The sequence below is a fragment of the Diceros bicornis genome, chromosome 31, assembly GCF_020826845.1.
Source record: "Diceros bicornis minor isolate mBicDic1 chromosome 31, mDicBic1.mat.cur, whole genome shotgun sequence".
Classification (NCBI taxonomy): Eukaryota; Metazoa; Chordata; class Mammalia; order Perissodactyla; family Rhinocerotidae; genus Diceros; species Diceros bicornis.
Window position 1 is genome coordinate 35865025 of NC_080770.1, and position 72089 is coordinate 35937113.

Consider the following 72089-nt stretch of genomic DNA (forward strand, 5'->3'; position numbering starts at 1 on the left):
GTTGTCTCTTTGAGAATAACCATTCTAGCAGGTGTGAGGTGATATCTCATTGTAGTTTTGATTTCATTTCCCTGATGATGAGTGATTACGAGCATCTTTTCATGTACCTGTTGACCATTTTTATGTCTTCTTTGGAAAAGTATCTATTCAGGTCCTTTGACCATTTTCATATTGTTTTGTTGGTTTCTTTGCTGTTGAGTTGTAAGAGTTTCTTATATACTGTGGATATTAACCCCTTTAGTTTGCCGATTGTTTCATTTGCTATGCAGAAGCTTTTTAGATTGATGTCATCCCACTTGTTAAGTTTTGCATTTGTTGCTTGCACTTTTGATATTATATCCAAAAAACTCGTTGTCAAGACCAGTTTCATGGGGCTTTTTTCTCTATATTTTCTTCTAGTTGTTTTATATTTGGTGTCTTACCTTTAAGTCTTTAATTCAATTTGGGATCATTTTTAGAGTGGTGTAAAATAGGGGTCCAATTTCAGTTTTCTGCATGTGGTTATCCAGTTTTCCCAACAGCATTTGTTGTAGAAACTATCCATTCCCCTTGGAGTCTTCTTAGCTGACTTGTCAACTGTTAGCAAACTGTATGTGTGTGGTTTTATTTCTGGGTCCTTGATTCTGTTCTATTGGTCTAGGTGTCTCATTTTATACCTGTATCATACTGTTTTTATTACTATAGATTTGTAATAAAGTTTGAAATCAGAAATTGTGATGCCTTCAGCTTTTTCTTTCTCGGGGTTCCTTTGGTTATTGGAGGTCTTTTGTGGATCCACATGAATATTAGGATTATTTGTTCTATTTCTCTGAAAAATGCCATGGGAATTTTAATAGGAATTGCATTGAATCTTGAGATGGCATTGAGTAGCATGAACATTTTAACAATACTAATTCTTCTGATCCATGAGCATAAGATATCTTTTCATTTCTTTGTGTCTTTGATTTCTTTCATCTGTGTCTTATAGTTGTTAGTTTCTAGATCTTTCACCTTCTTGGTTAAATTTATTCATGAGTATTTTACTGTTTTTGATGGCATTGTAAATAGGATTTTTTTCTTTATATCATTTTTTTTATAATTTTTATTTATTTATTTTTTCCCCCAAAGCCCCAGTAGATAGTTGTATGTCATAGCTCCACGTCCTTCTAGTTGCTGTATGTGGGACTTGGCCTCAGCATGGCCGGAGAAGTGGTGCGTCAGTGCGTGCCCGGGATCCGAACCCCGGCCGCCAGCAGCGGAGCTCGCACACTTAACCGCTAAGCCACGGGGCCGGCCCTTTATATCATTTTTAAATAGTTCATTGTTAGTGTAGAGAAAGGCAAGAGATTTCTATATGTTGATTTTGTCTCCTGCAGCTTGAGTGAATTTGTTTATTAGTCTTAACAGTTTGGGGAGGAGTCTTTAAGTATTTCTCTACATAAAATCATATCTGCAAACAGAGACCACTTTGTTTCTTCATTTCCAATTTAGGTGCTTTATATTTCTTTCTCTGGCCAAATGTCTCTGGTTAAGACTTGCAGCAGTATGTTGAAGAGTGGTGTTGAGACTGGGCTCCCTTGTCTTGTTCTTTGTCTTAGCAAGAAAGCTTTCAACCTTTCACTGTTCAATATGATGTTAGCTGTGGGTTTGTCATGTAAACCTTTTATTATGTTCAGGTATGTTCCTTCTGTAACCCTTTCTTGAGAGTTTTTATCATGAAGGGGCGTTGAATTTGTCAAACTGCTTTATCTGATTTGAGAGGTTATTTTAGGATTTTTATCTTTCATTCTATCAATGTGGTGTATCACATTCATTGATTTGCATCATGTTGAACTTGATCATGTTGTTTGATCCTTTTTTTGAGTTTAGATAGTTTTGTTACAATGTGTCTTGGAGAAGAATGTTTTAGTTTGAAATTTTAGGGTGACTGATCGGCTTCAGGACCTTGGATGTCTACATCTCTCCCCAGATTTGGGAAGGTGTCAGCTGCTACTTTTTTAAGTCAACTTTCTTTTCCTTTCTCCCTGTCGTCTCCTCTGGTACTTTAATAATGCTTATCTATTTCTTTTCAAGGTATCCCATAATTCACACTGCCTTTCCCCAATCCTATCTGTTCCTTTTTTTCTTTTTGCTCCTTTGACTCGATGATTTCAGATGACACATCTTCTAGTGCACTAATTATTTCTTGTACATGGTTGAATCTGATTTAGAAGGTCTCTATTGAATTCTTCAGTTCAGTCATTGTGTTCTTCAACTCTAGGATTTCTGTTTGTTTTTCCTTAATGATTTCTGTTTCTATGTTGAACTTCTCACTTGTTCATGCACTATTTCCTTATTTTATTTAGTAGTCTATCTTTGTTTCCTTAGAGTTTTATGAATTTCTCAAAGAGCATTGTTCTGAAGTCTTTGTCACATAGTTCCTATATCTCCATTTCTTGGTCGGTCATTGGAGTTTTATTCTTTTTCTTTGGTGGTGTCGTGGATCTTTGATTATTCATGATCCTTGTGACATTCCATTGGTGTCTGCAAATTTGAGGAAGTAGGCATTTCTTCCACTTATTACAGACTGGCTTTAGTAAACCAAAGCCTTCACATTCAGCCCATCTAGGGGTCCTGGGTAGGCCATCTGGTGGTGTCCAGGGGCAGGCTTGCTGCTGGAGTCCTTGAGCAGCCTGGTACTGGGGTGAGTGGAAAGCTTGGGTCCACGGTATTGTGTCTGGCCCTGGGCACAGCTGGGACCCTGAGTTCACGAGTAACCCCACTGGACCCTGGTTTGGCAGGTCCTCATTGAGAGCCTGTGACCACAGGAGTCATCCAGGGCCATGAGAGTTGGCCAGTGCTGGGATGATCTGAGAGTCTCAGCTCACGAGAGCCTGCCAGGAGCCTGTGCCATGAGAGAGAGTTTGTGCTGGTGTAGGCCAGAAGTCTGGATTCCTGGTAGCCTGGGGCCACAGGAGCTACCTGAGATTGCAGGAGCCAGCAGGCGCTGGGTCAAGATGGAAGCCTGGGTTCATGGGAACCTGCCGGTGCCTGGTGCCATGGGAGCTGCCTGGGGCCGCCTGAGTCAGCAAGCACCTCGGTGGGCTTGGTTCTGTAGAAGCCTGTCGGAAGCCTGGTTCCATGAGAGCTGTCTACGGCTGCTGGAACTGGCAGGTGGTGTGGTAAGCCATGGGCCTGAGTTCCTAGTAGCCCCCGGGAAGCCTGGAGCCATGGAATCTACCTGAGGTAGATCTCTTAGAACTCAATTATAAAAAACAAAGAAGTTTGAAATGAAACTTCATTCAAAGAAATTTGAAATGAAACCATTTTCATTGGTTACCCAATGAAAATGGGTAACTAGCTGCAATGGACATGTCTCCAGGAGAAACACAGATGGCCAATAAGCACTAGATAGATGCTCAGTATCATAAATCATTAGGAAAATGCAAATTCAAAGCATAGTGTGATACTATTTCACACTCAAAATGAAGGCTATACTCCTCATAATGGAAAGTAACAAGTGTTAGTAAAGATATGGAGAATGGGAAACCCACATACATTACTGGTGGGAAAGTAATTTGATGCATCCACTGCAGAAAACAGTTTGCCATTTTTAAAAATCTTAAACCTAGAATTACCATGGACCAGGAGAGTCACAAGGTTGGTATGTCCAAAAGACCATTGGAAACATATGTTCAAAGAAAAACTTTTCCATGGATATTCAAAGCAACATTATTCACAATGGTCCAAAAGTGGAACAAACCCAAATTTCTATCCAGTTGTGACTACATAAACCAAATGTGCCCTATTCATAATATAGGACATTATGGAGCCATAAAAAGGAATAAGCTACTGCTACATGCTCGGCCATGGATGAACCTTGAAACATGTGTGCTCACTGAAGTCGTCCACAAAGGCCACAGATAGCATGATGCCATTTGAATGAACTGTCCAGAATAGGCAAATCAATAGGGGGAGAAAAAAGGTGAGTTGTTTTCATGGGCTTGGGTTAGGAGATAATAGTGTGAATGAGTATGGGTTTGTTTGGGGGTGTTGAAAATGTTCTGGAATTAGTTAGTGGTGATAACCACACGACATAATCATTGTACTAAATGGCACTGAACTGTATACTTTAAATGCTTACAACAGTGTATTCTGTGTTAAGTAGATTCTCCATAAAAATTTTGAATTTTTTAAATTAATCAGGGTATTGATTAATTTTAATTTAGTTAATTTAAAGTTGGTTGAGATAGTTAATAAGGGTAATTAATAGAGTTATTAGGGATAGGGCACATTGTAGCCAAGAGAGTAAATATCCAATGATGGCTATAGTAACAGAACCTATAATTGTACAAGCAACAGTCTAAAATCCAGTCTGTTTCCATTGTCGCCAACTTGGAAAGACCAGCCATGAAAATAGGTCAGTGATCTCGGGGGCCTTGGGTATCTTTTAAAAGATTTAGGTAACATTACGCAATATTTTAACCTCTTGGGCCATCTGGTGGAGGTAGGTTTGAACTTGTGTGTTGATGTACATTCAGCAAGTGGTTCTAAGAAAGGCAAAAACCCCTCCTTCATTGGTTGGTATAGACAATCTAGGGCCAGGCCATTCTCTAAAACCATTTAGGCAAGAGACTCATGAGACTGTTCCACAAGGGCTAGGATAGGGTCTTATGGAGTTGTTGTCGATGTTGGGTTAAGGTTTTCGATACTTCTTGGTTGCCTCAGTTACCTGATTTTGCGTGGGTAGGGCCACCGCACCTGTGTCCAGTCCAGTCAGTCAGTCCTAGTAGAACTGAACACCCAGTCCTATAGGACTGACAGTGTCTCTATGGGTTGGTGGTAGCCAGTCAGGGCAGGAACCTCAGGGGACCTGCAACCTGAGGGAAGCAGGCTGAGATAGAAACAATGATGCATTGCAGAATATAGCTTGGAGAAATCTGCTCAGAAGGCTGGGGAAGAGAGAGCCTCACTGGGTGAGAGCCTTGTGATATCAGCCTACAGTAAAACCCACAAGTGGATGTTCCTGGTGTGAAATATTCATTACGGCCCTTGGAAGTAAAACCAGTAATTTGCACCCATTCACTAGTTACCTATGCTATATGATTTCAGGGGGTATTGTTAAAGTGTTTGTCGGCCAAGATCTGTTTGGGCCTGAGCACAAAATCACCAAGGTGGCCTCGAAGGCTACCCCAAAATGACTCCTTAAGGAGCAGTTGGGGCAGAAAGTGGGTGGAGCATTTTGAAGGAAGCCTGGGGCAAAGATGTTGTTGTGCGATTGAGTTGGGTACAACTGAGTGTCTCCGCAGGGTAAGCCCTTCAGCTGGGGTACAATAGGTAATTGGAGGCCAAGTGACAGACCCTGTGACTCCTGATTCCCAGTGCATGGGCAGGCCTCTCAGCCCATTGGACATAAATGGTGGTGGTGTTTGTGAAGCATCTTGATGGCAGTGTGGAAAGTATAGGCGACGTGTGGTGGGAGACGTCATGATAGTGTCGGGAGGAGCTGTGTGTGAGATTACGGTGTTGAAGGGGGAGGACTGGAGGCAGGTGCAGTGGGTGTGTGACCAACAATGGTCAGTGAAGGGACAGCCAGGGTGTAACTGGGGAAAGCAGGGACCAGCAGAAGTCATGTGTTTAAAACAAGACACCAGGCCCAAATGGAGCCGCTTAGGCTATGCCTCACATAAACAAGTCGAGACTTAATTAGACTTTTGGCCCTCCCAGGAATAGAATCTTAAACCAGTCAATCAGGAATCACCTCATGCGCAGCAGGTAGGTCATCTTCCTGATAGAGCCCTGCCATCCTCTAAAGGAAAGTAACCTTGCAGTAACCAACCCGCTTTTTTATCTAGTGTAACTTCCTTGTTCTTGCTCCCTTCTGCCTATAAAATCCTTCATTTTGTAGAACTCCTTGGAGGTCCTTTCTCTCTGCTAGACTGGATGCTGCCTGATTCATGAACTGTTGAATAAAGCCAATAAGATGTTTAAAATTTACTGAATTTTATTTTGTTTTGTACCAGTTTGGTGGCAGCAGTGGGATCCAAAGGAGACGCCTGATGGCTTCGAGGATGAGAAACAGTCATTGGTACCAGCAAAACCTTTGAGTTCTCCATCTTTTTCACTGTTTCTGAGGGCTGTGGGTAAGTTTCTCTTGGATCTGAGATCCACTCTGTTTGCCTTGAGCTCCTGATCTAACTGGCTTTCCAGTCCAGGGTCAGTGGGTCAATCTAGACTGACAGGATGTTCTAAGAGAGCATCAGTCTTAGCACTTGGTTAGTCAGCAGTGCCAGGCAAAGGCTTAGTGGTTCAGCTTGAGCTGCCAGATGGTTCTGCCAGGAACCCGAGTCCCTGGCCTTTAGTTAGTCCACAGTCCCCGTTTGTTGGGGTCTGCTGGGTGAGTTTGCAGTCTCCATGTGTTAGGGTCTGCTGCTTCAGTCCGTGGTTCTTGCTAATGGAAAGGAGTGGAAGAAATGTGTGCTCCATGCACATCCAATCTTTGAAAACTTCCTGCGTGCATTTTACATGCATTTTGCCCTCTGTTGACTGTTGATGGGTTCTAAGGAAATGGTGAAGGCACAGTGAGGTGGAACTGTGGGTTTCTGCACGACTACCTCGAGGAGGGCCCACCCCTCCACCTGAACAGCCATCCGGCACTATTAGAAATGAAAGACATCCGATCACCGTGGATTGGAACACTCCTTATTGTGACGGTGTCAACATTATCCAAAGAGATCAACAAATGTAGTGCAGTCCTTATCAAAATCCCAAGGGCGTTTTGTGCTGAAATAGAAAAAAACCCTTCCTAAGATTCTTATGGAATCTCAAATAAGCCCAGATACCAAAAATAATCTTGAAAGGAGATACTAAGTTGGAGGACTGATTCTTCCTGATTGAAAATTTACTATAAATCTACAGTATCAAAACAGCATTTTCATGGCATAAAGACAGCCATATTGAGCAATGGAAACAGAATTGAGAGCCCAGAAATTAACCCTCACCCATGTGATCAAATGATGTTTGACAAGGGTGCCAAGATTATTAAATGGGGAAAAGTCTTTTCAACAAGTTGTGCTGGAAATAGTGGATATCTACATGCAAAGGAATCAACTTGGACATTTACCTAACACTGTATACATAACTTGATTCCCAGTGAATCAAATACCTAAGTGTAAGCGCTAATGCTATAATACCCTTAGAAGAAAACATAAGGCAAAACTTGACAAGATAGGATTTGATAATGATTTCATGGTTCTGACACCCAAGAGCAGCCAATAAAATAGGAAAATACATATGCTGGACTTCATGGATATTAAAATGTTTTGTGCCTCAAAAGCCATTATCAACAGAGTAAAAGCACAACCCACAGGATGGGCGACCATATTTGCAAACCATGTATCTGACAAAGGCTTAATATCCAGAATAGATAGAGAACTCCTAAATTCAACAACAAAAAACAAACAACTCAAATCAAAATTGAACAAAGTATATGAGTAGACATTTGCTCAAAGAAGATCTGCAAATAACCAATAAGCATATGAAAAGATGCTCATCATCAGTAATCATTAGGGACATGTAAATCAGAAACACAGTGAGAGACCACTTCACATTCATTAGGATGGCATCTATCAAAAAGAAAAAAAAAAGAAGAAAAAGAATAGAACCACTGTTGGCCAAGATGTGGAGAAGTTGGAACCCTTGTGTACTGTGGTGGGAATATATAGTTGCTGTAGAAATCAGTATAACAATTCCTAAAAAAAATTAAAAATATGATTATATAGGACCCAGCAATTCCTATTCTGGGTGTATACCCCACCAAGGAGTTGAAAGCATGTTCTCAAAGACATATTTCAACACTCATGTTCATGGCATCATTATTCATAATAGCTAAAACATGGAAGCCACACAAGTATTGTAATCAAGGAAGGGCTTACAGCCCAATGCACCCATTAGCCAAACAGGATACCCGCTCTTGTAGAAGGGGAAAAAGCTTTATTACGAGGTTGGCCAGCAAAGAGACGAAGGTTAAATCTTTCTCCCCAATGGGCTGTTGAAAAGGGCTTGAAAAGGGCAAAGGAGCGGGTACAGTAAGTTTGGGAACAGTCCTAGGCATTTTGTGCAAGCACAGATTTTCATGTTCTGTCACACATCCCACGTTCAAAAGACGGTGTCCTTAACATGATTGGCAGGGGAGTTCTTGGTCCCCCCAGTTCATCCTCCAGTCACTTATGCAGTTGCAGTTTGAGTCTTGCAAGCCGTCTTGTTGTCTCATTGGCTCAAAGTAGTTGAAACTTGCTTAAGGAAGAGAAATGGAGTTTCTGAAAAGCAACTCTCGGCCCAAGATTAGATCCTTAGTAAATATCATATGGGATATTGCTTAAGAAAGTAGTCTCCAGGGTACTGTTGAGAAAAATCTGGCTGGGGCCCCATTTTATTTTGGGCTTGGTTGTGGGCCTTGCTATGGTATCTGTCCAGGGATGTATGGATGAGCAAAATGTGCTATATGCATACAATGGCATATTATTCATCCTTGAAAAATGAAGGAAAGTCTAATATATGGCACACCATGGATGAACCTTCAAGATATTACTCTAAATGAAATAAGCTAGTCACAAAAATACAACCTTGTGTGATTTCCCTTCTAGAGCTTCCTGAAATCACCAGATTCAGAGAGACAGAAAGTAGAATGGTGTTTGCCAGTGGGTGGGAGGAGGGGGAATGGGGGATTAGTCATGAATGGGTATAGAGTTTCAGTTTTGTAAGATGAGAAGTGTTCTGAAGATGGATCGTGGTGATGATTGCACAGCAATATTAATGTCTTCAGTACACTTCAATACACATTAAAACATACTTAATGTATCTATGGGGCCTGATGACTTGTCCTGGCCGAGCACATGCTTGTGCTGTTGCACATCTTACCCCTCACTGTACAGTTGGGAAACTGGCCTAGAAAGAGGCAGGTACTGTCCCAGACCACAGGAGGTCGTCAGAGTCCTGAAGACTAGAGAGAGCTCCAGCTTACTTGGCCAAGGCTCCACCTCTTCCCTCAGGTTTCCTTTGGCAATGAGTGGCGTTAAGATCCTAGAGGATTGCTGCCCACCCTTTCCATATGGGGTCATTTTCCTCTCCTCATCATCACACCTGCACAGGCACACTCCCTCACACTTGACTTCTCATATGGAGAACACTGAGGTGCAGTCAAGAAAGAGCTGACACCGGGGAAGTGACAAGAGGCAGGAGGGAGAGAGGTTGGAGGCAGCTCTCCCACGGGGCAGTAGCATCCGTTCTCCTAGATTCGTGCACAGGGGCCCAGAGATGGGAAGAGGAATCCCTAAGGTTCCTAGGTGTCTACCTGTTCCAGATCCATCCCTGGCCCAGCCTGGGGATCACAGGACTGGGGTCCTGCAGTCCACCTCTGTGGGCACCCAGAACTGTGATGAGCCCATCCTCCCTTTGTGTAGGCATTGGGAAGAGGAGAGAAGACCTCAGTGAGGGTCCTCCTGTATAAAGTGGAGTGCATCCAGCGAGTGACTCCAAGTGTTCCATGCACTCACAACATGTCTGTTGGACTAGGTTCTCTGTTGATGACCTACTGTGCTCTGAAACCCTGAGAAAATGATTTCCAGCCCCTGGAGATCCTTTAGAACTGAGGAGGCTAGGGGGCTTGGGTGGATGAGAACTGAGGATAAGGAAGAAGATGCCAGAGCACTGGACACCAAGTCCAGAGTCCAGGGAGAAGACTAATCCTTGTTGGACTCTTGAGGTCCTCATCTGGAAGTAGGGGAAATCATTGTCATGGCTGCAGTTAGGATGCCTTAGGAGTGAAGAGGACACCTGGTGGGGAACAGCAAGAGAGGTGCACGGTAGGCTCCCGAGATTCCTCCCACTCCCTAGAAGCTGTCAGGTCCTGCTGCTTTACCCCTGGGACCCTGGAGAGCCTCTGCCTTGAGGACACCTGAAGAAAGATTCCTTTCTGTTTGGAGTTCCGGCCTGGGCAGCAGTGCTAGTTCTGGCCACGAGGGGGCGGGCAGCGTCTTGTGTCAGTGGTGGCCAGTGAGTTTTTGCTTTTATTTTTTTTCAGTTGTATTGAGATATACTTGATATAGAGCACTAAGTTAACATTGCTGTGTGGTATATTTGAAACTTGCTAAGAGAGTAGATCCTAAAACGTCTCATCATCAGGAAACAATCTTTTTTTTCTGTTTGGTGATTGATGTTAACTAAACTTATTTTGGTAACCATTACATAATATATATATATCAAGTCATTCTGCTGTAATCCTGGAATTTACTTGGTGTCCACTGAACTTTTCTTGAGCTCCTGGAGCAGCGAAGAGTCAACCAGAGGTCTTTCTGGCTGTCCCCCTGCCTCAGAAACAACTTGTACCTCCTATTACTAGTGTTCATCTCCACAATGAAAGTTGGTCAAAAGCAGGGGGCGGGGTGCAAGATCTACCCATGTACTCATTCAGCAGCTGTGTCCTGAGCACTCACCCTGTGCCAGGTGCCCTGGTGGGCTGAAGTGCAGGATGAAAATGACCAAGTGGTCCCTGTCTGCCAGGAGCTCACAGTCTAGAGGGGAAATGGACAAAAGCAAAGACATGAGAAAGAAAAGAGCAAGCGCTGTAGAGAAACACATCAAGGGGCTGTGAGGGAGGGCTGGGCGTCACTGGGTAGGAGGGTCTGAAAGACCTCTCTAGGGTGACATTTTCTGGGACCAGAATGACAAGAGGGAGTCAGCCCTGCACAAGTCTGGGAGCAGTGTGTCAGGGAGATGGCACCACTGGTCCTGAGTCTCACAGGCAGAAGTGAGTTTGGCCAGAGGAGGTTAGAAAGGTGGCCAATGCAACTGGAGGGAGGCTGGGAGAAGAGAACAGGAGCTAGGGTGGAAGGTAGGGCCAGGGCCTGGTAGGCTGTGTTCGTTACCTTTCCCTCTCTGACTTCATTGCCCCTAACCTTGCATTTCAAAACAACAAATGTTAACAATCTCACAATTTGTGTGGATCAGCAATCAGGCATGTTTTAGCTGGGTGCCTCTGTCTCAGTGAGTTTAACAGATTGGGGCTGTGGCCTGAACTGAGGCTCGACTAGGGGAGGACTGGCCCACAAGTTCACTCTCAGCCTTCAGGATTCATTTTGTATTGAGAGCCTGAGTTCCTTTCTGTCTGTTGGCCCAGGCACTCCCTTGCTTCTCTCCTCAATGTGCCTCCACATTGGGCAGCCCCAATACACCAGTATTTGATTCCTCACTTCCAGGGATTTGACAGAGTGAGAGAGAGAGAGAGATGGCACATGAGAGAGGGAGTAAGAGAAAGTGAGAGACCTTTTTAGTTAAAGTTTAGAAAAGACATCCCATCACTTTGGCTCTTATTATGTTCAGAAGCCAGTTACTAACCACTTTGTGGTTCCACGGGGATGTGTATAACATGGGTGGGGCTTACTGGCTACCACTGTGGAGGATGCCCACCTCATAGGCCAAGATGAGGCACTTCAGTCTCATTCTCCATAAAACAGGAAACAATTGAATGGTTTTATGCCACAGATGGCAATATCTGAATTTCCATTAGTTGCAACACCCTCATGGTGTTGACCTGAAAATGAGGCCAAGTTGGAAGTGACTGTCCCAATATCACATTCTTGGAGCCCAGGCCTGTTTTGAGTGGTGTTCTGTACTACATCCCACCCCTCCTTTTTATTCTTCCATCTCTAAGTTTGTGCCTTAGGTACATGTGACACCAGCCCACAGGGGTAATAGATATTATCTCATATACACCGGGTGATGTCCCTAGGAAGTAGATTCTAGCTTGATTCCCATGGTGCAGGTTTAGAGACTGGGGAGGACCTGAGAGGCACAGGGACTATCCCAGGATGAAGAAATAGTAAGGAAAAGGAGGTCTGCATTCATCTCTGTCTCCTCAAAACTAGGTCCCTAGTTAGGTTTCCAGGGACCTGTGGGTAGGGCTATGTGGTCTCATTGTGTACAGTTCAAGAGATGACGTGGGGTCATAGACCTCAACAGATCTTAGAACTCTGGTAACCAGGCACCCACATTGCCCCATCCAGCTCACTTGATTGGAGACAGTCAACAGGCAAAGATGTTTTGTTGTTGTTTCCCAACTTTTGGAGGATCTGGGCTCAAAAAATCCCAGAAAGAGAAACTTTTTGGTAGTTGGCGATGTTGGCTCAGCCTTAATTCTTGACGCCTCTGGGCATCTGGCAGGAGGCAGTGAAAGGTAACACGGGGCAGCCCAGGAGAGGCTAGTGCAGGCCAGGGCACAGCTGTGATCCCACCTGATCAGCCCCACACCCCTTGCCCCTCTTTGTGTGTGTGTGTGTGTGCATGTGTCTGTGAGGAGGAGAGAAGGCAGGACATAAGGGGCGGGTCATTCCTGAGCAGGAGCTGGTTGTTAGGTGTCGGAAACCTAACAGCTAGGTCATGTTCATACCTCAGGCCATGCCTGGAAGCATGAGAAGGTGAGCTCCTCTACTCATATTGTTACCGAGCACTAGAGGATTCATCTCCTTCCCTCCCTGACCAGAGTTCTTTGCAGGGATGCCCCTCTGTGCCTGAACTGAGGAACAGATATTCTCTTGGTGGTTGGCCCCAGTGGCAGTGTGCAGGCAGCCCCTGATTTCTTCTGGCCCAGTTCCCAGGCAGTCTTTGCAGAACTCCACTCAGGAGGTTGTTGAGTAACTGCCCAATGGTTTCAACTCCACCAACTCACTAGACAAGGGGCAGGTACATGAGGCCACCCACACTTTGCAGTGCTGCTCTGAGATGAGAGCAGGAGCAGAGGGTCTCCACACTCAGGAGCTTGAGATGACGGGGTTGGACTAGAACTAGGGAGGGACCAGACTCAGGCTGTCCCTTTTTTAAGCTAAAGGGGATGTACATGAATGTCATCTTGCCTGGTTAGGAGATGAGCTGCCGTGACCCTCTTACCCTTGTCCGGTGTGAGCTTCTGGAGGCCACTGAGGCAGAGCCAGATGGTAAGGGGGACTGCAGGCTAGGTATTCCTGGAAGGGAGTGGGATCTTTCCTGTGTTTAGAAGGACACATGGAAAGTCAGCTATGTGGGTGAATCTTTCTTTTTATCCCACTCCAGCGTCAGCTGCAGAGCTCCAGCCAGCGGCAGAAGAAGAGCAGTGGGCAGTGGTGGAGGTAGAGCTGGCTCCATCTCCGTTGACACCACCCCCTCTAGCACTGGAGCCAGTGTCCCCTCCACCAGCAGTGTTGGAGGTGGAGCAAGGGCCAACATGGGCTCCAGCAGGAGTAGGAGCTGCTTAGCTGGAGTCACCTGGACCATCATTTCTAGTGAGAAGTCCATCTCCACCTGTGGCTCTTAAGGAGCGTGAGAAGCTTAATCTCATGGCCTTCCCTCCTAAGCTGGTGGTGGAGCAGTTTACCATGATGGATGCGGTGAGCAGCTGGGCTTTCAGGGTGGTGTGGGGCAGGCCTTCTCTCTGCTATCGTTGCCCCAGACCTGATCCAGACTCCTATGATCTGGGCCCAAATCCAGGCTCCGCCCTATACCAATCATAAGACCTGGGCAACTTTCTGAACACCCAAGCCTTTGCTGTCCACCTGCAGACCATGGAGGTGGACATTAAGAGGACCTGCTGCACAGAGTGACTGTGCCAACTCCATGAGGTAGAAGAGACGGAAAGCTGGGTGGGCCCTGGCCCATCTGTGCAGGGAAGGGCTCACTGTGTACAGCCTGGACCCTGGTGGCCCAACCGTCTGCTCAGGAGGCTCAACAGCCTCAGGACTTATTAGACGCCTGATGTGTACTCCACTACAAGGGAGACAGACAAGGCCTGTGGGTGTAGCTGCCACGCGGGGATGTGCATCAGAATGTGGAGTGGGACCAGAGGGGGGATCAGGGTATTGGAAGATGCCCCCTTGGGATGAGCCTAGTTGAGCCATCATCTGGAGCTTGGAGTTAGCCAGGACGGGCTGGGTTCAAATGCCCCTCTCCCTTCCTTGCCAGTATTGGGTCCTGGGTCATCCTGTGCTGGGTGTCCTCAGTGGACAGAGAAGAAAAGCCAGGGACTCTTACAAGGCTCAGGCCACATCCTGAGCTTTCTGAGCTTCAGCTCTAAACTGTGACTCCTGTGTGGGATTTTGGGGGCTGTAGACACAGACCTGGGGTGTGGCAGGGCTCGGTGACACTCCCCCTGTTCTCCAGGAGCTCTTCCAGAAGGTGGTGTCCTCTCCATGCCTGGGCTCCACGTGGGGCAAGAGGAACAAGCCCGGCAATGAGCACCAGACACCCAACGTCCAGGCCACCGTCCACCACGTCAGAAGGGTGGCCAGCTTCCTCATCATCCCCTGCCTCGGGGACCCGAGCATGACAGCCCAGGACAGGGTGAGGGTGGTGGAGCGCTGGATCCAGGTGGCCCAGGTGTGCTGTGGGAGGCCCAGTGGAGCCCCTCTCTGAAGCCTTAGAAACTGCCTCTCCACATTTATCAGGTCCCAGGATTGCAGTGTGTGGTCTAAGCCCCTGCACAGTCCCTAGGCCCTTCCTGCCAGGGGCCCGCTGACTTTAACTCCAGGTCACAGTGAGAGGATGCTCACTTCCTACCTGGCTCCTTCCCTGGGTTGAGCTAAAATCCTGCTCCCTGTGAGTGTTACTCTTTGGGTCCTAAATGTGCCCTTCTGGGACTCCCTGAGCATCTGTCTCATCCAGGAGGGGAGATTTAAATAGAAGGGTACTGAAGCTAGAGCAAGCTGGGCTACAGTGCCCCACCTCACAGCTCATTCTCTTCCCTTCCCCAGGAGTTCGAGATCCTGAAGAACTTCTTCTCGTCCTGCACTGTCAACTCTGCTCTACAGAAAACCTTCACAAGCCACCTGAAGAACACACGGGGGAAGTTTCCCGGTGGGTAGGCCTCTCTCCATAGGAGGACCAGGGTGGATGGGGGATCTCTTGTATGTCTGCCATTGGCCCCTCAGTCAGCTGGGAACTCCTGGGAGGCAGCAAATGCTGGGGACAGGGCCTGGGCCTCAGCAGGGGGTCTCTAAACCTTCCGGGGTCCTTAGTGCACCAGTTCTGCTTTAGGACTTGGCTTCCCTAAGTGTCAGGTAGTAAGTTGAGCCAAATTGGAAATTTTCAAGTGTTTATAGCAACAGAACTCTATGCCCAGTTGAAACTCAAAGCAGTCAAAACAGAGCTGCTCTGTAGAACTGGGGAGTGGAGATCCCAGTGACCAACAGGAGAGCCCCCTCCCAGTATCATGAGACCTTAGCACTCAGAGGAGCCCAGCGAGAACACTCCTTCAGGCAGTTTGAATCTCTTGGGTTTGCAAAGAAAAGGGATTTGCATTCAGACCCCTCACATTATTCCTAAATTTATCCCTCGTTCTTTCCCCTCCCCTGAGAGAGATCTCTGAAAATCTTAAGGAACTCAATAGTCAAGACAAGTCCTTGAGCAGAGAACTGATGATCAAGGTAGAGTGGAGGCTGGGGGTCTGGAAAGAGAGGAGGGGTGTGGAGGAGGGACACTGGGCAGGCTGTGGTTTTGATAGTTTCTCCCTTGAACTTTCTCTGAAACATTCCCGTCTATCTCATGCAGATTAACAAGTAGAGGGATCTGTTCTGCCCATGGGCAGGTGGGGTGCCATTTGTGGGCGGGAGGCCCTGGTCATGGGACACAATGGTGTTGGCTGGGCTGTTCCAGGAGGAGTTGCCGAGCTGGCGCCATCAACAGGTCTCTGGCTTCCATGTATGTCCATCCTGCTGGATGTAGCTTCTTCCAGGCTGTTGGGTGGTTGGGGTGGGTTTAGCCCTCAGCCTAAACCTATCCTCAGGAAGCCAGGACCTTGCTGCTCCTTCTATCTTCACCACATCTCCAAGGGGCTGCACCCTGCCTGCCCCAGGGATGTGCGTGGCAGAGGATTCCCATGGTCCAGGTGGAAAAACAGGCTGCTCATCCTCAGGTGAGAGATGTGTATGCATTCTGGGACTCCCCACTGGACCCCTAGAGCAGTCACTTCACTTGAGTCAACCACAGGAGTCTAACCTGAGTGCCTGGTTGGCAATGACATATGCCCCCGGTGGCTTATGAGAAGCGTCTAGGCAACTGATGGATTCTTAATGGATCCTGCTGAAAGGACCTTAGGAGCTTCATGTAAACGGGGAATCAAAATGTCCTGTCATCCCCTTCTCTGTTGATCAGAGGTGGCACCTTGGAGGTCCAGTTCTTGAGTGGATAAAGAAAGAGTTCAGGGGCCGTCCCTGTGGCGCAAGCGGTTAAGTGCGCGCACTCCGCTGCGGCGGCTCAGTGTTCGCCGGTTCGGATCCCGGGTGCGCACCGACGCACTGCTTGTCGACCTATGATGTGGCAACGTCCCATATAAAGTGGAGGAAGATGGGCATGGATGTTAGCCCAGGGCCAGTCTTCCTCAGCAAAAAAGAGGAGGATTGGCAGATGTTAGCACAAGGCTGATCTCACAAAAAAAAAAAAAAAATTCAGTGCAGGGGAATGTCCTGAGGGGTTCCTTGGGGAGGAGAAGGCTTTGGCATGGCCTCTGGCCCAGCCTGGGGGCCAGACACTCCACGGGACTGGGCCAGGCAAGAGCCACTCAACCAGACTCCCAAGACACCCCGTCCTCTCCATCCATGACTCAGCCCAGGACCAAGCTTTGAGAGCTCAGGGGACAGGACTCTTGTCAGTGGTGGGGCTGGGGGTTAGGCGAGGATGTTGGAACAGGGCCTCTGGCTGAGAGGGGCAAGCGGCCTCTCCTCTGTGGGCCCCTGAGCAACACACTGCCTATGTTTGGGCCTCTGTCTCCTCATCAGGGAAATGGAGGGATGGTGATTGTGTGGCGCAGGCCTCACAGGGTGGTGTTGAGGTAAGAGGGAGGAAAGGAATGTGGGAGCTTTCTGCCTACTCCACCTGGAGGGGTGAGGGCCAGAACAATGATGACAGTCTTGTGACACTGAGTCCTCATGAGAATCTGTGTGGTAGCCGGAGTTCTCACACTTTCCAGATGAGGAAACAGGCTCAAGGAGGCCAGGCCACAAGCCCAAGCTCACATCCAGAGTGAGAGTTGGAGCTGGGCTTGTTCTGGAATCACAAGACCTTGGAGGATGGAATGACATTGGTACCAGTTGACTCAAGTCAGATGTCCAGTGTCGGAGGCCAGTGGTGCTGGAGAGAAATGGGGTGAGGGGAGTATGGCCTCACTGACACTGTCCTCGACCCTGACAGGAGGGGCCCTCCACGTTTGCTCCCCCAGAGAGCAACCCCCAGAGAGTGCAGAAGCAGCAGCAGCAGCAGGTTAGTGTGCCTGTGGGGGAGGGTCTCTGTGCTCCCAGCTGGAGGCCTCAAACCAAAAGATGAGGGCCCTTCATCTTGGTGCCACAGTGTCTGAATCCCCCAGTAGAAGTGACCAAGAGGAGGGCCTGGAAGAGCTGGTGCAGGATGAGTGTGTTTTGGGGAGGGCAAGGGACTGCACACCCTGTGATTTGCCAGAAGCCAGCCCTGGGAGGTGAGGAGGAGGAGTGTGGTGTTCTTGGGGTGTGAAGGGAGTAGGAATTGACGGGAGGCTGCTGAGGGTCCTAGGCTGCTCCTCGTGGGAACCCTTGGGTGGGCCAGGTGGCTGAGGGTGGGGACTTTTCAGGAGAGGGTCTACATGGGGTCGACTTGAGAGCAAAGGTTCATCCCACCCACACCCCGATGTCACAAGGTGTTGTCCCCTATCTTGGAACTCTGCTCAGTGACCTGCTGATGCTGCACCTGGCGATGGGTGACTATTTCGAGGTGGGTGCACCTGAGGACTAGGCAGGAAGGACCAGGATTCTGAGCCTTGGGATGCGGGAGCCCCCGAACTGAGCTCTGAGTTCTCAACACTTGGCACATCTCCTCTCATGAGAGCCTCGCAGCCACCCCTGGGAGCTGGGGCATCAGGCCTGTTTTAGCGATGAGTGAACAGAATTTCTGCCAGAGAAACCCATTCCAGTTACCCAGGCTGGGGAAGCTCAGAGTTGCCTGATGGCAGAGCTGCGTGAGGTTTTATCTGAGCTGGACTCAGCCTGTAACTCCCATGTTGCCCATGAAGGGAGAAAGAAGTCGGGCCCCCCCAAGTCAGGCAGCACATATTTGCCTGAGCAGTCCCCTCTGCCTGAAGCCTCAGCCTCCAAGTCTGTCATCAGAGAGAGTTGTGCTGCCAGGTCCCTCAGTTACACCCCCATGTCCTCCTCCTCTGGAGCCCAGAGCCAAGCCTAGGTCCAAGTCCTGTTTTCTCTGCATGCCCGGCCCCCTCTGGGGATCTGGCAGTAGTGCAACATGAGAAGGGGTGGGCATAGGGAGCTAGTCAGGCTAGGGGTCTTTGTCTGATGAACTCTGGCTGTCTACCTTCCAGGGGAATGGGATCAACCTTGAGAAGAGGACTGAGGAGCAGCTGTGGCACTCCCTGCAGGGGAGAGGAAGGAGGTGGAAATCAGAGACCTTCTGGGCAGAACAGTCCTTGGCTCCACCCGCTGTATGTTACATTGAATGGAAGAGTTTGATACCAGAGAAGTGGGAGACCCATCCAATTGGCGAGTGGGTTGAGGGGAGGATGGCATCAAGGAAATCTTCCTGGAGGAGGGGCTGATTATTCCATTCTGAGAACTGGTAGATCCTGGATGGAACTGGAGTGAAGGATGGTTTCCAGGACTGGTCCCCTGCCCCACTCCTCACCTCCAACAAGACCACTGCAGCATCCCCCACCCAGGCCCTGTCTGCATCCTCTCCTTCCCTCTGGTCCCAGGAATACCGAGTCATGAGGGAGATCCTGCTGCTCCAGGAGGCTGCAAAGAATTACAACCTAGAGCCCGAGGGAGCGATTTGGGGCCTCGTTCCAGGACATGGAGTTGCTCAACGAGATTGAGAGGTGAGGCCGGGCAGGAGTTGGGTGAAGGCAGGGGTGGACTCTCCCTGTTGGCCAGCCCAGAGAGCCTGTCTCCATGGTGCCCCACTCATCCCCCGGCCTTATTACATGGTGATCTCTGGGACACCCAGACTCCAGCTGCTGGGCAGGCAGTGGGGGGACCCCTGAGGTGTGGTTCCTGGTAGGCTCACAAGTGTCTCTCTGTCCTGTAGCTACAGCTTGTCCTGCCAGCCAGAGCGCTAGACCTACTTGGCCTGCAGAGTATGCAAGGCCAAGAAGAACCGGCCATCATCAAGGTCAGGGGTGAGTGAGTATCTGGCCTGGGGTGACTGACTCCTAGGGGTTCAGTAAGGCTTTGGGCTAAGTGTGGCCTTGGGGAGTCAGATAGCTGGCACTGGGATCCCAGCTCCACTGTTGACCAGTCCTGTGACTGGGGTGACTCTCTTCAGCTTCCTGAGACTCTGTTTCCCCCTCTGTGAAATAGGTGATACTAAATGATGGCTCACGTGGCAGGGACGAATGGGGTACTGGTGGCTGACAGCACTGAGCACAGGGTCTGGAGCACCCAGTGCGGTGGGGACATGGTGGGGGGCCATGATTCTGAGGGAGGCCACGCAAGATAACCCGACTCTTCTACTCAGCCCCCAGGCCCCAACCCCAAACCCCGTACCAGTGGCCGATCACAGCCCCATCCTCAGCAGCGGGGACACAGCTGGGATGCTTGCGATGCACAGGGTCAGCTCCTCCCATTTGATGGGAAGGGGAGCATTGTAAGCTGATTCCTGGGGTCCCCTGAAGCCCAAGAGAGAAGGGATGACCCCATCCCAGCTCCCTGACATCTCTACCTCAGCACCTACTCACCCATTGGGGAGAAACAGTGGTTATTTGTTGTAAATAATAAATGACATATTTGAACATTATATTAAAGTCCTGTTCCCTTTACAGCTTGGGAGTTGTGGTGTGGTTCTGTCGCTTTCTGTAGGCATGTGAGTGAGACACAGAATCTCACATTTCTCCTTGAATCAAGAACTCTTCTGAGTCATCAACTTATTGTATGTTGGAGAAGGGAGAAAGGCCAGCCCCTTTTTTGGCTAGTGACATCACTCCCAATTCCCCCTAACTCCGGAGGACAAGTTCATTTCAGTATCATTCAGCTCCTCCAGGGGCGGACACTGTCCCCGGCCCGTTCTCCTGGGATATAAAGGTTAATGGTACTTTCACAGGCAAAGCAACAACCACTGAAATGTGGATGTCTTTAAAACAGCACTACCCAGGATCAGGTCGTGCCATAGGCAGGGGGTGCCTTTCTACATTCTGGAGGAAGAAGGAATGTTTTCTGCTTCTCCTGTTGAGGTTTCTTTTGACCAAATTTTAGGAACTTGTAGTTTTCTAGTTCAATCTCTGGAATTGCATCAGCTGTAAGTGGGGAAAACAATGTAAAAAGATCAAAACATGCATGTGGAGAGGACAAGGCCCGAAAAGGTAATTTGCAAATGGACTAAAGGCAGACAGGACTTTCCCTCCTGATACCCCTCTAGTGCCTCCATGTTCACCACTGACCTAGAATTGAATCCTGCTGGGGTCCATGTCCAGGACTGTGAATTCTGTTTCCTGCTGTTTTGTATCCAATGGGAAAGATCTGTGACGCAGCTTTAAGTCTACCACTGGGCCTCATTCCATAAACACGACCGACCGCTCTCTGTGAACCAGGATTTCCAGCACACCTGCCTTCCTTATGCAATTCCCTTTAGGGCAGAAATTCCCTAGAAGGCTCCCAGTCTCCTCCCTGGCTTGGCCTGATGGATCCCGGGTGAGCTCTACTTTGCCAGGATAAGAGACCATAATCCTGACCAGTGAGTGACCCCACACTGTCCCTTGCTGTCCAAGTGACATCTGAGGCCGTGTCATTCTGAGGTCCATGGTCTTAGACAGTCCTCCAGTTTACATACTCAGTGTTGATGTTGCCAACTTGTCCAAATGGGGCAATTTGGCCCGAGCCATTAAAGTGTGTCACCCTTGGGTGGTTGTGTTTTTTTCCCCTGTCTTGTTCTGTGGTTACATTACAACCACCTGATGGTTTGTGAACCCTGTTTGGAGCTTTGAAAGATGAGGCATGACAGGGGTGTGGGGTGGTCCAGCAGGAAATGCCACGGAACAGATGATCCATGGTCGTGCATGAACACAGCCTTACCAATTAAAATACTGAAATGCTTCCCATCTGGTGGTGAATAGACACTGCTCCGACCTCACACCGAGAACCCACCCCGTGACCAGGAGCTTTCAAGGGGTTACCAAGTGGCATTTTGAACCTCATCCCTTGGAAACACCCTGTAAGACAAGAGCCAGATGAATCGCTTGGCACTTGTGAGTTATCGCCTCCTTTCTGATGGCTGCAAGTGTCACCCAGACACACAGGCTGGACTCTGCCAGGGAAGCCTTCTCAGGACAGGCAGAAGCTGAGGATGAATCCTGGTTCCCGGCATCCCAGGCCCTTCCTGACAGGGCACAGCCACCCAGGAAAGTGGTTTGGTAATGGAAAGACTAGGAAGGCAATACTTCCCCTCCAAAGAGAAAGAGAAGTACCAATAGTGAAAGCTTGATTCCTCAAATGTCAATTAAATCTCAACAAGCAGTGAGTTCTTGTCAGATTACTGATGCCGAAAAATGGTCTCTTGATAATAGCATAATCCCCCAGCTGCCATGTCCATCTTCATGAATCAAATTTCCAACACATATGGATCTAAAAAACTGAGGGAAATCTGGTATTTCCTTAGATGCAACTCTGAAGTAACATGCAAGAAGGAACACAAAAATGGAGACCTAGAAGTAAATATCTAATTTGAGAACATAGACATCGAAGTGCTTTGGAAATAATATTTTGGAATCTATTGGAATATTACACAAAAAGAATAATCCACTTTAAGTAGGTTTTACTGTGACTGTACGGGGAAAAACTGAATCATCCTGTGACGTTGATAACTCGCTGCTGACTTGAAAGTACAAATAAATAAAGTACATAGTAAAGGAAAATGAGAGAACAGCATGAAAAAGGAAGATCTTTCTCTCCTCACCTGAAACTCAACCTCTCACCTCAGAAAGAAACCACTGTCTATATTTTCTGTCACGCAGCAGAGTTTAATAAAAGAAACGTATTGTTATATTTCAAAGTTTCAAGAGCTCAAAGTACAAAAACATTAGGGACGCTGCCAAGAGACCTCACTGAGGTGCCTGCTTCATTTCATCTGCTGTCAAGACGGCCTTCTTGGCCCCTCACTTTCTCTGCCTCACTAGCTAGTCTGTCCGCCATCAGTGCTATCACCAGTCTCTCTCCTGTGCTCCTCACTGCCCTTTCCTCCTTCCTGATACCTTCCTCAGTCGCCAGAAATTGTTGGCAGTGGAGCTGTGGAATGCCCAGATCAGCTCCTGGAATCATCCCTGCCAAATCTGAAGACCGGCAGGAGTGGGCATGGGACCTGGAGTGCAGACCACCTGCGAGCACACCTGGAAGGGATTCACCTGTGTGACTAGGTACAAGGTTTTGCAACCCTTTGGCAAGCTTGAAAGGAGTTACCAGTTGTCCTGCATTGCTGCAGGCCTGGAGTCCTTGTGGTCTCTCAGGCCAGCAAACCTGGTGGGGCTGGTCCAAGGTGTCCTCCCAGAGACCCTTCATTGTCAGGATGGGATGGAATTCTAGGAACCGGACTCTTGAATATGTCACTGGACATCCTCATACGGATGGAGATGTTTAAACCAGGCTTTGGTTTGGACTGGATCCCACACTTATGCTGCTTCCTCTGTGAAGACGTGGCTATCATCCTTCTTTTCCTCTTACCCTACAAAAGTAAATCATGAAATTGAGACAAATGATAAAGGAAGCCTGCCTTTTTAGGACAATTATCCTGTCTGTTTTGTACTTCCACCCTCCCTCTATCCTCTGGGGATAGATCTGACCTCTGTCCCGGGATGTCATCAGGCAGATTTGCATCAAGAACAGAAAGCTCAAGGTCAAAACTCAAGGCTACTCCAGATCATTTCTCCTCCCCCATCCTGTTAACACCCTCTCCTTGTTTGAGTGTGTTTCTATTCTTTTCTTGTCCTTGTCACTCTCAACCTCATAAGTCCTGGCACTGCCTCTCAGGACAGTCGGTCCCCAGTCCTTTACTAAATCCCAAATCCTACCATTTCTGTGTTTTCTGATTACTCATTTGCTTAATCCATTGACCACTTGGTGTTCATAGAAGTTAAATCAATAGTGATATTATCAACCACCCCCTGTTAACGACTTACTCCCATATCCCAGATGTTCACATAATCCAAATGGTTATGTTCAAAAGTAAATAATTCAGAAAACATATTCACCCACCACAAATTCCTGATCTCTAATATTTTTATTCAAACACTCATACAGTAGATACCTGTGCCTCATGATCAGAAGTAGTGCCAGATCACCGATCCTCACCTTAATTTCCTCCTACACCTATCAATCCTGGATTCCATGGACTATGATCTCAATAATTTCCTTGGAATAATAAAAAATTCATTACCACTCATTTATGTTGTAAACCTCCAAACCCAGAAGATCCCAATTATCTGCCATGCCGCAGCTACTGCTGGTCTTATAACAAGCTGAAGAAAAAGCATGAAACATGATCTTTTGGTACCACTGTAAATACAAAACCATCTGCATCAACTGGGAAGCATCCATAATGCCTGGAAATCTTGTTCTCTTTTTTCGTGTTGGCTCAATAACAAGAAGATAAATCAATTTAAAAAATGGGCAAAGGACCAGAGTAGACTTTTCCTAGTGAAGACATACAAGTGGCCAACAGGTGTATGAAAAGGTGTTCAGCATCACTAATCATCAGGGAATGCAAATCAAAACCACAATAAGCTATCACTTCACACCTGTTAAGATGGCCATTATCAAAAAAACTAAAGATGGCAAATGTTGGTGAGGATGTGGAGAAAAGGAACCCTTGTGGGAATGTAAACTAGTACAACCATTATGGAAAACAGTATGGAGCTTACTCCAAAAATGAAAACTAGCATATGATCCAGCAATCCCACTTCTGGTATATGCCCACAGGATTGAACTCAGGGTCTCAAAGAAATACCTGCACTCTAATGTTCATTGTAGCTAATTCACGATAGACAAGATATGGAAGTAACCTAAATGTCACTGATGGATGAATGGATAAAGAAATGGAATATTAGTCAACCTTGAAAAAAGAAGGAGTTCCTGCCATTTTTGACAACATGGGTGGACCTAGAAGACGTTATGCTAAGTGAAATAAGGCAGACAGACAAAGGCAAATACTCATTTATATGTGGAATCTTAAATAGTCAAACTTATACAAGCAGAAGTTAGAATGGTGGTTGCCAGGGGTTGAGGGGATGGAGAAATGGGGAGCTGATGATCAAAGGATACAGAGTTTCAGTAATCAAGATAAATAAGTTCTGGAGATCTAGGATATGGCATAGTGCTTACAGCTAACGAGACTGTATTGCGTACATCACATTTGCTAATAGTGTAGATACTAAGAGTTCTTACTACACAATAATAGTAATAAAGGAGGTGAGAGAAAATTTTGGGAGGTGATGGATATGTTTGTGGCCTTGATGGTGGTGACAGTCTCAAGGGTGTATACTTATGTCCAAATTCATCAAGTTGTATATGGAAAAGTATGACATCATCATTGATTCTTCTGCACCTTGAAGTACACCGTGTCCTCATCACAAGAGAAAAAAATTTGTAACTATGTATGGGGACATATGATAACTGGACTTATTGTGGTGATCATTTCAACATTTATACAAACACTGAATCATTGTGTTGTACCGCTGAAACTAATTTAATGTAGTATGTTAACTTTACCTCAATAAAAAAAAAAAACAGAAAAAACCATTTTAATATTGTAAATGAGTTCAGTGAATCCCTGAAACTGCCTCATTCCCATATGAGAGTTACAGGAAGCAGAGAGGATGAAGTAAGATGGAAGAAAGTTGTACAAAACACTATTCAAATTAAAATCATTTAAGTTGATATCAACTCCTTATGGCAAAGTTCTGTGACCACCGATCTTCTTTCACATTTTTCCTGGAAAAGCATACCTTCAGATCCAACCCATAATAGTTTCCTCATTTGCTCTAATAAGAAAATTTTAACTTAATAAATAAAACCAAAAGCAACCCTTATGTATGAATAAAGTTAGTGAACTTTACAGAGAAAAGAGCATATTTGGACAATCTCAATAAAGGTAACAGAAGAACGGATTGATGATGAAGTCTCATTCAAGCTTACCTTTGAAAGCCAATAAAACCAGGTTATCTTTTCAAGAATGTGTGTAGAGCTGACAACCTTGGAAGATAGAAATAGTGGCCTCCTCTGGAGCAAAAGGCAGGCTTGCTTACTCCCCAGTATAATAAAAATAACACCCTTCCCCAGACCAAAGGTCAGCAGACATCCTGCCTGTTATTGAAGATTTGAGTTCCTTAAGCTCTAAGTTCTTGCAACCCTCTGCATGTCTCCTGGCCCACTGTGTATCATCCTGTAGGAAGTGGGATTTAGTGAACCAGTGCAAATGTTGACACTCTGGCCACTGCCATTGCTGTGTCGTTAAGTCCTGTGTCTCTGACCCATGGGTCTCGTATCTTTTGCCAGCATCTGTAAGACCATGGTAGCTAACTTATTCGTTTGCAGGTAAGGTAAAATATCAGACCATTGACAGTTCCAGACAAGCCCTTAAAGTAACTAGTAGTCTTAGGAACAGAGAGCTATCCAGAACAATATGCATGGATGGTCTTCATTGAAGACTTCATGCAACCAAAACTTTAATAAGTCTCTCTGACCTCTTTTATTTCTACCCCAATTAGAAGGAGAGGCACCAAGCTTTATAGACCTAGGGCTTGTGCAAGCCACCTGGAGACCTAGTGACCAGAAACTTCCCATGGGGAGCAAAGACAGATGGGCATATTTCCAAAATGGACCCATATGCCTCCCAATCATCCAAAAGACAGTACATTATCTTAATTTATGATGATTTGATTAATTAAAATCTTGTGATGGGCCAAAGATACACTTCTAAGAGGAATGAGGCACATGGCAGTTGTAAGCAGATTAACACATTTGGTGAATATCAAACTCTGAACTAACTTTAGTGTTCTAATCAATCAAAAGGTACAACAAATTTAATTAGGTAGATTAAATGATATTTAATGGTATGCCTGTTTATTACTCTGCAATAATGAACAAGCAGCTCATGTAAATAACTATAATTGGTCTTTAAAATATGATAGTCAGGACTGTTTGAGATAAGCTGGAGAGAAGGAAGGGGAGAAATAGATAAAAGCTAGCTGCTCTGACACCACTCTCAAGACCCCTGGATCTACATGTAACCCAGGAGATCGAGGCAGATGGCTGTGTGCCTAGATCCTCCTGCACTGTGGTTCTCAGGGATGTCACAGGGCTGAAGCAGCTTCCTGAATCTTGTTTACATGTCCACGTGTACAATACCCTTGACCATGGGGATGAACCACCATTCATTCATCCCTTACACCCCTCTAATTGAAAATTAGATTTCAGAATCATTGTACCATTACATGATAATTTATTCCTCAAACTTGTAGGATGGCGAGCTAAAAGAAAATCAAATTTCAATGGCTTCTTTTCTTTGAAGGACCAAGATGTTCTTTCACACTTAGAATCTGGATTAGAGGATAAATCCATAAAGTCAATGGAAACAACTGAAGAAATGGACAGAGGGATATTTCATTCATGTATACACAGTAATCACAGAGACTTGAGGATATCAAAGGAAATTCTTTATTAAGAACCAAGGTTATGGATTCCTATCTTGGGTTCATTACTTTGAATTTTTGACCCAAATCATATACATTTATTGGACCATGTTCAATTCTATGATCTTTAGAAGATGCAGCCTACAGCTGAAGAGAAACAGATACAACACCAATATCTTACCCTCTCTGAAGCACAACTGAGAGCCCCTGGAGTCAGAAGTTTTCTAGACAAGAAAAAGTCATTCTTCCTCTGAACAGAGAGAGTAGTAGCTATTCAAACATTAAACTTTAAATTGTTAACATGACTTGTTAGATTGTGATGGAGCAAGCCTCATACCTTCGAAGTTTCATGATTTTTCTCCAGAATACTGAGATGGATGACCTTAAAGTCCAGTTTCCCCATAAATGTCTTTATTCAGTGATAAAATTAAATTCCCTATAAAATAATTCCCATAGGGCTGGCTCCGTGGCTTAGTGGTTAAGTGTTCTGCTACTGGTGGCCCAGGTTCAGATCCGGCATGCACTAACACGTCACTTCTCTGGCCATGCTGAGGCCACATCCCACATACAGCAACTAGAAGGATGTGCATCTATGACGTACAACTATTTACTGGGGCTTTGGGGGAAAAAAAGGAGAAGGATTGGCAACAGATGTTAACTCAGAGCCAGTCTTTCTCAGCAAAAAGAGGAGGATTGGCATGGATGTTACCTCAGGGCTGATCTTCCTCACACACAAAAAATAATAATAATAATAACAATAATAATTCCCATAAAATTGTTAAAAATATATCATAGTCTCTGACCAAGAGGAAACAAGGAAAATTGAGCAGTTGAATAGCAGTGTAATAAACTCCATACAAGGATCTTACTGCAGCATTATGTATAATAGTGAAACTGGACATAATCCCATCTCTATCAAAGAAGAGATAAACAGATCATGGTATTCCTGTTCTTTGGAGTACCTCTAAAACTTCTAAAAAACTAAGTTAGAGTGGCGAGCACTGAGAAGGAGAGACATCTATGATATATGGTTTGGGAAACAACAAATTGCAAAATGATGTAGTTATGTCATTTATGTTAAAAAAACTTTATGTGTATTTATAAATTCATAGGAAATGTCCAGAAGAATAAGCTGCAAACTCTTAACAATAGTTCCTTCTGAGTAGGGGAGTGAGTTTGCAGGGAAAGGGATGGATGGGGGAGGTTTCACTTTGCTCTACACAGATCTGGGTAATTTGACTTTTTTTTACAGTACGTAACTCTTTCATAATTAGAAAAATGAGTAATGTGACCGTTTGGTGCAGGGCAACAACATTATGTTCCCCAGTCTCTGTACTGTATGTTACTGCACAGCACGGACTGTAAGAGAAAGCCCAGAGAAGCAATGAAGACAAAGAAGACATGACACCTGCAAAAATTCAGTGGAGTATTTCTACATAACAAACCTTCCAGGTGAGTGATGGTCAGTATCTTCCACTGCTCCGGCTCTCCTAAGAAACCTAGAACCTCCCCAGGGTAAGCTGGAGGACCATGCCCGACTAATCCACTCCCTGCATGGGGCCGGTTTGTGCAGGGTGACTGCCATCAAGCAGAAAATGGACTCAGGATGGGGCGTGTGCCTTTGGAGAGGCTGGCAGAGAGGCACAAAGTGGAACACCAGCTAAGTGCACACACCTGAGAGGCGGAGGTCCAGGTGGAGACTCAAAATGTACCAAGAAACTGTGTGAAGTGAAGGAAGCTACTCAACCTCTCTGAGCCTCAGTGTCCCCCGCTGTAAAATGGGGATCACAGGCCTACTTCACAGAGCTGTTGGGGAAGATACATAAAAGTGTCTGTTACAATCAGTGTCACATTATTAACAAAGTCGTCTCTGACTTCAGAAAATCGATGAAAAGAATAATGTTGATGACCAAAGATGAGATGCCCAGCTTCGTAAGCAGCCCCAGCAGCATGAGAATGAGAGGAGCTCCGACTAAGCAGGGTTCTTCACAGCTCCACTGGAGAGGACGAACACGGGCTACACCAGGATAAGGGGCTGTTGTACAGTGACTCGTGTAGTGAGAGTGGGTCCCTAAAGACACTGTGAAACAGAGTTACACACAGTGGCTCCTAGGAAACAACTACAAAGCAATCAACACAGCGGATAGGCGTGGGAATGGGGCAAGCAGAGGAGGGTCAGAGCGACAAAATCTGATGGAAGACACTGAACCACGATGAGTTCCCAGCTCTGTCAACAGCTGCTGTGGTTGCGCCAGGAGATCAAACGCCTGAGACAGCTATTGTGGGGACTGCTGGGAGCACAGTTGTCACTGCGGCCATATCCCAACAGCAGTGCATCAGAGCACACACACCCTGAGACTTTCCTCTCCATTAATCCTTGTTTTAAGATGATGAATATTCTCATGTTACAATGTCTCCTTCCAACACTTGTGGACCAGTGTCATCAGAACCCCCTGAAGAGGGCACAGGCCAGAGTAGGATGGAACACTGGGGCCTGGGGGAGCGGCGCTGAACCTGACTACATGGACTATCACCTGGGCCTATTGAACACGAGAGAAGAACCCGAGGATGTGGTCTAACAAGACTTCCCTATCTTGCCACATTCAGAGACACTACACACTTTCTCATTCTTTCTTTACAAAAATGTTAAAGAATTCATGTGTCATTAATTCATAAAGAGGCAAATTCTTGACAAAGTGACAGGGTCCAGTTTCCATGACCAGGTTTTTCAGTTGTTTTGATAATATCCCACATTCAGGAATCGGAAATGTAATCTATTGGGATGTGTAATATAAAGAGGGACTTTTTTTCATGTAGATCAACGCCCAGATTTTTAGGGACGACATAAATCATGAAAGCTGCTAACCATTCCTCCACAGGTTTCAATAAGACATTTAAGTTAATTTGCCAATCTCAGGAAAAGAGAATTTGGCAATTCAAGTTTTTTGTTTCTGCATTCAAACGTACAGTACAGCTAAGAGAATGAGCAGAAAAAAATTAACAGGAAGGTCTTGCTTTCATTTTATCTTTTGCAAATAAGCAAGATATTTTATGCTCTGTTCCTTTCACAGCTCTAATCAATTTTTAAAGAATATGGTACCTCTGACTATCCCTAGGCATGTTTATGCGGGAACCTTGCCAGAATCCAAAGCAGAGATGTTAAATCTGACGGGTTTCAAATGCTGCCCAAGTGCTGTCTACCTTGAACATCCCTCTCCCAAAGCTGGATGACTGGTCTCTTCCTAAGTGATCAGAGTCGCCACTCGTGTCCCTGAGAGACTGGCCACTCAGGCCTGAGCTGAGATTAGGTGATCAATCTAAAGGGCAAAATGATTAAGCTATTCTCGTCTTAATGTTGCTGCTTTGGAGGCCACTGCCCTGGAATGCGTTGGTGAAAATGGCCTACTAGATACTTGCCTGGGAATTGGGTTGTTCTCCTCTGCTCTTCGCGGATCCTGGGGAAACCAGTGATTAACCTCACAGATGCCTTAACTTCCACACCTGTGAAAAAGGCAAGCAACAGCCAATGTTACCACCCAGCAAAGCTCTTAAGTTGTACTTGCAAGACCAGCCAAAAGGGGGAATCTCTCTCAAAAGCTGATGAAAGGATGGCACTTTGGCTAGAGAAGGCAGAGGGCAGCAGGCAAAGTGGAAAGTTTCTGGGATGTCAAACCAGTTCCCATAAGCATTTTAGAGAAGCACCTGGCCCTGGACTTGGTAGGGGGCTGTGGAAAGACCCACAGGCACGCAGGTGGGAGGAGGAATCAAACAACGGAGGAAGGCGGTGTGGAAGAGGCACGAGTCCGACTTCTATTTTGGACAAAACCAGTTGCACGCTGCAGGCCCTTGGCTGCCCATGCAGCCGCCACATCCTCCTAACTCCCTGGTCCCGCTCGTCCCGTCGCATCCCTCTGGGATTCAGTCCACGTGCAGCGGGTGCAGGACCAGAGTCCTGAGTCAAGGGCGGTGTGTCCCTCGGCCAAGCGCACACAGCCCTGCTCCTCCCCCCAGGGTTAGGCACCGCCCCATGCTCACAGCCTCCTGGGATTTGTAGTCCTGCGGTCCTGCAAGCTCCCAGCTGGGAGCGTTTAAGAGACAAAAGCTCCCAGCATACACAGCTAGGGGCCCCAACTCCCACCTTGTCCCCCCGCCCCTGGTCCCCATCCCTCTGCTTCTCCACCCCACTCTCTATTCCGCCTCTTCTCTATACCATGACCACTCTCTATGCCCTGCCCACCCCCCAGAGTATGCGCAGTGTGGTTGGGCTACATCCCTTGAGGCCAGCACTCAGGTAGGGGTGGGGCTCAGCAGCCTGGCTATTGCTGAGGATGCTTGCAGCCCTCGTGGAAACTTCCTGGTCAGTATTTGAAGGGTAAATTCTATATCTAAAATGGAAATAATGAGTGCCTGGGATTCTGGAATTTGCCTTTACAAGGCCACCTGTCCTACCATCCCCTCCATCCCTCCAGGTTGACATGATCCTCCCTCTGGTTCCCGTGGTCAAGGTCGCTGCAGAGATCCTTCCCTTGGACCTCGCCCACCTGAAGGGCCCACACCCATCATAAAAACTCAAAGCCATGCCACTTGCCAAATTGAGGCAAAAATGGAAAGACCCAGGGGGCCACGCAAGGATGAGGGCATTAATAGATACTTAGAAGTATTAAAATCCATCTGATGATGTCATGAGTGAACGTGTTCCACTTTAAAACAAAACACTGCTGTTATTCTGAGATATTGAGTTAGGATCTTTGTGCAAATATGAAGGATTTAAAATGTTTATTGATGTATAACATGAGTACAGAAATATATGCAGAAATCATCCATGTAAACCTCAAAGAATTATTACAAAGTGAACACACTTGTGTGACCAAGAACTAGCACCAGCTTCACTCTGGCGCCAACCATCCGTTTCTCCCTCCTTCCTCCCAAAATGTAAGCGATATCTTACCAGCAAACACTGTATATCGAGTTTGTCTTCTTATACGAGTTTTTTATTACAGAACAATTTAAACAATATACAAAATAAAAAAAATAGCATAGTAGGCCAGTCACCCAGCTTCAACAACTACTAACTGTCTGCCAATTTTGTTTCATCCACATTCCATCCCATTCCCACCTCACTTTATTATTCTTTATTCCTTTGTGTGTGGGGGGTGTAAGATGTACGCACACTGAAAGACACAACTCTCAACTGTACAGTTTTGGCAAATAAACATGCCCATATAACCTTCACCCCTTTAAGAATAGAATAGTTCCATCACCCCCAGAAAACTCCTTCCTGTTCCTTCCCAGGCAATTTTTTCTTTCCCCCGAGGCAACCACTGCTCTGGTTTTTTCATCATAGGTTCATCTTGGCTGAAATCATCCCAAGTGTTTTGTTTTCTGTCCACCTTGCCTCCCTCAACACGAGGTTGATGAGACTCACCCAGCATGTGTGTGTCAGCGTTTGCTCCTTGGCATGGCTGAGGGCGTTCTGCTCTGTGGTTGCCCCGCAGTGTGCTCGTCTTGCATGTCATCTCCTGTGAACATTCTTGTACAAACCCTTTTTTTTTGCTTCTTAATTCCTTTATTAGCATTTAAGTGACACACCTTTGCATTTTTTAGTGGTTGGTCCAGATTACAATATGCATCTTTAACGTATCACTGCCTAGACTTAGAGAAATGCCTCCAAGATTCATCCATGTTGTTGGGTGAATCAAGAGTTTATCCTTTTTATTGCCAAGTACTATTCTAATGTACCGATGCACCACAGCTTCTTTCTCGACTCACCTGATGAAGGACACTTAGTTTATTTCCAGCTTTTGGCAATTATGAATAAAATGGCTATAAAGATTCACACAAAGGTTTTTGTTTAAACATTAGTTTTTAATTTGTTTCAGTAAATACCTAGGAGGGGGATATCTGAGTTATATAATAAATGTATGTTTAACTTTATAAGAACCTGCTAAACTGTTTTCCAAATGCAACTATCATGTTGCATTCCTAGTTCTAGTTGCTCCTAGTCCACACCAGCACTTGATATTTGCAATTTTATTTTTTATTTTAGCTATCTAATAGGTGTGCGGTCTCTTATTGTGGCTTCTGCTTCCTTTATGAAAGTGAGTTCTGCTAAATATAGAATCCTGAGTGGTTCCTGTGTTGACTTTTGGGTTTTCATTTTGCACTTGAAGAATGTCATTTTGTTATTGATTTGTCTCTTTTGTTTTTGATAATGTATCATCCATCATTCACATTATTTCTCCCTGTATGTAATGTCTTCCCATGTATATATGTAGTTCCTTGACTGCTTTCAAGATTTTCCTTTATCTTTGGATTTTAGCAGCTTGACTATCACGTGCCTAGGTATGGTTTTAATTTGTGTTTTATTTTGTGGGTTTCCTGACTTTCTTGGATCTAAAATTTTAGATTTTCCACCAAATTTTGAAAGTTATGCTATTACTTATTGATTTGCCTTTCTGCCTCATTTAATTTTTCTGTCTCTCCCCTCTGCTGGAGACTCAATCATCTCACAGGTTGTAAGGCTCTCTTCATTTTTCTTCAAAATTTTTACATTCTTTTCTTCAGGCTAGATAATTTCTATTGCTCTATCTTCATGTTTCTTCTACTGTTTCTCATCTACCGGTAAACTCAAAAGTATTTTTTTATTTCATCTTCTTATTTGGTTCTTTTTTGTAATTTCCATTTCTCTGCTGAGTTTCAACATCTGTTCATTCATTATGAGAATATTTTTCTTTACCACCATGATCATCTTTATAATAGCTACTTTCTTATCCTTGTTTGCTAATTGCAACACCTTGAGGATAGCTTCTACTGCCTGCTTTTGCTCACATATGGATTACATTTTCCTATTTCTTCAAATCTCATGATTTTTCAAAATTGTGTACTGGAAACCATGAATGATAGTTATAGAGACTCTGGATTCTATTGTATTCCTTTGAAGAGTGTTGTTGTTTTTCTAGCAGAGAGTTAACTTGGCTGGACTGAAACTCCAATCCTGTCTCCTTTACAGTGAGCATAGCTGAAATCCTCATTCAGTTCTTTCATCTTCCAACTGTTGTTTACACAAGGCCCTCTGGGGCCTACCCTGCATGCGTGTTGTTCAAAGATCTGCCAATTTGGTGTGTGTGTGGGGGAGACATTCATACATATTTTGAGATTTTCCTCTTTGTGTGTCCCTCCCTTCCAGAATTTCTCCCCTAACTTTCCAGCTACTCTGCCAGCCCCAAAATATATCCTGTAGCATTACAAGTAAGACTGTAGTTTTTCCCCTGTCTGGGCCATGTACAGATTTTGGAATGCTTTGAGGCAAAAGACTCAAGCTTGCAAATATCTCCTGGTGCAATTCCCATCACTTAAGGGAAGACTCTGTCTCAGTTCTGCTTGCTTTGGAAGAGGTTTATACATACACACACATACACATTTATTATATGTGTATTACATATAGATAAATGATTCTCTATAAATATATATAATATTTTATGCAGATTTTTATCATTGTTATCTGTGAGAGTGTTAGTTCAACAAGCTACTCCACCATTACTGGAAGCCAGACCTCGTCTTTTTTGGATTTTATATAAATTGAATTATAAAATATATTGCCTTTTGAATATAATTTCTTTTATGCTGCATTATGATTGTGATAGTTATCCATGCTATTGCATGTAGCTAGTGTTTGTTTATTTGTTGGAAATAATTAATTTTTTTAAATGGTCATAAAATATGCATAACATAAAATTGACCATTTTAACCATTTTTAAGTGTACAGTTCAGTGACATTCAGTACATTCACATTATTGTGTAGCTATAACCTCCAACCATCCACAGAACTATTTTTACCTTGCAGTGAAACTCTGTGCACATTAAGCAACAACTCCCTGTTGTCTCTCCCTCTTGCCCCTGGGAACCACCATTCTCCTTTCTATTCCTATGAATTTGACTACTCTAAGTACCTTATATGAGTAGAATCATACACTATTTTACTTTTGTGGCTGGCTTTATTTCACTTAGCATAAAGTCTTTAAGGTTCATCCATGCCATAGCATGTGTCAGAATTCCTTCCTTTTTAAGGGTGAATGGTATTCCACTGTGTGTATCCAGCACATTTTTTTTTTGTCAATTCATCCGTTGATGGACACTTGGCTTGCTTCCAGCTTCTGGCTATTTTGAATAACAGTGTTAATGACAGGGGTGTATGTATATGTCTTTTTACCTCTGCATTCAGTTCTTTTGGGTGTATACCCATAAATGGTGTTCTGAGATTCATTTTCTCCCATATGGGAGGGTTCCCCAGACCTCCAACAAGCAATTCTTGGAATGTCAGCTGGTCGTCAGATAATTCAACTCAATTTGATGCTGTCAACACAGAGATACATCCGATTCCACAGGTTGAGGGCTCAGTCCTATAAGACTGCACACCCACCCAACCTCACTTCAACTTCATATGCTAGTTAGAAGTCCAGGCTGTTTCCTGTACTTCTGACTGACTGGCTGTAAACCAGAGGTTCCCACAACCTCCTCCTTGGGTTTGATTAATTTGCTAGAGTGGCTCACAAATCTCACAGAAACATTTACTAGATCACCAGTTTATTATACAAGGATATAACTCAAGAACAGCCTGATGGAAGTGGCGCATAGGAAAAGGTATGTGAGAAAGGGCACAGAGCTTTTATGCCATCTCCAGATGCACCACTCTCCAGTCACTCCTTGTCATTGGCAACCTGGAAGCTCTCTGAACCTCCTTCTATTGGGATTTTTACTGAGGCTCCCTCATGTAGGCATGATCAATTATTAACTCAGTTTCCAGCCCCTCTCCCCTGTCTGGAGGATAAGGAGTAGGGCTAAATATTCCAAGCTTCTAATCAGGGCTTGGTCTGTCTGGTGACCAGCCCCCATCCAGGAGCCATCCAGGAGCCCACCCAGAGTTGCCTCAATAGAACAAAAGATTCTCCTAGTGTTCTTATCACTTAGGAAATTACAAGGGTTTTAGGAGCTCTGTGTCAGGGATGGAGTCAAAGACAAATATTAGAACAAGAGATGCTCCTAGTGTTCTTATCATTTAGGAAATTACAAGGGTTTTAGGAGCTCTGTGCCAGGAACTAGAGACAGAGACCAATAAATATATTTTCTATTATTTCAGAACCCATAAGTGGAATTGCTAGATGATATGGTAATTCTATTTTTAATTTTTGAAGGAACTACCATACTGTTTTCCACAGTTTTATATTCTCACCATCAGAGCACAAGGGTTCCAATTTCTCAACATTCTTGCCAACATGTTATTTTCTGATTTTGTGATAGTAACTATCCTAATGGGTATGAAGATGTATCTCATTGTGGTTTTATTTTGCATTTTCCTGATACTTAGTGATGTTGAGCATCTTTTCATGTGTGTACTGGCCATTTTTTATCTTGTTTGGAGAAATGTCTATTCAAGTCCTTAGTGCATGTTTAAATTGGGTTTTTTTTTAATTGTTGAGTTGTGAGAGTTCTTTGTATATTCTAGATATTAATCCCTTATCAGATATGTGATTTGCAAATATTCTCAACCATTCTGTGGGTGGCCTTTTTACTCTGTTGATAGTATCTTGTGATACAGAAAACTTTTGCATTTTGATGAAGTCCAATTTGTTATTTTTTTGTTGCTTATGTCTTTGGTGTCATATTAAAGAAATCATTGTTGGCAATGGCATTTGGACTCAATGACACACAGCTTTTACCCTGTGTTTTCTTCTAAGGATTTTATAGCTTCAACTCTAACATTTACATCTTTGATCTATTTTGACTTAATTTTTGTATATGGTGTAAGGTAAGCATCCAACCTCATTCTTTTGCATGTGGGTATCCAGTTTTCCCAGCACCATTTGTTGAAAAACTTATCCTTTCTCCAATGAATGGTCTTTGCACCCTTGTCAAAAATCATTTGACTGTATAAGCAAAGGTTTATTTCTGGGCTCTCTATACTATTTCATTAGTATATTGTGTGTATTTATGCCAGTACCACACTGTTTTGATTACTTTGTAGTAAGTTTTGAAATCAGGAAGTATGAGTTCTCTAACTTTGTTCTTCTTCTTCTAGATTGTTTTGGCTATTCAGGGTCCCTTGAGGGTCCATATGCATTTTAGGACATATTTTTATATTTTTGCAAAAAACATCATTGGAACTTTTACCTCTTTGAATAAGTTGACTCTTAAGTATTTTACTCTTTTTGATGATACTGTAAATAAAAATGTAATGTTTGTAGATTTCTTTTTCAGATTACTTATTATTAATGTATAGAAGAACAACTAATTTTTGCATGTTGATTTTGTGTCCCACTACTCTGCAGAATTTATTAGTTCTAAAAATTTTTTTCTGGAATTTTTAGGGGTTTCAACATATAAGATAATATTTGTAAACAAATATAATATTACTTCTTCCTTTCCAATTTGGTTGCTATTTCTTTCTTTTTCTTACCTAATTGCCTTGTCTAGAACTTCTAATACCATGTTGAATAGAAGTGGTGAATGTGGGCCTTCTTGCCGTGTTCCTGATCTTCGAGGAAAAGTTTTCAGTCTTTCACCCATGAATATGGTGTTCTGTGTGAATTTCTATATCTGGCTTTTATTATGTTGAAGTAGCTTCCTTATATCTGAGGGTTTTTAACATGAAAGCATGTTCAGTTTTGTCAAATGCTTTTTCTGCATCCATTAAGATGATCTTTTTATTTTTTCCTTCATTTTGTTAATGTAGTTTATTACATTGATTTATTTTCATATATTGAAACATCCTTGCATTCCAGGAATAAATCCCACCTAAAAATGATGTATAATCCTTTTAATATGCTGCTGAATTTGGTTTGTTACTATTTTATTGAGGATTTTTGTATCAATATTCATCAAAGATATTGTACTTTTCTACAATAGAAATCGTACTTTTCTTTTCTATTGTATTCTATTATAGTTTTCTATTTCTGTAGTTTCAAACACCTGTCATTTTATTTTCTCTTAGTGTCTTTGGCTCTGATATCAGCATAGTGCTAACCCCACAGGAGGACTTTAGAAATAGTCTCTCCTCTTCAACTTTTTGAAAGAGTTTGAAAAGAATTGGTGTTATTTAATTTAAAAAAAAGGCTTTGTGCCCAGGAATAAATTCAGCATAAAATAAATACAAATAAATATTTTTTAAAAATGTGAAAAAGTTGTTTTCCTAAAACAAATTAAAAATTAAGCAAGTACGTTACTTACCACTTTACTACTTAAAATTTTTTTAACCTAATAATAGGCATGAAAAAATTGTTAGAATTAAAATGACTCAAGTGTTCATTTTCTTCATTACAAATTTTCTGACAGAAGTATATGATACCATCATGTATGACATCTTTAATCAAAAAATGGTCATTTTTTGTAGTATTTGAGAACATTACGAATTTTCCCAGTAGCCTCTCACAATACTCTGATATGCAAAGTTATCTTTTCAACATATATGTCTTATCATCATCCTTACCAAATTAACAAACTCTGTCAGGTGCTAATTAATTAACTACTTTTCCTATGATTCATGTTCTCCGCCATTGATTTCCCTAACTATCAGGAAATTCTACAACTTCTGCAAGATTAACAATTTTACCTTACACTGTATTTCTCTCATGTGGTTTAAAACATCCAAAAATCATTGATAAACTGACCCTGCCCAAACTAAAGCATGGTGAATTATAAAATATGGTCTCTGTTAAGTGGGGAGGGATTTCAGGTTGAACTTAATTTTACAAGTGGTCAGTTTATTACAGTGTATTGTTCTGTTATGTATTTCACTTCTTTTTTTAAAAAAGTGATAGTTGAGGGCACTTAGATAATAAAAAGTGGAGAAAATAAGGAACTGATATACTTTGTAAGCTTCAAATGTTTTCAAGCATAAAATACAATAAGAACTAAAGCCAAGAAATGGCAGAGGAAATAGAGATAAGAGGATGAAATTGCAAAACCGAATCTATACTAATATCTCAATGGCTAGCGTTGTGGTGCCAAGAAGGTGGTGAAGTCAAAGAATTCGTAAAGATGATAATAAACAGACTGCAAAGAAAAAAGACTGAAATTTTTATAGAGAGAATTTTTACAGCGATATTACAGATCGAGAAGAGGGAAGAGAAGTTGGAGTGAGAGACTATCTGCTTGTTAAATTACTCCCACTGTAGAGAACAAAAAACCAATTTGCTGAAATCTTTGTTTCCCTCTATGACCCTATCTTTATCTGCAAAATGTCAGCTCTGAATCAATGTCACAATCCAGCTTTTCCATCCCTGGGGAACAGAGCATTTAAGCTCATCTGAAACCTCATCTGCCCAGCCTGTGAAATAAGGCCGGCCATCCATTCTCACAGAGGAGCCAACTGGAGGTAGGATTTTTGGTTCTGAATTCAGCTAAACATCTTCAAAGAATTGTATCTGGCCTTCCTCATCCAAAGCTATCAGTGAAGGGCTGGCTGGCTTTCAGAGAAGACCAATTCACAGTCAGCTGTGACATTTTCTGTTGAGCTTTCTAGAGAAGGCTGTGGGGCTTGTCAGTAAGAGTTGATTTCTGTACGGGTTATATTTTTTTATTTTATTCAGAGATTTATAAAGAAATTTATATGGTAAGTATTACTTATTATCAAGAAAAAATGTTGTCTATTCTCTGGTCATTTAAGCAAAATCCTCCTCTCAGGGCCCACCCATAGACAAAGCCCAGATTTAATCTCCAAGCGTCTGCCAGGCACACTGTGGTCAGTGGGAAGGACTCAAGTTGGGAGCCTGTTCTCTTGTGTCCTGTGCTGGTACTTAATCTTCCATCTCTTCAGTGTACTACTAGACAGAGGCTCAAAGGACTTGACATTGGAGAAATGTACTTTTCATTGTCTTTAGACTTTTACACTTTTCAAAAAGACTCTCAGCATTTCCAGTAATTGTGCAGCAGTTTACCCAACACTAAGCTTCTCACTATCAAAAATTAAAATAAATAAACTTTGAAAAGGAAAAAAGTGATCTTTGCAATTTTGTACAGAATCTATATAATGGGTGCATCCTTATAAATGGAGGAAAGGTAACAAATTTAACTCTTTTGGTTAGTTAACACAGTATTATATTTTATATATTACCAATTTTGAGATTATTTGTATTTAAAAATACTGCTTCAAACCCCTAAATCATTGTAAGTGGTAGAGTCTGCCATCTGCCTTGGCTGAACAATTATATACAGTGTCAGCCAAAATTCTTCCATTCCTGTATAATCTTATATATGGGTGGTAATGGTGGGTTCTTATAGATTGTTTAAACACGTGCGTATCACAAAATACAAGTGGCCATTAAAAATTAAAATATTCACGATATACAAGGTTATCTGATTCCTAGAAAAAGAAAACAATACTGTAACATTAAGGCTAAAACTGTCAAAAAGGAAGCCAAGATAGACTCAAGTCAAGCTTTTGCTGAAAAGTTATTTGGCTCATCTTTGAAACTTTATCATGTTTATTATGTAAGCAAGATACTTTCAGAGACTGGTGTATGGAAAGTGCTTATTGGTAAGTTAACATTGTGATCATTTATTTTGTAAATGTTAATACGAGAGAAGTAATTCACTTTTGGGCCCGCCCCGTGGCTTAGCAGTTAAGTGCACCCGCTCTGCTGCTGGTGGCCGGGGTTCGGATCCCGGGCGCGCACTGACGCACCGCTTCTCCGGCCATGCTGAGGCCGCGTCCCACATACAGCAAATAGAAGGATGTGCAGCTATGGCATACAAATATCTACTGGGGCTCTGAGGGGAAAAAATAAATAAATAAAATCTTTAAAATAAAAAGAAGTAATTCACTTCCTACTATATTAGGATTTTCAAGTTCTGCTAAATCTAAGGCCACATTACTGGCAAGTTGGGATACCTCTAGACATCTGAAAAATATGAGTCCTACAGAGAAACATATAAATTCTCTCTTCATCTTGTTCTAAATTCTAAAACATTCTAAGGTTTTGGAACAAACCAATGACATTCCAAATTTACAGTAAGGCTGCATGTGCCGTACATGATCCTATAAGAAGAGAAATCCGAATTTTAAATAGAGGAGATTGTGTACAAAAATAAAGTACATTTTCACGTCTGAAAGGGTATTTCAAGAAAGAAAGGATTCTCAGAACATGTGGTAAATGGTAAATAACTTACCAGGGGCTCTCTAAAGGAGAACATATTGTGGAAAAAAGATCTTAAATGCAGAGAGCTAAAAGATCTTAAATGCTGGAATCCTTATGATGAAACAGACGCTGAACTACTTTTTCTTAAAGTTTAAAATGCATCGCATCTTCCAAACAAATACCACCTCTCTGCCTTGTCGCTTACCTGGGCATGGTGACGTGTTTGGATCATTTTTCTAATTCATTGGCTCTTAAACTTGATGGGCAGCAGAAGCACCTGGAGGCCTTGTTGAAACCCAGATTGCCAGGCCCCACCCCAGAGTTTCCAGTTCAGCAGGTGTGCAGCAGCACCTGAGAATTTGCATTTCTACCCGGTTCCCAGGTGATGCTGATGCTGCTGGTCCAGGGACCCCACTTTGAGAACCACAGCCTAACTTACACCCTATGTATGGTTACCAAATCCATTATTTCATCATTTGTCTGCTACTTTTCTTTTATCACATCAGCACCTTACCTCCGAATCTCCTCATCTAGCATTGGCAATACTTGGAGAGTTTAACAGCTGGTCTTCCTTTCTGGCTCAGTTCTCCCTCTTCCTCTTGATACTACATTCTCTTGCTAGGTAATTCTTTCTTAAAGATCAGTTCATCATAGATCTTCCTTGCTCAAAATCTCATGGCTCTTATGCTGAGCACAAGACATTTTAAATTCTCTACTTGGCTCATAAGATCTGGAATAGCCTGTAGAATGTGGACAACCTATTCCCTACCCTGCCTACTATAAAGGAGTATGTGAGGATTACATAAGATATGCACAATGATGCTTGTTATGCACAGTGTGACATTCTATAAATTCACTGTGAACACTGAGTCAGTGAATATGACCCACTGCTCCTACGAGAAATGCAGGGTTAGGTTGCTGCAAGCCTTAGTTACATTTTCTTCAACTGATCAATACATAGCCTTATTCTCTGTGTGTTTCTCTTTAAAGTCACCTTATTTAAAATATATTGTTGATATATTAACATTGAACTCACACCAACAGCACTGTACCTCGTGTCTGAAAGAAGCTTGTCGAACACACATACTTTCTCTGTAAAGGCATGTCACAATCTCTTGCCCTGAGGAACACCAGGCAGCATTGCAGCGCTACACATGGGGGACATATTGAACAGCAAAGTCACCAACACAAGGCACAAAAAGATGAGAAATGAGGCACTAAATAGACTGCAAGAAGGACACTTGTTTACAGTATGGGCTGAAACAAGAGGGCAGAGCGTCACCTTGTTCACCCTCAGCTGGGAACGTGCATGTCGAGTGACTCAAGTTTTTCACCACTTTGTGCATATCTGCAAATGGACATGAAAGCCCTGTGAGTGTTTATTCGGAGGCTGCCAGTACATTTTAGCTAGTGGGCAAGTGTGCAAACACGGAATCCACAAATAATGAGGATCAACTATATTATGAAAGCATCTTTTCAAAACCAGAGTATTGCTCAGAAATAAGAGCAATAATGATAACATAACAGCTAACATTTTAGTGCCTACTATGTGCCAGCAGCTCTTCTAAGCACTTTACATAAGTTAATGCATTTAAGTCTCACTAAAACCCTATGAGACAGGAGTTCTCAGTAGCCTCATTTTATAGATGAGAAAACTAAATCTCAGAGAGTAAATACTTTGCACAGGTTCCCCAGTTAAAAGTGGAATAACTGGGATTGGTGCCCAGACAAACTGGTCCAAAGCACACAGCCTCAATCACTGTGGTAGGAATGTGAGCGAATTTTCTAGCACGCCCCGAAAAGCCTCTTCTTCTCCAGTCAGTGTGGTCTCTCACATACATATTCAATCATCAAACATTTTCTGAATGCCCCAAAGGTGTCAGGTACTGTATTTAGATACTGGAGGGACAAATAGAATGTTGACACAAATAATCCATGACCAATCTATAAATCAAAATTGGGGTGATGAGCCAACATTTGAGGGCCATATAGCCCGGGAGAGTCCTTTCACTAAGAAATGGAGTACTCCAAAGAAGTGGGGTGTACAGAGTGGTTATATACCATCAAAGAGCATGTTTCACATGTGATCGCAATGTTCCTTTTATAATAGCCGTGACATTGACCTTTCAGCACGTTGATTGATGGACACAGTAGGTATCAGGTCTGCTGTCTCCATGGGTGTGGCTGTTGTCTCGAGTTGGGTGGTCACAGGATGAGCACAGCAATCAAATCCTAGCCTAGGGAGAAATGCTTATCCTTAAGGAAATGCCAATGTGGGAGAAGTTGCATTTATATCTTAAGGTCATTGTTTTTGTCTTTGGGACATGTTAATTGCTTAAAGCTGATATACAATGGATGAACAGAGGCTACAGGCCCCTTTTGGGGGGAAAAAAAAAAACAAGGTCAAGCCTAATTAGTTTTACACCAAGTGGCTTCCTCATATGCTCCAATATATCCTATTGCTTGCCATTTATTTATGAAGAAGAAGGATAGTCTCAGCTTTAAGGAGCTCACTGTCAATGAGACATGAAAAAAACAACAGTTAAGAAAAAGTAGATAAGTACAAGGTCCCCGAGTGGTGACATCAAAAGGGGTCTCTAAATGGAGACCTCTCAGGAAAAGTGTCCAAGAGGAAGGAACATTTGACATGAGTTTAGATTGAGAAATAGGAATTAAGTTGATCAAAAAAGAGGGTAGGAAGACAGAAGAAACACATATAAAAAGACAGATATAAAGGATGCTAAGGATTTCAGAGTATGGGGGTATTTCTAAGGCTGGAAAAAAGCCAACATGTAGGAAACAGTGGGTGATGAGGCTAAAGATGAGGACAGCAAGAGAAAGCCTGCGTGTCCAGCTCAGGAGTCTGAATGTTCTCTCGGATGCTCTGAGCAGTCATTGTAGCAGTCTAAGCAGATATCAGATTTAAGCAAATTTAGATTCTAGAAGGTAACTCTGGAGGCATTGGGGAGGAAAGATTAGAAGAAATTGAGACTGGAAGTAGAGGGTCCTGTTGGGAGACTGGGCAGCGATCCAGATAAATAGGCCTTGGCTCAGGCAGGGGGTCTGCAGGTGGAGGAGGCCTGGAGGTGGGAAGCAGTTCTGGGCTCCTGGAGGAGGAAGCTGAACTGCCTCTCAGTCACAGGAAGACTGTGCCTGTCATGGCCTCCCCACCCATATCCCCAAATGTCATGTTCCTTTCTACGTCTGTACCTTTCCTCTCTTCTTCCATTTGAAATCCTCATTCTTTCTTCCCTCCACCTGCCCAAAAGTGATCCATTTGAGGACTTGATCTAGTCTACCTCTCCTAAGGAGCTGTCCTTAATTACATTTTCTCAATACATTCCCAATTTTTTTAGTTTCTGTAATACAACATACACTAAATACCTTGGCAGAACCTAATTACATCTTGCAAACAGTTGCATGTATGTGGAGGAGCTTGGAACCTTATAATTCTTTGTATTTTCTTCAATACCTACCACAAATATCTTGCACATATAGGTCAATGGATGTCCAGTAAAGTTCAATAAAGAAGAAGCACCCTTTATAAGCTAAGAACTTTTATGAGCTCAGTTATTCCTTTAGATCAGCTGCTTGAACCATTTGTCTTTCTCCACAGGTCAACAGTGTTGCCCAGCACAAATGAATTTTACACCTTCTCAAACTCAATAGAGCAAAGATGGAACTTCATTCCCCCTGCAAGCCCTACTGCCCCAGAGAAAAGCAAAAACAACGTGTGACATCTAATTCTTTCTTCACATTCTCATGTCAAATTGCAACTGTTTTCCAGATGCTAACTGGTTTTCATTCTTAAAACTGACAGAAAAGATTCTCATTATTTCTTTCTTTCCTTTTTTTTGGGGGGGGAGGAAGGTCAGCCTTGAGCTAACTTCTGATGCCAGTCCTCTTTTTGCTGAGCAATATTGGCCCTGGGCTAACATCTGTGCCTATCTTCTTCTACTGTATATGGGATTCCGCCACACCATGGCTTGACAAGCGGTGCATTGGTGCGCGCCTGGGATCTGAACCTGTGAACCCGGGGCTACCACAGCAGAGTGTGCGCAATTAACTGCTGTGCCACCGAGCCGACCCCTCTGTTTATTTCTAAAGCTGAAATGTCTAAATCGTTCTCCAAGCTAGTTGGAGTTTCCATAAAATGAAAATGTACATTCCAGAAAAATCCTTAACTTTCCAGAATAATCCTTAATATATTATGGTAAACACCTTGGCAAAATGTCACTGATTTTCAATGTCAGTGCCTCCACAAGGGTATCCTTGCATTGTGGTCCCTCCCAACCACCTCTCACTTTGCCCCTCCCCAGGCTCATGGGCTCAAAGTGTTTACTGAGCACTAAGAAGGAGCAGAGTCTGAGGGAGACTTCAAGGATAGTCTGTTTTCTGACCCCAACCATCTCTCTCCATCTCTCCTTTAACCTCTATTTTTCTTACTCTGGTTTCTACTTTAGTTCTTTACTTGTCTTGTGAATTGTTGTTTTGTGGCTTATAATTACCATGTAAATTGTTATTACTTTTTGCCTTAGAGTTTAGAAAGAACTTACATTAAACAAGGTTTTTTTCCCAGCTCTTTGATGTGTCTAATACCTTCCAACGCAATTCAAGTGGCTTCTTGTTCTTATATCTCCATCATTATTCCTTCAGAATTATGTTCACCCCACACTTTTGATCTGACCAATGATGCTTTACTCTTTAAACTTTTCTATGCCAAGACTCCCATGAGGAATCCCTCAAGCACCATCAGCTAGGCAACCCCACATTCCTCACATCTGTTTCTGATACCGGCCCTGATATCTGTTCCCCAGCATTGAACCCACCATATATGGGGTTAAATCAAAAAACGCTCATTCCCCCTTCTCTGCTTCTCTAAGTTATATTCACATGTAGATATGGGTTGTTTTACCCTTTGTGTTCCTGAATTCCACAAGACAAATGGAGGTAATAAATTGTTGAAAGCCCAGGTGTCTACAAACTGAAACTCTGACTAATTACCAGTTCTTGTGGTTTGTTACAGGGAGACTGAGATCTCAAAATTATCAAGAAGCTGAAGCTCCCCAACTCCCGCTTCCTGGCTCCGAATCCACCATTCATCACAGGGACAGACAAACAGAGGACACCTGCAGCTCCCCTAACTCAGCTAAACGCAGGCTGATGGGAGGACGCCGAACTGCAAAGCCGCAGCTCCCCTCCCCCACCTAAAACCTTATAAACTGTAATGGTTAATTGGCAATAGTTGCCGTCCACACCCCAAGGCCAAATTTCTGGTGATGAGAGAAGATTGGTTGATGGAGCCCTAGATCTCCCGCTGTAGATAGAGATGACAGCCGGCTTGGCGCCAGAAGACTGGGATCCCTCCTCCAACAAATAATCAGTCACCAAGGATATATTATTTCCCACAGACTTTCCTTTAAAAGCCTCAACTCCTAATGCCTCAGGAGGACTGTGGATTTTGGGGCATGTGCCCACTACAGCCTCATTTTGCTGGCAAAATTAAACCACTTTTCTTTTCCTCAGTCCCTGGTCATTGCGTTCATTGATTCGGCTACGGTGACAGGGTCCTGGGTTTTTCTGGCTACATTTCCTTGATTTGTTCCTAAATAAAGATGGTTCTGAAACTAATAATAAATTGTACCAACTGGTCATTGTATAAAAATCACTATCACAGATATTTTAAAGAGAACAAATGGAAAAGAATATTAAATTCTTCAGATAACTTTGCAATCAAATGAGGCATTGAGGGGAGCAGGGGGCACTGATTAGACCAGGATCCTAAGAGAAGAATTTTAAGTCAATTTCAAATGAGGTTAAAACTGGAATGAGGAAGTATATTACCAGTTATCTGAAATCATAAGCATTTCTCTGACCTTTGAGAATTTATTTGCATATAAACTGTACCACATGTGGGATAAGAGTGCTGATATTGTTTAATTTCCTTTTATTATTCAGCACTTGGTAATAGATGTGGCTATTCACAATTAATAAATATAATGTGGAGAGACTCAACTTTCAACTGCCTGATATTATCAATTCTTACATAAAGCTAGAGTTTTAAAGATCAAATTTCATTCTAGTTACCTCTCAACTAGTCCATTTATGTCAGAAAGATGCTGAGTTTTAGGAAAATACTTCAAAACACAAATTTTATATGTAATTTCAAAAGCAAAAAATTAGTTAAAAACTGGGTGGTAACCAGTTTTGCTACCATATATTAATATTTAGCATGGGAGCAAATATTTTTAGAGAATATAATTGATATTTGCCTGTTTGTATATTGTAGAATGTTAAAGGAGTTACAGTTTTAATAGTATTTCAAATACCAGAGAATAAAAAACAGAATTGTTTCAGTTTTATGAAATAGTTTTTTAGACATAGCAGATTTTCAGAGCACATTATTTGAAAACAAAACAATCAGTTAGTGAGGTTTAAGCAATGTGGTTTTATTTTAAACTTGCTCATTCTATAGGAGCATCAATAAAAGCCCTCCAGGAGTAGCTGACCCTCTTTCTTCCTCATGAGCACCAGCTGTATTTTCTTTAAGCATCAGACTCTCGGGCAACACCACAACCCTCAACTCCGTTTAGTTGAGAAAAGTCTTTATGAGTCATGTGTTTTTTCTAGGGGTATGGAGCTCCCAGACTTATTAACTACAGAGAGAGTAAGAGTCAGAACACATTCAACAAACTCCATTGTACTCAGGTGAGAGGGCAGGTGCCTGAACGCACATCTGAAGAAGAACTTAGAGGATGCTTTCTGACTCTGCTTCGTGCCTCTGACTAAGCAGTCCTAGACATCCCCGTTACGGCCACGGAAAAACACAGGCAGCCTTGATGGACCAGAAATCCTCCTATGGCCATCATTTGTACAGAGTAAACTGGCTTAAGACCTCTCGTTTCCTGCTGCAGTGGTAATTTACAGACATACAGAACTGCCATCTAGTGACTAAGAAGAAAACAGCAAGGTGCTTTACAAGAAAAGTGAAATTGTGAGTTTTTTAAAAAAGAACAGTGAAGCATTAAAGTTGGTAAAGTTGACACAAGGTGGCACACGAAAGTTATAATGAACCTGAAAAATGTGTAGGTGAACTAATCAGTTGCTCTCTCTGCCTCTAAAACATGTCTTGACATCTGACTCATAAATAATATAGTTTAAATATAGTAGAATAACTTTGGAAATAAACTTCTCATCTCATCTCATCCAATGCTGTTGGCAGGACCTGGTATTAAATAGCCAGACGGTGAGTACCCATGTTGAAGTACCATTTTTATCACGGTGGAGAGAATATGAGGCATAAAACCCAACAGACTGATGTTCAGATCTTCCCTCTTATCCTTGATCAATTTTGTAAACATGGTTTTCTTTATCAGTTAAATATGAATTATAATAGTTACTTTAAAAGATTACTGTAAGAATTGCATGAGATAATACAGTAAAGGAACCGGTGCACAGTAGATTGACAGTTAATTCTCCTTCTTTGTCTCTCTTCTATGACACATACACAAATAATCTAAGAAGAGAACCCGCCTATACAATAAACTCATAACAAAGAGTCAATAGCTCCAGAAGTAAGGAACATCATTGTCGAGTGCTTAACCTCAACTGCTTCCAAATACTGTTAACTCTCAATTAGTTTTATGTGTTTTCTGTCTTCCAGACACTTCACTGGCTACAAAGAAAGGAGAAGGTGTGAAATTTAAATTCATCCATTTCACCCTCGAATGGCCAAGCTGTAATATCAGGTGTTTTAAATCACCTAGTTCATCAGGTTTTCTGCTTATTACTGTATATTTTACCACGGTTCATAGCCCGAGAAAAATAGAAAATCATCATAATTTTGCACACGTGAATATATATCTTGACTATTACAGCTGGAATCTTAATATATAATAATAAATATAAAATTATATAATTATATATATAAATTATATAAAATATAATAAATAATATAATAATAATAAATTAACATGTTGTACATGTTTTGTCCTTGTTGATAATATAGAATACTTTTGTCCAGATTTTCTTTGGCATTTTCATATATAATGAAGAACTCAGTAATATATGCCCTGGAGATAAGGATTCAGAAAAATCTAACATACTATCCTAGTCATGCCTCAAAAAAAAAAAAAAAGCTATAAAAATAATGAGAGGATATTTTGAAGGCACTATTATTCTTATTTCCAGCTTTGTTTCCCTTTACCTCTTTTTAATCTTTCTCCATCTTATTCGCTATTTGCTAATCATCTCACAGTAATTAAGTAACCCTCAGCTGAGTCCACCATGCCTCTTCAAGTGCCCCAGCCTGATGTAGGTCTCAGCTTTGACAAAAAGAAGCTGGGAAAACCTGTTTTGTGGCACTATTCTTAAGAGTATCTTTACTTTTACAATAATAGCTATAGTTTTGAGAGGCACCAATGGATTACAAAATGAAGTACTCGACCAATGTTGTATCCTCATTTTCCCTCCAGGGGAGCACAGCTTTCATGTGTAATGCAGGGCTGCTGGTTTATTGTTTTTTCCTTTCAAGATATTTTATTACTTGTAAAACATAATAGGGTTAATAGTGATATGTGAGTAACAATATAAACTTACAAACTGGAAAAACCTGCTACTTTAGTGTCATAATTTTATATACTGTAATAAGCAGTAATACTTTCATAATGTAGTATCTTGATTGATCATAAATTTTTTCCTGGATCATTTTTATGCTAATTCATTTATTAGATTACTAAATTTATACTTTTATGATCTTTATTTTCAATAAATGTAATTAAAGGGACATCAGTTGTTCTTGACAAGTGAAAGGTCACAAAACATTTTTGATAATTTTTAAGTTTAAGGAGGATATGTATGCTTCTTTTTAAAAGAGAAGTCATTTAATATTTGGAAAAGTTTTCAAAAATCATCAAATTCTTTAATTTTACGGAAAGGAATACTACGTTCCAGAGAGCCTAAGTACATTGTCACACACTACCCAGAAACAGACCTGGGCCTAGAACTCACGTCTCAGTCGCCTGACTTCTACTGGACCACACTCAAGAGAGCACACCCTCTTCTTACTGGTAATTTCTAATACTAAGTTATTTTGAAAAGCAAAGTTGGGAGAAAGTATAAATAGATTAAACAGATAGTTTTATATAAAAAGTAGCAACTGCTATCCACAATTTCTATCCCATATGAGTGTTTCCTTTCTTGCAGGTTTCCTTTTTTTAATAGTGAGTCCATTTTGGTACAAGAAAAAAAGACATAAAATGTGGCTTCTTTAGTAACAGAAAAAAAAGCTGTGGAAATTAAAAAGACACTAACTAATGTTTCATCTACTAAAGCAACTTAAGAATATTATTTGATTTTAGAAAAGCTCTGAGAGATTTTGTTAAAAATCATATCCTTGTCATTATCAGTCCAACCAAGCACATTTCCACATGACATCTCCTAGAGTGGCCAGTTTTCTTCTGGATCCAGTTGTTGTCAGGTCCAATGTTCTGGCTGGGTAGAGAATGATGCAGCTTCTGAAAAGCATGTGCTCAGTTCCACTTCAAGGTTGATTTCCTCTGCAAAGTCTAAGTAGAAGAAAACATCCCCTTCCAGCTGATTGGATTCCCCTGCAGGCTTAGAGAAACAAGGTGGCCTAGCCAGCTGGGCAGACAGGAAGATAAATCAGAGTTTGTCACAATTTTATGACAAATAAGAGAGAAAAGGATTCCACATCCTAACAAGATCTTCTTACTTGTTGAACAACATTTGAATATTTTTTTCGGAGTTTCCAAAATAGCAGATTGAGATTCTATGTTGGAAAGGAAGAAGATAGTCAGTATACTAAAAAATAAATTTTCTCATTTCCTCAATCAGAAAATAGAACTAGGGCTGGCCCCGTGGCTTAGCGGTTAAGTGCACGCGCTCCACTGCTGGCGGCCGGGGTTCGGATCCCGGCCGCGCACCGACGCACTGCTTCTCTGGCCATGCTGAGGCCGCGTCCCACATACAGCAACTAGAAGGATGTGCAGCTATGACATATAACTATCTACTGGGGCTTTGGGGGGAAAATAAATAAATAAATTAAATCTTTGGGCCGGCTCCGTGGCTTAGCGGTTAAGTGCGCGCGCTCTGATGCTGGTGGCCCGGGTTCGGATCTCGGGCACGCCCCAAGGCACCACTTCTCCGACCAACCCGAGGCCGAGTCCCACGTACAGCAACTAGAAAGATGTGAACCTATGACATACAACTATCTACTGGGGCTTTGGGGGGAAAAAATGAATAAATAAAATCTAAAAAAAAAAAAAGAAAATAGAACTAAATAAAATATATCTTTAGCTATAAGTACCAAAAATATCCAGTTTATCTTCCAGTTATACTTCTGTGTTATGAGAACATGACTGCTTTTCAATATATTTAATATGTACAGTGACTAACACTCATGCCGTTAATTACTTTTGAAATTAGAATAGCCCTATGCCCTTATTGACAGACATCAATCATAATTACTTTTCTCAATTCCTAGTTTCTATTTTGTGCCAGAAAGTACCTGCTGAGACATTCACTTTTTATATTATTCACTTATCGTAAGTATGTACAATGATAGATGACAACTCAGCCATCTTGAAGGATGGGGTCTCAAATGCCATATCTCACTATTGACAAATCACCTTCTAGTTTGAATGAGAGATGATGAGCACTGTCACCAGAGACATTCGGGAGAAAGGGATTGTGCTCCTTTAGTCTGTCCTTTGGGAGTCTGTGAGACTGCAAATTCTTCATACTGGAAAACCTGAGGGATAACCAAGTCTAGGAATCTTTTTAAAGCTAGGGGACACTTTCTTCTACGTGAAGCTTGCAGTGATGTTTACAAACATAAGAAGAAAAACAAAAAGCCTTCAGGAATCCCCAGTGCTCCATGGATCGGAGTCTGAAAACCACTCGTCTTTTCCATCCTCCACGTTTTACAGATGAGACATAACACAAGCAGTTGGTGGCAACCTGAAGACTAGACTTCATCTCCTGACTGTCACGTCACTCCCACCTCCGACTGCTGTGCAGACCAGACGCCTGACAAGATACAGCAGTCACTCCTGGGGATAATTTAGACATTCTCAATTTAGCAACATTTTAGTTGATGTACGTGACAAGGTTATAGAAAAACAAAAGGTATTTACTACTTAAATTGTATAACGTATAGTTAAATGACATTGAAAGTTTTCATTTCACTTACAGCACAATTTTGATGGGCCCAGGGGCCTTCTTTCATCTGCTCACCCTCCCTGACATCTCAAACCTTCGCTGCATTTCTGCTCTTGCTCACTGTGCTCCAGCCACACTGGCTTCTTGCTGCCCACTGACATCCGAGTCACAGTCCCTCCACAGCATCTCTGCAGCCCTGGGACATCTGCATGTCCTCCTGCCCTGTCTCTTCCCTCTGGGCCTTGCTCCAGCCTCCCTGGGCTCTCTAAAGTAGCAACCCACTCACTCCCTAGCTCTCCCCATTGCCTGTCACTTACCTTCTTCATGAAACAGATCATCACATGATAGACTATGTAATTCACTTGTCTGCCTACTTAGCCATTATCTCTCTTACCCAACAAAAACAAACTCTGTAAAGACAGAGATTTTGTAGAAAATTTTTTCCTTAGTGTATCCCAAGTCTGGCATAGAGTAGGTGTTTAAATATTTGTTGAGTAATTGTAGGAGGGAATGAAAGGAGTTATCAGAAGAATGAGCACAGCATGGAAGTAGGTGAAACCATGAAGAGTGGGCATCCTGGGGAGGGAAAGAGGGAGGAAAGATTTTATATCTGGCAACACAGATACCACTGTGCCTTTACTACTTCCTGCATGTCAGCTTGTCGATGTAAATAATCCATAATCAAACTATAAATCAAAATTGGGGTGAGTTTATTATGAGCCAACTTTTGAGGACCGTGGCCTGGGGCCTTCCTTCCCTAAGGAAGGAAGGGCAACAAAGAAGTGGGGTGTACAGAGCAGTTACATACTGTCAAAAAGAAAGTATCACATATGATTGCAATGTCTCTTTTACTATAACAAGATCCGCCCTGCCAGGTTGCCCTGCCAGAATAGCTATAGATGGACACAGCGGGGAGCAGGTCTGCTGTCTCGATGGGCTTGGATGGTGTCAGGTCTGTTGTCTGGAGCTGGGTGGTCACAGGATGACTGCAGCAATCAAATCCTAGATTAGGGAGAAATGCTTATCCTTAAGGCAATGCCAGTGGCGGGGAAGTTGCATCCTTATCTTAAAGGCATTTACTCTTCTCTTTGGGACATGGCAAAGCAGTTACACAATGCAGGCCACAGGCCCTTTTGGAAAAACAAATTCAGGCCGAATTAGCTTTACCCCAAATGGCTTCCTCATATACTCCAATATATCCTATTGCTTGCCATTTATTTATCAAGCTCAAGTTGTGTCTTTCAAACAGAAATCATTAAGAATAACATGAAGTAGTCACTTACCAACAGATGTCACTGTGGCAACAGAATATTAACAAGTGGCCTTCAAATATAACCATTTTCCCAAATACTATATTTCACTGAGTTAATCAAAAAGGGATTCTTCTCTCTTATACTGACAAATCTCCACTCTGAACTTAGCACTAGAGGTAGTCAATTTTGAATAAAGACCTTTAACATCAAAGCCAGCCAATAGATCCTATTAAAGCAAATCCAAACTCGGGAACACTTGTGTTTTCAGTCACATGCAAATCCTCTCAAACTCAAGATAGGGTCCCGGCTTTGTGCAGATTGAGAAAAGCTTCTCTTCCTCTGTTTCTATTCAGATAGTGCAGGGAAGAGCCCAAAGGGTCTCCTGGTGGAACACGAACAGCTCTTTACATTAGAAATGCAGGCAGTGTTTCCTAGCGTCTTTTCTATAGGCCAAGACATGCTGACTTGCCCAGAGGAGCAAACTTCTGGGCTCCAACAGTAAATAAGACTGTATGCAGTTTACCACACCAATGAACTACAAAGATGTATCAGGAAATATTTTGAACACCCACACCTAGGCTCTCAGTTTCCCTCTGTCTTATTTCATGACTACCTGAACTGAATTTATTCTCCATCCCCATCCCTTTCGTGATAGTTTTTATTTCCCTGAGTCAGCATGTTATAACATCTAAGAGAAATTTATCAAAATACTCTCTTCAAAATAGCTAGCTGAAGTATAGGAGTTGTAGAGGGTCAAGATTTTAAGATGAAAGTGATGTACAGAGTAACTGTACTACAAAATAAAAAGAAAATGAATGAGAACAATGAGAGAAGGAAGAAAAAAATGATAAGGAGAAGGAATATAGTAGAGAGTAAAAGTAAGAAAGAGAGAAAAAAGAAGAAAGAAGGTGTAGGAAAGAGAAAGAGTTAGGGAAAGCATGAGAAATGGCAAAAAGGGGCACGAGCAGAGAGAACACACTGTGGGAAATCAAAATTGACCACCCTGAAATATATCACGTTACTTTGATTATTTTCTCTGGCGGACATTTGACGTTCCCCACTAACTGCCTAAGGGAATTTAACTCTGGGTATGGACAGCCTGGCAGGGTCCTCAATAAGGCCATTCTTTTCAATGTTCTGTTTACCAAATATTTACATTTGTAAAGGTATCTCCCTCCATGTGCTGGGAAGGGGGGGTATGGCCTTGTCTCTGGAAACTCTTATCAGTACAGAAGGAGAGGTCTTAAATCTATATACTTTTTTTGTGTGTGTGAGGAAGATCAGCCCTGAGCTAACATCCATGTTAATCCTCCTCTTTTTGCTGAGGAAGACCGGCTCTGAGTTAACATCTATTGTCAATCCTCCTCCTTTTTTTTCCCCAAAGCCTCAGTAGATAGTTATATGTCATAGTTGCACATCCTTCTAGTTGCTGTATGTGGGACGCAGCCACAGCATGGCTGAACAAGCGGTGCATCGGTGCGCACCTGGGTTCTGAACCTGTGCTGCCAGTAGCGAAGTGCATGCACTTAACCGCTAAGCCATGGGGCCAGTCTTATATACTCTTGATTACTGTGATTTCTGTCTCTCTAACCACATTCTCTATAGGCAGCCCTGTAAAGAATTTTCTGACAAATATTTACATTGCCCTTTCCTTGTGAATTGCATTCTTCCCCTCTGAAATCTGAAAACACTACCTACACCAACATCCTCCTTTGTCTTTAGCTGAAGATGGTATTTAAGATGAGAATCGCTGCCATTGTGTTGAGAAACTCAGTTTCCCTGGTTTCTCCCATGTATACATGTTATTATACTTGGTATTATTTTCTCCTGCTAACCTGTCTTTTAATTATTTGGCCAGCCAGAAGAACCTTAAGGAAAAGGGAAGAGGGGGCTCCTCCCTCTTCCCCGACAACACCATGCTCAGAGCAAATGACAACTCAACTGGCTTCTGAACAGGGCTCAGGTCTAGAGTCCCTGGGCTGCATTTGAGAACTCCACTCAGTTCTAACATCTTGAGAATGACCACGCTTCATCCAAGCTCTGATGGCACTGCTTATCAGTGCTCTCCTCTCCCAGGACCTGCTGGAGCTTTAGGAACTGCCTCTCTCATCTCTGGGACTGACAGAGTCCCCATTAAATATTCATCAACTGGGATGGTTGCTTTGAAAGAGTAACTCAGAGAGAGCCCTCTCAAGGGTACATTTAAACCTGCCAAATCCTTCACTCACCCTTCTGAAGATTTAAGAAACTAAACTGCTTTTTTTTTTTTTTTTTAATTACTGTGAAGCAAAGTAGGAGAAAACTTTCCTGGCAAAACTTTAAATGTTCCATTTTTTTTGAAGTTACATCACAAAATTCTGAGCATAATCTAAAATTCTGGGCTCCCCATAGTTCTAAATATGTTTCAGAAATGATCTCTGTATCATCACAAAGTAAGCCTATGCCTTAAAAAACAAAATAAACTTGGATGAGTTTTATCTTGTAGAGAGAGGGCAGCAAGAAAAAGACTAGGATGGGCCTCTCTGCTATGAAGGAAAATAAATAAAATCACACCTAACTATACAAAATACACCTCTAAAACTGAATGAAGCTGTCTCTAAAGAGTTTTACATTTTAAGTAAAAATGCACCTATATAAAATTATACATCAGGTTGACTAAAGTCTAGTCAACTTAATAGAAGAAGAATTCATTAAATTTCATTTAAATAACATGATTTATGATTAACTACATAATAAATGGTAGATATTTTAATTCTGGTATACCATGTCCTTCCACCAATGAAGGTGGGGTTAAACCTGTAATTTTCCTGAAAGGGCCCAACCGTATGTTCTGCCTATTTGATCATTTAATAGCATGGATCTGCTCCTCATTGCCAACAAAGGATGTCTACACTCAGGCTTTAGCTTGCATATGTAAGGGGAAATGTGGGCTGAGTTTACAAAAAGAAAAATTGAAGATGGAGCATTATCTTTAGGAGACGTGGTCAATCTGTTCAAGAACATTTTCTCCCTTCAAGTGAGAAGCTGAGAGAGAATGCTGTCAGCCTCTTCCTTGGCCCCTTATAGAATTCTGCATTGCCTCAACTGAACGTGTCCTAAAGTGTTTGAACTAAACTTGAAAATGAGCTGATGACACTGTATTTGCATTACGTCACACAGAATCTCTTTCATTAGGCACCATTCAAAACACTTTTTTGGGACATTAGAGGCCAGAGAAGTTTTGCTTCTCTGAGAGACTGTTGCTTTTAATCTCATGGACATGAGATGATAGAGAATTGTTCCCATTTCCCTTTCTACTTTAAACCTGAGGGATACATTTCCAACTACTTTTAAAAACTGCAGGTCCTCGGGCCAGCCCCATGGCTTAGCGGTTAAGTGCCCAAGCTCCGCTACTGTCAGCCTGGGTTCGGATCCCAGGCACGCACCGACGAACTGCTTCTTTGGCCGAGCTGAGGCTGCATCCCACATAAAGCAACTAGAAAGATGTGCAACTATGACATACAACTATCTGCTGGGGCTTTGGTGGAAAAAAAGGAAGAGGATTGGTGACGGATGTTAGCTCAGGGCCAGTCTTCCTCAGCAAAAAAAAGGAGGAGAGGCATGGATTTTAGCTCAGGGCTGATCTTCCTCACACACACACACACACAAAATTAAAACATTAAAAAAAAAACTGCAGGTCCTTCTGAAACACATTTCAGTGCGCTGGATTATTTCAGCTTCATTTCATTGTTCCATCCTAAATTCCTTTAGGTTTGATCTATTTTCCATTGTAATCCTTTTGTATACCTAGATATTTAAAAGCTGCTCAAATCTATATTGGAGAAAAGTTGGATTACAATTCTTTCAGCCAGCATGTAAACACAATTTTTAGGGTTTCTACACAAAAAGTTTCTGCCATGTTTCTACCAGCTCTCCTTCCATATATTTTCCTCCAGGATTTCCTGTGACAAAATAGCCTTTCTAAAAGCCAGTCCTCTGTTCACTCTCTTGGCCAGTCACATGTTCATAGAAAGATAAAGGACTGGATTTTTCAAAGATGCAACAAGAATGATCAAGTCCTGAGTCACACCTAGATATCCTGCTCCTGTTCTCCATGAATTTTAAAACTGAAGTTAATTATCTCTTTCATTTTATCTAAATCTATTGAGTAACCTTGGCACTGAGCCCCTAAACTTGTCCACAGTCTGCTTCAGCAGACACAAAACTCTCTCTCAAATGCTTGCATTCGTGTGCTGGGTAAGTATTTTATTTATTTAGATCTTATTCAACAAAAGATCTTCATTGATTCACTCAACTACTTAAGTGTATACTATGTGCCCAAAGGTCTTGAAATGTTGGGGGTCTGCAAGGAAGACAGATATGTATAAACAGATAAATTACAGTACAGAAATAATTTGAACTAAAGAGATATGTATAAAATGCAAGGGGACTCTAGGAAAAAGAACCACCATGGGTTGAACCACAACCGAGATATACAGCTATGTACTGGGGATTTGAGGGAAAAAAAAACCGCCATGGGGGCGTGGACAGGGTTTGTACCATAGAAGTAAAGGAAAACAAAGAGCGAGAAGATAAAGACAAAAGAAGATAAATGCAAAGGTTTTCTTCTTCTTAATGTTTCTGCCACCAACTTTAGGAGCACACTGCTTGTTGGTGTCCTTTCTAGCCAGTCTCATCCTTCAGCCAGCTTCTATAGACTTCAAAAATTCGATTGTAACAAGCTGGGCTCCTCCATGGAGACAATGCCAACTATGTAGAGAGCCAGGAGGGGAGAAAAAGATTCACAGGAATCTGCAGCCCTTCTGCCGCTCACTGGTTGGGAGGGGCACTGAGGCTTCACTTTGGCCTCTGTCTCCAAGTTCACATAAAGGAGGGTCAGTTCCTTCCTTGATATATGAAGGTGGAGATAAACCTCTCTCACAGACGGGATTATGGAAAAATTAAAGTGAGAGCCATGAAAAAGGCAGAGGAGGTAGCACCATGAATCTGAAGTAACTGGACATGTGAATTAATAAGCAATATAAAGAGCTGAAGACAAAAACGAAGGCACAAAACAAGTTCTCAATTTTGTAAGATGGAAATGCAATTCTTTCTTCTTCAAAAAGAAAAAGATTATTGAACCTTTTCCTTTAAAATAAAGTTGAAATGGGCCACATGTTGCAAAGAATGGTTTTAACCATGATGTCACTACACAGTAATGTGTAGCAATCAGTTCTTAAGTGCACTGCAAATAGTTCCTTACTTAACAATTATGTTATCAAAGTTTGCAATTGATATATATATATTTTAGTAAATATTAGACTGTGTGCAAATTTGTCACTATATTATTGACAATGTCACTGTTACAACTGAAAGCATGACTAGGAGGGAGAAGATAGTGTGATCCCAGATTGCTCGATTCACAGCAAGAAAATTTATGTGCCATCAGGTCATTTGGAAAAAAGAATGCTATATGGCTGTTGGGTTTATAACAGATCCAATAGAGAAAAACAAGTCACTACAGTAAATTATTTTCTACTTACTTCCATCACCCTCTCCAGGAACACATATTTTAAAATGAGACTCTTTATTATATTAAAAATGACCAGCTCTGGCACTTTGAAAACTACATCAAATAATGAAGAAGAACTAGGTTACAAACATCCTGGTATTAATTCCAACTACCATCTTTTACCAAACTAAATCTCGAATTATCACTAATTAACTTGCAATCTAGTGCTATTCCAATATACAAAATCAACAACATTAATTTAATACAAATTAAAATATTTCAGAACTTTTTAAAAATTTCTCTAAAATTTTAGAGGATAATATAAATATGTCTCTTGGAAAAGTTGAGAAAGATAGAGACACCAGGAAAGGAAAAGGTGAAAATATTACCCCAATCAAAGATGTAAAACACAAGATATGAACAATTGTTAAATAATTCTTTATGAAATTCTTCAATTCTACTATCTCTACACCTGGCTATTTCCTATCAGTAATTTGATACATAAACAAATAGAATAGTGTATTTAATGGGATCAATTCTTTTAGTTGTGTGCTTTTCCTTTTAAAACTACTTATGCTTTTATGTGCTTGCTTTATTTTCAGGTGGTGTCACATTAGAACACACTCATCTCTGAAGATCTTTGCATTAAGGAACACTACTTTGGTCCTTGATCAACTGTAATCTGTGTTATGATAAACTCAGAGCCCTACATGTAACGATTCCTACATCCTATCTTCTGTGCGTTGTTCATGTGAGGGAGTATAATCCACCAGGTAAACAGTAATAAGTGTTTCAAAAGCATCGGATATTAAAAGGAGAACATGCAGGGTTGGGTGTGGGCCCCCAATTCAGCGCCTTAGTGCAAAGAAGAAAGGAATAAATGTATCCCTACAAGGACTGGGATAAAAACAGGAGATTAAGAGCACGAGGCACCAACTGCAGGCCTTTAAGCAGGGACCAGGAAGAAAACTGTTGACACTGTGGATAATGGTTGGTTTTACAGGCAACTCACGAGGATGATAAGGACGTGAAATAATGATAATTATGATAATAGCATCAAACAGTTCTTCTGAGCCAGGGACTACACTCTGAATGTTAATTCTGTGCTTGAACATACATTAACGCACATAACACTCAAAATATCCAGATGTAGTAGATGTTGTTCTTCTCACAATTTATAGATGAAGAGACTGGGTACACAGGCTAGGAAACTCACCCAGGTTACAAATGGCAGAGCCCAAGCCCAATGCTCTTATGTTAGGCTCTTTTACTACAAGTCCAAGTTAAGTCTCTAATGACTACCTACACTCGCAACTGCCAAGACCGTCGTGCTCCCTCGATGAAGGTAGGCATGGGTGGGGCAGGGACCCAGGTGTGGGAGACTGCCAGATCTCATGTCTGGCACACAGGTTGCCAGACTGCTTCCACCTGTGATGGGGCCCAGCACACGCCCCAGAAAACTTGGCGGCAGGCCCCAGGGCTCTTTGCTCCGGAACTTGTCCCCTTGAAAGGGGCCTGGCACATGTGGCTGGTTCGGCTGGTTCGGCTGGTTGGCCAGCCTCCTTTGGACAAAGCAGGTGAGCCAAGCCAGCCTTGCAGTCTGCCCTGGGTGTGGCACCTGGGCCCTCAGACACAGGGTCTCACAGGTGCCCTCCATCGTGCATTTCTCCCTGGAGCTGTGGCCTGGGCACTAGGAAGGCCAGGCCTTGCCAACTCAAGAGAAAAGACTAGGACCTGTCGCTGGAAGGGCTTCCCCAGCATGGACTCGGCTCCCTAGTCCTGTAGCCTGCTGGGGCCACACTCACTGCTTTGCTGTATGCCTGTCTCAGCCCTTCTGACTCCACAGAGCCTTTCCTCTATCTGGTTGGAGTCAAAAAGTGTGTGCGTGGGGTGAGGCCATGGTTCTGTCTTTCCAGGAAGAAATGAGGCCTGGGTCGAAGCAGCTGGCCAAGGCAGAACCTTGACCTCGCACCCCAGTCCACCTTTGGCCATCAGGGCCAGACCACTGCTTCCAAAGAAGGGAAGCAGCCTGCGAGCTGAGTGGAAGTGGGGGATGGGAGAGAGACAACACATGAAGCCAAGTCAAGAATGGCTGTGCACCTTCTTCACCTGCAGCTGGCAGGCATGAGGGAGTGCCCAAGCTGGTCAGAGTCTCGCAGATGGGGGTGGCCTTCACTAAGGACCCCCAAGGCCCACCATAGGCCCCAGTGGCCACGCATGCACCCTTGGCCTGACAGGTTGAACCCAAGCACACAGGGCTCCAGGAGGGGCCAGAGAAAGAAAGGCCCATGGGAGAGGTAGGCAAGGTGGGCAGGGCATGCCCCCCTCCTCTTGTCAGGTCCCTGAGACAGACAGAGAGAGAGACACACAGAGAGAGAGAAACACACACAGAGAGAGAGATAGAGATAGAGAGAGAGAGAGAGAAAGAGAACTCCCAGACCATTAGTCTCTGCCGCCACCGCTGGTGACATCTCATATACCATACCACTTCCCCCACCACCCCCACGCCCTCACCCATTCCAACCCCACCACAGAGAGGCCGGTTCCTGATTCTCTCCATTCTGGCCCTTCTGGACCTTACCCCAGTGCTGGGCAAAGGGTTCAGAGAAACATTTACATGTCACTCTCCATGGGAATTGTCTTCTTCCCCTCTCAAATCCCAAAACCTGACCCCCAACATCCTCCTTTGTCTTTAGTGGAAAATAGGATTCAACAGGACAATCTCTGCTACTGTGCTGAGAGATTCAGTTTCCTGGGATTCTCCCATGTACACAAGTTCTTAAGCTTGGTACTATTTTCTCCAGCTAACCTGACTTGTTAATGATTTGGCCAGTCATAAGAACCTTAAGGGAAAGGGCGGAGGGGGATTCTCTCTCTGCTCCCGACAGCCCTGAGCTGGCTTGGTCCCTGAGACCTGGCCAGGGGTAGCCCATCCCCAGGCGCCCTCTCCTGGGGCATCCCAGGAAATGCTCAGCACCAGCCCCACCACATTCACCACTGCCAAGTCAGTCTTCCTCCCTTGGGAGGCCTGGGCAGGAATGGAACTCGGGTGTTGGAGGGCGCCAGATCTCAGGTCTGGCACACCGGTTGCCAGGCTGCTTCTTCCTCTGACGGGGCCCAGAACAAGCCCCAGAAAACTTGGCGGCAGGCCCCAGGGCTCTTTGCTCCGGAACTTGTCCCCTTGAAAGGGGCCTGGCACACGTGGCTGGTTCAGCTTGTTGGCCAGACTCCTTTGGACAAAGCAGATGAGCCGAGACAGCCTTGCAGTCTGCCCTGGGTATGGCACCTGGGCCCTCAGGCACAGGGACTCATGCGTGCCCTCCATCATGGATTTCTCCCCAGAGCCGTGGCCTGGGCATTAGGAAGGCCAGGCCTTGCTGACTCCAGAGAAGAGGCTGGGACCTGTCATCAGAAGGGCTTGTCTAGTGTGGCCCCGGCTCCCTAGGCCTGTAGCCTGCTGGGGCCACACTCACTGCTTTGTCCTATGCCTGTCTCGGCCTTTCTGACTCCACAGAGCATTTCCTCCACCTGGCTGGAGTTGAAAAGTTCAGGCGTGGGGTGAGGCTGTGGTTCTGTCTTTCCAGGAAGAAATGAGGCCCGGGACGAAGCAGCTGGCTGAGGCAAAACCTTGGCCTGGCACCCCAGTCTGCCTTTGGCCACCAGAGCCAGACCACTGCTTCCAAAGAAGGGAAGCACCCTGCAAGCTGAGTGGAAGTGGGGGATGGGAAGGAGACAACACCTGAAGCCAAGTCAAGAACGGTGGTGCACCTTATTCACCTGTACCTGGTGGGCGCAAGAGAGCACCCTAGTCTGTCAGAGCCTGGAGGGCAGGCGGCGCCTTGACTGAGGACCCCCGATGCCTGCCCTAGGCCCCGGCAGCCATGTTTGCGCCCTTGGCCTGACAGTTTGAACCCAAGCCTGCAGGGCTCCCGGAGCAGCCAGAGAAAGAAAGGCTCATGGGAGAAGTAGGCGAGGTGGGCAGGACGTGCCAACCTCCTCTCCTTAGGTGCCTGAGAGAGAGACAGAGAGACAGACAGACAGAGAGACAGAGAGATCCCTCATCTCTGAGTCGCTGTCACCATGGCTGGTACCAACTCAGATGCCATCCCACTTCCACCCGCCACCACTGCTGTCTTGGGCCATCCCCACCACAGAGAGGCCAGTTCCTGGTCACCTCCATGCTGTCCCTTCTGGACCTGAACCCAGTGCAGGGGAAATGGTTCAGACAATTGTTTACATGTCCCACTCCATGATAATTATCTTCTGCCTCTCTCTAATCCCAAAACCCCATCCCCAAAATTCTCCTTTGTTTTTGGGTGAAGATAGGATATAAGAGGAGAATCTCTGCCATTGTGTTTAGAGACTCAGTTTCCCTGGTTTCCCCCATGTACACACGTGCTTAAGCTTGGTATTATTTTCTCCAGATAATCTGATTTGTTAAGCATTTGGCCTGCCATAAGAACCTAAAGGGAAGGGGCAGAGGGTGATTCTCTCTCTGCCCCTGACAGCCCTGAGCTGGGTCAGTCCCGCAGTCCTGGCCAGGGGCAGCCCATCCCCTGGCCCCCTCTCCTGGAGCATCCCAGGAAAGGCTTACTGCCAGCCCTACCCCACTCACCACTGCCAAGACCATCGTCCTCCCTCGGGAGGTCTGGGTTGGACAGGGAGGCAGGTGTGGGAGACCAGATCTCAGGTCTGGCACACTGTTTGCCAAGCTGCTTCCTGCTCTGATGGGGCCCAGCACACATCCAAGGAATCTTGGTGCCAGGCCCCTTGGTGCCTTTTTCCTCCAGAACTTGTCCACTCAAAAGGGGCATGGACCAGGTGGCTGCTTTGGCTGGTTGGCCAGCCTCCTTTGGAGAAAGCAGGCAAGCCGAGCCAGCCTTGCTGTCGCCATGGGCACTGCACCTGCACCCTCAGGCAGAGGACCTTACGCGTGCCCTCCATCGTGGATTTCTCCCCAGAGCCCTAACCTGGGCACTAAGAAGGCCAGGCCTTCCCAACTCCAGAGAAGAGGCTGGGACCTGACGCTGGAAGGGTGTGCCCAGTGTGGGCTCGGGTCCCTAGGCCTGAGGCCTGCTTGGGCCACACTCACTACATTGCCATATGCCTGTCTCAGCCCTTTGGACTCCACAGAGCCTTTCCTCCACCTAGTTGGAGTCAAAAAGTGCGGGCCTGGGGTGATGCTATGGTTCTGTCTTTCCAGGAAGAAATGAGGCCTGGCACGAAGCAGCTGGCTGAAGCAGAGCCTTGACCTCCCACCCCAGTTTGCCTTTGGCCACCAGAGCCAGACCACCGCTTCCAAAGAAGGGAAGCAGCCAGCCAGTTGAGTGGAAGTGGGGGAATGGAGGGAGACAACAGCTGAAGCCAAGTAAAGAAGGGCAGCATTCCTTCTTCACCTGAATCTGGCAGGCAAGAAAGAGAGCCCCACCCGGTCAGAGCCTGGCAGTTGGCGGGGCCTCAACTGAGGAGTCTTGAGGCCCGCAACAGGTCCCGGTGGCTGCGCACGTACCCTTGTTCTGATTGGTGGAATCCAAGCCTGCAGGGCTCCTGGAGTGGCCTGAGAAAGAAGGGCCCAGGGGAGAGGTAAGTGAGGTGGGCAGGGCATGCCAACCTCCTCTCCTCAGGTCCCTGAGAGAGAAAAAGAGAGAGAGACAGAAAGACAGAGAGAGAGAGAGATCCCTGATCTCTGAGTCACTGTCGCCACTGCTGGTGCCAACACACACGCCATCCCAATTCCACCCACCACCCTCACGACCGCCTCGGGGTGAGCCTCACCTGGGCACGGCACCTGCACAGCCACTTCTTCCTTCCAATTAGTAAGGATCAAGTAGTAACTGAACAACATTTGGAACGGGTTCCCAGTTAGGGACTTCAGAGGGAATCGCACGTTCCTTTGAGAAGGCACATTCTCATTCCAAGTTCCAAGTCGCTGTCTAGCAACAAGTTTGTATAGGATGGGCAATCATACCAGTGGTGATCTAAACTTGGTATGATACCCATTCCTGGAAATAACTTTGTGCCTGATCTCTCCCCGTTACATCTCGTAAGGATCACACAGTGAAACCGGGTTTACAACATGATGCCATATATGGCACTTGAGAAGGATTCTTACATGCCTTTCAGAAGGCAGTGTTCTGATCCTGGCTTGTCAGTGCTGATCAGTGAAGAGGTTTGTATAGGACTGGAAATCCAAAGTGGACCTGAGGCAAACCAGGTCTAGCACACAATCCTGGAAATAACTTCATTCCCCCTCTACCTTCCTTCCAGCTAGTAAGTATCTCATAATACCTAAACAAATTTTGGCACAGATTCACGTTTTGGGCCTTGACAAAGAATCTCATGTTCCTTTGAGGAGGCAGTATCTGATTCCAAGTTCCAAGTCGCTGTCTAGCAACAAGTTTGTATAGGACTGGCAATCATACCTAGAGCTTAGCTAAACTGGGTATGATGCCCACTCCAGAAAATAACTTTGTACCAGATCCCTCTCCCTTCCATCTCACAAAGATCATACACCGAAACCAGGTTTAGAACATGATGGCATTTACAGCCCTTGAGAAGGATTTTCACATGACTTTCAGAAGGCAGAGTTCTGAATCAGGCTTGTAAGGTCACGTCTGGGAACAGGTTTGTATAGGACGGGAAATCTAGAGTAGACATAAGCCAAAACATGTCTAGCACTCATTTCTGGAAATAAATTGATGCCCCATCTCACTTCCTTCAATCTAGTAAGGATCACATAATACCTAAACAAGATTTGGCTCAGAATGCTCTTTGGGGCCTTGAGAAGGATTTGCACGCTCCTTTGAGGAGGCACATTCTGATTCCAAGTTGCAAGTCGCTGTCTAGCAACAAGTTTGTATAGGACTGCAAAACATAACTAGAGCTGAGTTAAACTGGGTATGACACCCTTTCCTGAAAATGATTTTGTGCCTGATCCCTCTCCCTTCCATCTCATAAGGGTCACATACCTAAATGAAGTTTAGAACATGAAGCCATTTACAGCACTTGAGAAGGATTCTCACATGTCTTTCAGAAGACAGTGTTCTGATACCGGCTTCTCAGGACAGCTCTGGCAACAGGTTTGTAGAGGACTGACAATCCAGAGTGGAGCTGAGCAAAACCATGTATAGCACCCATTCCTGGAAATAAATTCATGCCCCATCTCCCTTAGTGCAAGTTAATAAGGCTCACATAATACTTAAACAAGTTTGGCACAGACTACCATTTTGGGCCTTCAGAAATAATTACAAATTTCTTTGAGTTGGCACTTTCTTTCTTTAAGTTCCAAGTCGCTGTCTGGCAAAATGTTTGTATAGGACTGGCAGTCATACCTACAGCTGAGCGAAACTGGGTATGACATCCATTCCTGAAAATTACTTTGTGCCTGAACTCTCTCCCTTCCATCTTGTAATGATCAGACACGTAAACCAGGTTAAGAAAAAGATGCCATTTTGGGTCCTTGAGAAAGAATCTCAAATGCCTTTCAGAAGACAGTGTCTTGATCACGGCTTCTCAGGGCAGGTATGGCAACAGGTTACTATAGGACTGGCAATCCAGAGTGGAGGTAAGCCAAGCCATATATAGCACCCATTCCTGGAAAGAAGTTCATGTGGCATCTCACTTACTTCCACCTAGTAAGGCTCACATAATTCCTAAAGAAGATTTAGAACAGATTAAAGTTTGGTGCCTTGAGAAGAAATAGCACATTCCTTTGAAGAAACACTTTCTGATTCCAAGTTGCAAGTTGCTGTCTAGCAACAAGTTTGTATAGGACTTGCAAAGATTCTCAGAGATGAGATTAAGTGGGTATGTCTTCAACTCCTAGAAATAACTTCATGGCCCATCTCACTTACTTCCATCTAGTAAGGATCACATATTTCCTAAACAAGATTTGTCACAGATTCCCAAATGGGCATTGAGAAGAAATTGCAAGTTCCTTTGAGCAAGCACTGGGTAAGAATCCAAGTCCGGTAAATAACTTCATGCCACATGTCTCTTACGTCCATCTCATAAGGATCACATAATTACTAAAAAAAGTTTGACACAGATTTCCAATTAGGGCATTGAGAAGAAATAGCACGTTCCCTTGAGGAAGCACATTCTAATTCCAAGTTGCAACTTGCTGTTAAGCAATAAGTTTGTATAGGACTTGCAAAGATACCCAAAGCTGAGAAAATCTGGGTATGACTCCGACTCCTGGAAAAAACTTCACGTCCCATCTACCTTACGTCCAGCTAGTAAGGATCACATAAATCCAAAAGAAGATTTGGAACAGATTCATGTTTGGTGCATTGAGAAGAAACAGCATGTTCCTTGAAGAAGCACTTTCTGATTCCAAGTGGCAACTTGCTATCTAGCAACAAGATTGTATAGGACTTGCAAAGATTACCAGAACTGAGCTAAAGAGGGTATGTCTCCAACTTCTAGAAATAACTTCATGCCCCATCTCCCTTACGTTCATATACTAAGGATCACATAATTACTAAAAAGGTTTTGACACAGATGCCCAATTCTGGCATTCAGAAGATAGAGCATGTTGCTTTGAGCAAGCACTTTCTCATTCCAAGTTGCCAGCTGCTATGCAGAAACAAGTTTGGATAGGACTTGCAATGATTCCCAGAACTGAGCTAAAGTGGGTATGTCTCCAAGTCCTAGAAATAACTTCATGCCCCATCTCCCTTACTCCAGCTAGTAAGGATCACATAATTCCTAACAAAGTTTTGACACAGATTCCCAATTCGGGCATTCAGAACATAGAGCACGTTGCTTTAAGCAAGCACTTTCTCATTCCAAGTAGCAAGTTACTATGTAGGAACAAGTTTGTATAGGACTTTCAAAGATCCCCAGAACTGAACTAAAGTGGGTATGTCTCCAACACCTAGAAATAACTTCATGCCCCATCTCCCTTACTTCCAGCTAGGAAGGATCACATAATTCCTAACAAAGTTTTGACACAGATTCCCAATTCGGGCATTCAGAACATATAGAACGTTGCTGTAAGCAAGCACTTTCTCATTCCAAGTTGCAAGTTACTATCTAGGAACAAGTTTGTATAGGACTTTCAAAGATCCCCAGAACTGAGCTAAAGTGGGTATGTCCCCAACTCCTAGAAATAACTTCATGCCCCATCTCCCTTACTTCCAGCTAGTAAGGATCACATAATTCCTAACAAAGTTTTGACACAGATTCCCAATTCGGGCATTCAGAACATATAGCACGTTGCTTTAAGCAAGCACTTTCTCATTCCAACTAGCAAGTTACTATGTAGGAACAAGTTTGAATAGGACTTTCAAAGATCCCCAGAACTGAACTAAATTGGGTATGTCTCCAACTCCTAGAAATAACTTCATGCCCCATCTCACTTACTTCCATCTAGTAAGGATCACATAATTCCTAACAAAGTTTTGACACAGATTCCCAATTCGGGCATTCAGAACATATAGCACGTTGCTTTAAGCAAGCACTTTCTCATTCCTAGTAGCAAGTTACTATGCAGCAACAAGTTTGTATAGGACTTTCAAAGATGCCCAGAACTGAGCTAAAGTGGGTATGACCCCAACTCCGAGAAATAACTTCATGCCCCATCTCCCTTACTTCCAGCTAGTAAGGATCACATAATTCCTAACAAATATATGACACAGATTCCCATTTGGGGCTTTCAGATCATATAGCACGTTGCTTTAAGCAAGCATTTTCTCATTCCATGCAGCAAGTTACTATGTAGGAACAAGTTTGTATAGGAATTTCAAAGATCCCCAGAACTGAGCTAAAGCGGGTAGGTCTCCAACTCCTAGAAATACCTACATGCCCCATCTCCCTAACTTAAAGGTAGTAAGGATCACATAATTCCTAACAAACTTTTGACACAGATTCCCAATTCAGGCTTTCAGAACACATAGCACGTTGCTGTAAGCAAGCACTTTCTCATTCAAAGTTGCAAGTTACTATCTAGGGACAAGTTTGCATAGGACTTTGAAAGATCCCCAGAACTCAGCTAAAGTGGGTATGTCTCCAACTCCTAGAAATAACTTCATGCCCCATCTCCCTTACTTCCAGCAGGTAAGGATCACATAAATCCTAACAAAGGTTTGACACAGATTCCCAATTCGGGCATTCAGAACATATAGCACGCTGCTGTAAGCAAGCACTTTTTCTTTCCAAGTAGTAAGTTACTATGTAGGAACAAGTTTGTATAGGTATTTCAAAGATGCCCAGAACTGAGCTAAAGTGGGTATGTCTCCAACTCCTAGAAATAACTTCATGCCCCATCTCCCTTACTTCCAGCTAGTAATGATCACATAATTCCTAACAACGTTTTGACACAGATTCCCAATTCGGGCATTCAGAACACATAGCACGTTGCTTTAAGCAAGCACCTTCTCATTTCAAGTAGCAAGTTACTATGTAGGAACAAGTTTGTACAGGTATTCCAAAGATGCCCAGAACTGAGCTAAAGTGGGTATGTCTCCAACTCCTAGAAATAACTTCATGCCCCATCTCCCTTACTTCCAGCTAGTAAGGATCACATAATTCCTAACAAAGTTTTGACACAGATTCCCAATTCGGGCATTCAGAACATATAGCACGTTGCTTTAAGCAAGCACTTTCTCATTCCAAGTAGCAAGTTATTATGTAGGAACAAGTTTGTATAGGTATTTCAAAGATGCTCAGAACTGAGCGAAAGTGGGTATGTCTCAACTCCTAGAAATAACTTCATGCCCCAACTCCCTTACTTCCAGCTAGTATGGATGACATAATTCCTAACAAAGTTTTGACACAGATTCCCAATTCGGTCATTCAGAACATATAGCACGTTGTTGTAAGCAAGCACATTTTCATTCAAAAATGCAAGTTACTATGTAGGAACAAGTTTGTATAGGACTTTCAAAGATGCCCAGAACTGAGCTAAACGTTGTATGTCTCCAACTCCTAGAAATAACTTCATGCCCCATCTCCCTTACTTCCAGCACGTAAGGATCACATCAATTCCTAACAAAGTTTTGACACAGATTCCCAATTCGGGCATTCAGAACATATAGCACGTTGCTTTAAGCAAGCACTTTCTCATTCCAAGTAGCAAGTTACTATGTAGGAACAAGTTTGTACAGGTATTTCAAAGATGCCCAGAACAGAGCTAAACTTGGTATGTCTCCAACTCCTAGAAATAACTTCATGCCCCATCTCCATTACTTCCAGCCAGTACGGATCACATAATTCAAACAAAGTTTGGACACAGATTCCCAATTCGGGCCTTCAGAACATATAACACGTTGCTTCAAGCAAGCACTTTCTCATTCCAAGTAGCAAGTTACTATGTAGGAACAAGTTTGTATAGGTATTTCAAAGATGCCCAGAACTGAGCTAAACTTGCTATTTCTCCAACTCCTAGAAATAACTTCATGCCCCATCTCCCTTACTTCCATCTACTAAGGATCACATAAATCCTAACGAAGTTTTGACACAGATTCCAAATTCGGGCATTCAGAACATATAGCACGTTGCTGTAAGCAAGCACATTCTCATTCAAAGTTGCAAGTTACTATGTAGGAACAAGTTTGTATAGGTATTTAAAACATGCCCAGAACTGAGCTAAACTTGTTATGTCTCCAACTCCTAGGAATAACTTCATGTCCCATCTCCCTTACTTCTATCTAGTAAGGATCACATAATTCCTAACAAAGTTTTGACACAGATTCCCAATTCGGGCATTCAGAACCTATAGCACGTTGCTGTAAGCAAGCACATTCTCATTCAAAGTTGCAAGTTACTATGTAGGAACAAGTTTGTATAGGTATTTCAAAGATGCCCAGAACTGAGCTAAACTTGGTATGTCTCCAACTCCTAGAAATAACTTTATGTCCCATCTCCCTTACTTCCAGCTAGTAAGGATCACATAATTTCTAACAGAGTTTTGACACAGATTCCCAATTCGGGCATTCAGAACACATAGCACGTTGCTGTAAGCAAGCACATTCTCATTCAAAGATGCAAGTTACTATGTAGGAACAAGTTTGTATAGGTATTTCAAAGATCCCCACAACTGAGCTAAACTTGGTATGTGTCCAACTCCTAGAAATAACTTCATGCCCCAACTCCCTTACTTCCATCTAGTAAGGATCACATAATTCCTAACAAAGTTTTGACACAGATTCCCAATTCGGGCATTCAGAACATATAGCACGTTGCTGTAAGCAAGCACATTCTCATTCAATGTTGCAAGTTACTATGTAGGAACATGTTTGTATAGGTATTTCAAAGATGCCCAGAACTGAGCTAAAGTGGGTATGTCTCCAACTCCTAGAAATAACTTTATGCCTCAATCTCCCTTACTTCCAGCTAGTAAGGATCACATATTTCCTAACAAAGTTTTGACACAGATTCCCAATTCGGGCATTCAGAACATATAGCACGTTGCTGTAAGCAAGCACATTCTCATTCAAAGTTACAAGTTACTATGTAGGAACAAGTTTGTATAGGTATTTCAAAGATGCCCAGAACTGAGCTAAAAGTTGTATGTCTCCAACTCCTAGAAATAACTTCATGCCCCATCTCCCTTACTTCCAGCTAGTAAGGATCACATAATTCCTAACAAAGTTTTGACACAGATTCCCAATTCGGGCATTCAAAACATATAGCACGTTGCTGTAAGCAAGCACAATCCCATTCAAAGTTGCAAGTTACTATGTAGGAACAAGTTTGTATAGGTATTTCAAAGATGCCCAGAACTGAGTTAAACGTTGTATGTCTCCAACTCCTAGAAATAACATCATGCCCCATCTCCCTTACTTCCAGCGAGTAAGGATCACATAATTGCTAACAAAGTTTTGACACAGATTCCCAATTCGGGCATTCAGAACATATAGCACGTTGCTGTAAGCAAGCACATTCTCATTCAAAGTTGCAAGTTACTATGTAGGAACATGTTTGTATAGGTATTTCAAAGATGCCCAGAACTGAGCTAAACGTTGTATGTCTCCAACTCCTAGAAATAACTTCATGCCCCATCTCCCTTACTTCCAGCTAGTAAGGATCACATAATTCCTAACAAAGTTTTGACACGGATTCCCAATTCGGGCATTCAGAACATATAGCACGTTGTTGTAAGCAAGCACATTCTCATTCAAAGTTGCAAGTTACTATGTAGGAACAAGTTTGTATAGGTATTTCAAAGATGCCCAGAACTGAGCTAAACGTTGTATGTGTCCAACTCCTAGAAATAAGTTCATGCCCCATCTCCCTTACTTCCAGCTAGTAAGGATCACATAATTGCTAACAAAGATTTGACACAGATTCCCAATTCGGGCATTCAGAACATATAGCACGTTGCTGTAAGCAAGCACATTCTCATTCAAAGTTGCAAGTTACTATGTAGGAACAAGTTTGTATAGGTATTTCAAAGATGC

The 72089-nt window shown here is 43.3% G+C and overlaps 1 long non-coding RNA gene across 1 annotated transcript; it reads left to right on the top strand.

Annotated features, from left to right (window-relative positions):
• Positions 1-17244: 17244 nt before the first annotated feature.
• On the top strand, positions 17245-46381 carry LOC131395256 (uncharacterized). The gene is made up of 4 exons (XR_009216323.1): positions 17245-17721; positions 18323-18504; positions 19045-19135; positions 45788-46381. It is a non-coding gene; the product is annotated as an uncharacterized LOC131395256 (long non-coding RNA).
• The last annotated feature ends 25708 nt before the right edge of the window (positions 46382-72089 follow it).